Source organism: Mytilus trossulus, chromosome 9, assembly GCF_036588685.1.
Source record: "Mytilus trossulus isolate FHL-02 chromosome 9, PNRI_Mtr1.1.1.hap1, whole genome shotgun sequence".
Taxonomy (NCBI): Eukaryota; Metazoa; Mollusca; class Bivalvia; order Mytilida; family Mytilidae; genus Mytilus; species Mytilus trossulus.
In genome coordinates this window covers 42,813,881-42,871,079 of record NC_086381.1, presented here as the reverse complement: position 1 = coordinate 42,871,079, position 57,199 = coordinate 42,813,881, and the positions used below count along the sequence as shown (strand labels likewise).

The window sequence follows — 57,199 nt, the reverse complement described above, 5'->3', positions numbered from 1 at the left end:
CTTGACAGGGGTACTAGATTTTCTGTCCTATTAAAAGAATGACAAAAACACAAATGATAGAATAATAGAATACATTTGTGCATCAATATTAATAATGTATAGCAATAAATGAGAGTGATAAATCTGAAGTTACTCATTTAAAATGCAAACAAGAGGCTCTTAAGTGTCTGAATCACTCAACTGAATTTCAATGTAGGAGTTTTTTAAAATGTTTTAACAAACTTGATAAACAAATTGTGTGAATTTATCTTTAGCTTTGCTCTAAACGCTTTAGTTTTTAAGATATTAGCCAAAAACCTGCATTTGATACTGATGTTCTATTTTTAGCCATGGCTTTCAATGGACAAAAACTTCGGAAACAATTTGAAGACTAGATTCCTTAATGAATATTTTGTTAAAGTTTATAGTATTTGGTCCAGTAGTTTCAGAGGAGAATGTTAGCAATGTTGATGAAAAATTGTGTAACATGGTCTTCAAAGTGCAATAACTCCCAACGGGATCAATTGACAAAGGAGTAGGTTCAGTAAGGCCCTTTTGGCCACAAAATATAATAGTTTTAGAAAATTGTGGAAAAGTAATCTTTCATTTGTTTATTCGAAAGAGGAATGCTTCTCCTACATAAATATGGGCTGTTTGTTACAATACAATGCACATATATCGGGTACTAGAATCATTAAGTCATGATAAATCACCGAAATCTCCATAATTTTAGCCTTTTAGTTAAATTTAAGACGATTGTCGTCTTAAATGAAAGTGGCTGCATTCGTGTTCATATATAATATTGAAATATTATTTGTATTTTATGATAATACATAACATATATAAAGGTTGAGGATGAACACGGGTGCGGCTACTTTCATTTTTGAGAAAAAAACATCTGAAAATTTACGTTTTTTTTGCATATTTGATTGATTTATCATATTCTAGCTTAAATCGGAGCGTTTTTAAAGACTAAATCAGTTAAAATCTTTCACATACATTAATCGAATCAATTTTAATAGACAATTAAGTTTTTAAAAAGTGTCAAAAATCTTTTGTTAAATGAACCTGAAATTTGAGGCCAAAATCGGCCATAACCGGACATACTCCGTTGTCGATCTTACCTTGTGATCACTATTGCTGTTTATTGTTTCTATCTATCTATGATAATATTCAAGATTATAACAAAAATTGTAAAATTTCCTTAATGCGGGGTTCACACATTGCCGATTATTGCTCCCGTTTGAGATCAGACAGCAATACGATATGAAAAGTGAAAAAGTCGGATTGGTATCCTCAATTATCTGGAATGTCCTATCATTGTCTGAACGCATTCGTTTTAGTTCGTAACAGATTCCTACGGATCGGGAAGGGTCCGAATAGTTCGGCAAAGCATCCCGACAGTTAGGTGCGTCCCGTAACATTCGGGGCAACTCAGCCGATTTTATCTAATCGGATTACAATCGTGGCTATGTCGTGACAGATTCTGCTGTATCGGATCGAATTCCAAACAATGTCTTGTGTTTTCTGGACGGTGTCCTGTGGAACGGGAATGATCCGGAGTAATTTTTCTTAGCTGTTTTTCTGCCGATTGAGTCCAGATTGCATCCAGATCTTGTCGATTGCGAACCGTTTTTTGCCGAAACCGTTCCGAAACAGTCCCGTTATTAATACGAAATTCGTCAATGATACCCACGTCAGAGTCCCGACAACTACAGAATACAATACGACTGAGACCAGACAAATCCGTTTGCAATGCGATAGAGCGGACCGTGATAGGATTACGTTCCGACAGTACCTGATCATCCCGAATATGCCGACAGTTTTCGAACAAATAACTTCCGTCAGCGTCGGATCACTGTCTGGTCACTGTCTGATCTCAGTCGGATTACATTCGGTAGAGTCGGGATGCAGTCGTGACAGACTCGGTCGAATTTTACCTGGCGAAAAATACAAATCGGATTAGAAGCGGATTCAGAACGGGATTATCGGGACTTATTCGCTTAGAAACGGTTGAATATCGGTGCTTCCTGAACACTATCTGATTGTTGTCGTGATCAAATTATTTTTTTTACAAATTTTATTTTAAGTTTGAATTTTCATCCACGATTTACAGGATCTTGATCAGACTTTTAATAAATTTTAATCGGGAATGGTCCTGTCAAGAACGGTAGTAAAAATCGTGAATGTGTGACCCCAGCTTAAAACTATCGATTTAGTGGCAGTAACCCAACAATGGACAAAAAAAGAAACCAAACAGTAATGCTAACCTATCCTTTAAAAAAAAAATGTAAATTATACCATGGTTCATTATATTCAACGGGTATATGTGTTGTTTGAGATGAATCTCTAGTACTTCGTTAATTTGGGAACATCTGGTACATTAATGGGGCTATTCCCAGAAACAGAAACAGTAAAATGAAAATAACACTTCAGTTTGGTTTTCGGTATTCTTGAACTCATTGCAACCGGAGTACTAGTGCCTGGACCAAGGATGTATTATAACATAATAACAAATGGAGTTGTATGCTAACATGCAGACATAAAATTCAATTGGAAGGATTTTGTTTTAATATTGTCTATTCCTTACATCATGGAAACATGTTTAATTTGCTGGTTGTCAAATTCATAAGAGATAAAAAGGCAAACTATATAACTTGTGCCTGATTTTTCAACTGTAAATGGATCAAAAATAGGTTCTTATTCATCTTTTCCGATGAATCGAGTTAAAGTCTTAAATATTTCATTTCTATCATTTTGTAACTAACTGGGTAAAATACTACAACCTAAAATGCATGAATAATAAAAGATAAGTTCTCACCTGATCACTTGAATTTCACGAGAAAAAATATACCATCAATTAATGTATTCAATCATTTGTCAATGACAAATGTTTACACTTACAAGTCCAGATCACTCTCAAACGGAAACATAAACATATTTATAGAATAACCATATATTGTCTCGAAATATCAATTTTATTTGTACAAGGCATAGAAACAGGTAGAAAGCGAAGCTGTGTCGAGCATTTCTACCTGTTTCGAGCCGAGTACAAATAACAGATTGATATTTCCAGACAATGTATGATTATTCTTTATATACTGCAACTCTTAAAACTGTTCTATATGAAGTATTTTGGGTAAAAAACATAAATTAATTTGAAGCGGACGACGTTGAATTTCCCCGAAAATGTATGTTTTATTGACGTCATAAATAAAACTCTACGGACACACATTGTCAACGTCATAAACAAGGTGATATACGGTCAGTGACTGTATATCACATATGAATATACGGTCAATGCAATTTGACTGCTCAAATAGCACAGCTGCAGTATTTATACACGTATAAGTACTGCCTTTAACAGTAAAGCTAAATGATTAGGCATGTTAAAACGTACATGCAAATAATAGCTGAATCCACATCAAAATCAACTTGGTCTCCAGATAGTTTGTATCTTAGGTTCTGATAAATTTCTCAATTCGATTCTTTGTTGTTGTATCTTTCCTTACAATGAGACATCAAAAAGCACGAAAATAAAAGAATGATATAAGTCGAAGACTACAAACACTACGAACACTAAGTTTAATTAAACAGTGTTTATCGAAATATGTGTTCACAGTGGCATCAATTTGCCCTACGATCGTTCAATTACTTCAGTGACTTTTATTTTGAATTTAGCGTAGCGTAGTTTATTTCAGGTTGCTCGCAAAATGTTGAATGTTTAATTGGTATTGTTACTTGAATGAATATTTCACAAGTCCAAATAATATTGTCAATTTACTTTCGATCCTTTATCCGACAACTGAGGGATGACCGTGTCTTTTAATAATACTTAATTAGTTGATTGACTGGTGTTCAACGTCATTGTCAATACTATTGTGATTTTGAAGTGCACATATTTTTATTTATTAGAGGAAGCCAGAATGCTAGGAAAGAAAAACACCGACTGTCGGTACGTAGTAAAACTGACAATCCTAGGCAATTAAGATTGTAGTTGAGTATGCACATGCCCCGTTCAACATGTCATGGATTCGAACTTATAACATCAGTGTTGTGATGCAGTAGTTTTTTGTATTTGTATAAAACAACACTCAAACGTGGTTGTATGTAATGATCAATCTTCACTATCAATTTCAAAGCTAAGAAATCAAACATGTTGGTTTTCTTTAGTAAGTAGGATAATGTGTTCAACTCCATTCTTGCTGACAAACTCCCAAAACTGGCCAATGGAATTTGACTGTGGAACTGATGACATAAATATCGTGGAATTCTTCAAAGAATTCAGAAAATACAAAAAATTAAGAATATACATATTGTTTTTTTTTATGTTTACAAGAATAGGTACAGATCTAAAATGTGCCAACATGACGATTTATGTTCTCATTAAATAAAAAAGGAATAACAAACATATGGTCACAGTTGGTTGCATCGGAAATACAGTTCTATACTTTGGTATTGTAAACGCATTTGACTCACATACGTTACTCATTGAACTGTTTAGGAATTAGGTGAGTATCAGCCTGAAACCAAGACAAAGTAACGCCATCTTTGAAATTTTTTATTCTGGCTCAGAAATCAGTCATTCCCTTTCATGATTCGTTTTTGCTGTTGACTCTTTCATCGTTTAAAATTTTGCCATTTATGTCCGTTTTTTGAGTTAATGATTTGTAAAAGTCCCCTATAGGTAACTTCTCATTCATTTTTCGTTTATTTATCTGTGATTAGTAAACGTATTAAAGTACTGACCTCATTCAGAGTTAAGGCTGTGTTCAGGTATGTACTGTGCTCAGGTGGATTCTTATGTGTCATTGTAATTAAAATGTTTAATATACACTATACAATCATAATCGCATGATTGTCGAAGATGGGCAAAGGATGCCAGAGAGATAGTCAAACTCATAAAAAACTATTTGTGTGGCAATTGGTATCCCTAAAGCTAAAATAGAAATTGGATAATGTGGTATCATTGCCAATGAGACAACTCTTCACAAAAAAGATTAACAACTGTAGATATCACACGGCCTTCAACAACCAGTAAAAACAAACCAGATTGTTTGCATGTAATAGTATACACAACATGGATTGTTTGATAACTAAATAGCATAAAAGTTTGTAACTGTTCATAAAATAATTTCCAAGGTTTCAGCATGTGAAGATTAATATATCATAATGATTGATAGCATATCTGAAATATAATTAGCGTTACAAAGGTATCCTCAATATACATGTGCATGGAGCTGCTTGATATGAAAAAGAAAAAGTAAACTTAATAAAAGGGCATAATACAATTAGCAGGATTATGACCGTAGCTTGGAACGTTTTTAGTTTGATTAGCAAGTTCTCTATGGCAAAGTCATGTTCCGACCGTACGCGTATGGTCTGTTAATTAACGGGTTTACTTCTAGTTGTCACGTCATTAAAAAGACACTATCAAAGGTCATTTTATTATAGATCTATTGAAAACTAACAATAACAAGATAAACAAAATAAAGTAGGTAGTTTAACACAGTTAATTTCATCACTAGTCAAAACTACAGTAAACACATGTGTTTTTCATTACCGATATGTTATTACGAGTAAATAGCAAAATATCGAACTGGGAAGATATATAAACTTCCAAAAATATATTAATGAACTGTTACACAAAAAGTCAACTATTTTACTAAAAACTGACGTAAAGAGTCTAATAATTTGCTTACTTTTGAAACTTTATATAATTAGCATTAGCAGTGCAATATTCAGAATAATCAACACTCTGTTAATTCTAAATTCTTCATATAGTATGATTGTTCTTTAAAAACACGCTATCATATAGGTAATTTTATTGTTATATTAAAATAAAAGACAAGCTTGATCACAGTTAGAAGTTTCACATAGCTCATTTAACTTACTTGTCAAAACCATAACAAACACATTTTATACCGATGGTTATTACCGATTTGTTATGACGAGTAAAAGGCAATTTGTCGACTTAAATTCCAAAACTTTCTTAATGAAGTGTTTCACAACAAGTCACTGGAAAAGAACATAGTTTATTTTTTTAAGTTGTCTTGTGAATATGGTGTACTGCAGTCATGTTACGATATTTGAAATCTAGAGCTTCTTAAAAACACCGTAACCATATCGGATTGGTCCAAAACTCGGTACAACTGTTCGCACTTGCTTTTCACTCGCAAAGAAAAGGTAAAAATGAAAAGAATCGTGCACAAACCAAAACTTGCAAGTAAAAAAAGCTACTCATATGGTCCGGCGCGGTTATAACCTAACGAGTATTATACTCATATGGTCGTACACGTACGGTCGACCATATGAGTATACGCATATGATCATAACCATACGCGTATGGTCCACTTACTTATATGGTCCGGAACATATATATAATCATTTATTGAGATCGTTGACAATTCTATTATCGTATCTTATAAACATGGTTATTTTTTGCACTACGATTCTTCAAACAATAAACACTGGCTTAGGAATACATACACTTTAATTAACTGTGTAGCATTTTGTTCAAATCAACGAATAACTGATGTAGTTAAAATTTGAAAGACTATACTATAATGACGTCAACAAAATGGGCTGTCAGTGGGCAGATATCTGCTTTTATTTAAAATGTCTTCATTCCTAGCACATCATATATAGAACTTGCAGAACCTATCTATTGTTCTAATTGGAAATGATATCTGTGTTTTATATGAATGAACTGACTACTTGTCGACCTTACGCAAGTAGCCATTAAACATTCAACAGCCGCTATAATAACATGTTGCCATACAATTCTTTACAACTTTTCATTAGACTGCGAATCCATTTAAGGTGGCACGGTAGTATTTCCTGGCCCATAAGGGATAATGATAGCCTTCTTAGAATTTTCACCACTTTCTAACACTGCAAAAAATTCTAAATTCAGTTAACTGAAGTACTTTCATTTTACTATTCAGAAATGAACTTGAATATGTATCATGACCGTTTACTTTTTTTGCTATTTCTAAAAACCCAAGGCCACTTGTACTTTTAGGTCTTTTATGGTGCAGTGAATAACAAATTAAAAAAAATTCTCAAAAATTCATTTTCATCTGTATGTAAAATTATTTGATATTTGTCTTCACCTGATTCATCACTCGTTTTGGGAAAGTATGTTCAGTTGATACTGTATGTTTTGTCCAATCACACTGTTTAAATACATTTACCTAAGTAGGGTACACAAAAGAGCAACCTTAATTCTAGAAAGCAAATACTACCGTGCCACCTAAAAGCGGAATAAATCATGTTTCTAATTATAAAACAAACAAGATAGGCTTCAGAAAATTTATTGATATAAACATGCAACAATAAAAATTAATATGAATCTCTGAAGGAAGCACAATACAAAGATTTTATAACTCCAACTCCCAATTTTAATAATGCTGTAACTTTCTTAATAACGCTTGAAAATGTATAAAAGTGGTAGTTGTGGATAGCTAACATATTACTCTTTCAAAAAAATGCAATGTAAGTATGATGCAAAAATTATGTAACCAAAAATGATGTAAACTGTGTCTAAAATATTTTTCCTCAAATTTCCACATTCAAATGTAGTTAGCTTTTTCTTAGGTATTCCTAGAGGATTGACTTTATTATATGTTGTTCCTATGGCCATTATCTACAAGCGGGTGTCTCAGATTTTAGATGGAATGTATAGAACAAATTTTACACCTCATTAAACATTATCGTCTTTTATGTGGTTAGGATGTTCATACGAGGTAGAGATGTATGAGAGAATGAAATACCATAGAGACAATATGAGACACTTTTTTGAAGCCCATGATGTGTTGATTAAGATTGTGTTAAAATTTTCTGTATAGTTAAAGAGATGAAAGAGCTAAATTTGTTCAAGTGAACTGACCGAGATTTTGCCACTAATTCCATTAAATTAATTACATAATGATTGCATAACAAAAATATTGCATTCATTTAAAAGTTTAATCTTGTATCTATCTATATACATCTCTTTATTATTTTGTATGCAGGTCTGTGACTGAATTAAAGTATAAAACTACGTGTAAGCCTTATTTTAGCTTGAATTTTTAGTATTGATATTGTCGTCTGATAAAGTCATGCGGATTATACTATGCACAGGTTTTACCCGCTTTCGAAATCTTTCTGTTTGAGCCGGTCGACCTGGAACTGATCAATTATTGGTAATATCATTTTTCGGAAGAGAAAAAGGCCTTGCAATCTTATCTCATGCTGATTAAAATACTGCATGCACAAAAGTAAACAATATGACAACTTTTGAATTACTGAGTAGTGTCAACCCTGTTATTTTGACCCGTGTATATAGCAAATCCTAAAAAAAAAACAATGTTTGATGGTGCTCCTGTCAATTGCAGAACGTACAGATACGATTATTGGTAACAGGTGACTATACTATTCGTATCGGTATCGGAATTGACCCGGATCTGGTTAATTATTGGTTATATTTAATAAAAAAAAAGCTTCTCCTTTAGTGAATAGTTTGTTGTCACTCCTTGATAAAATAATTGAATTCAATTATAACAATTTTCTTTTCTTTGCAGAATATAGCAAAAAGTAGAAAAAGCGCGCCAAAACACTAAGTATGGATGTTGTGAGTAAATGTTCTGTTTGGAAACGAAGTCACGGGATATATCCGTTAAGCTGGCAACGAAAATATGTGAACATTTTTCATAGACCAACACTTTCGGCTTAATGTGTCGTAGTCATTACATTAAGTACTTATGAATCAAACAATAAAATAAACTGGTACTCGATACGTTTTTCTTCAATGAGTTGACATCCATATTACATATATACTTAATCTCAATCACATTATGCGGTTCGATTGCAACGTCAATTATTTTAAATTATAACAGAAAAGTACTGGTGGTAGCAAAATGATAAACTTGAACGTAACTAATTAAACAAATAAGAGCTTCGGGCAATTTTGTGTAAGGGTGAAGGTTAAAACGGGTCAAACAATTCACCAATATATAAACTTATAAAATCATGACGTGTCGCCTCATCTTGTTTGTATCGCCGCAAGTGAAGTTACACTTTTTTAGACTTTGTCATGATTAAATTATTTTATAAATTAATTTTTTATTTGCAATCGAAAACTGATTTTGTTTGTTCAATTTTAAAATAAAAAATATTGGATTTAAACATTCATTACTTAGAGTTGTTGACACAGCCAAATATATTGAAATGCCAGAACTCTATTACATGAGCTTCAAAAAAAGATTCATATAAAAAATTAACTAGTTACAATAAACATGATAAATATAAATAGAGTCAAACAAACAACATTTACAAATCTTGTCGAAGTAATCGTACTACAAACACTTTTAAAGAAACTTACGGTATATGTACAAAATTAATTAGCCCATCTCTATTATTTATTATCTTTGATGTTATTGTTATCATTGCACTTTCAAATTTCGTTATTATAATGGCTACAGCTGTTATGTACATGTGATATCATTGGATGAAACTTGAAGGATATTCATCCATACGACAGCAATCTAACAAAATAATCATGAATATATGATAAAAGTTTAAAGTAGCTTCAACATTGACAAAACTGGGATTCTAGTATTTACATGATAAACATCTGTGTGTTTACTTCTTAGTCAATTGCATCATATAAATGATTGCTCTCCAAGTGGTATTGTATCAACAGGTAACAAAGTTCATAATCCGTCTGAAATGATAAATAAAAAAATATATATGTCTCGTACAACTCGGTGTGATTTATTTAATCCTTTTTAATAGCAAACATTACGACCAAAAACCGATCTTGAAAAGAATTCGATATTGATCAGCAATCGAACCAGTTGCATTGTATAAAGTTGAAATCCCGTTAATCGTGGAATTATTCCTTATATTATAGTTAAATTGATGCATTGATAAGTTTAGTGTAGGTTTAAAATTATATTAAAAGAGAGACTAAAGATACCACAGGGACAGTCAAACTCATAAATTGAAAAGAAACTAACTAGTGCGGTTACAGAATAGGGAAAGTCGATTACAAAAAGAATTTTATTTCACTTCATGGTATACGTCTAAAAATTGGCACAGTCCTAATGGAATGATTTTACTTGAATTTAAGATTGGTCGTTAAAAAGTCGTATGGTGCATTTTTGTTTTTTTAGGCTTGTAGTCAGCAGATTTGACTTCGAATGCAGATTATTAGTGGCATGTTGTTTGGCGTTTATTTCAAAAGCTGCCGTCGAATATCGTTCCTTTTTGTTTTATTCAAACATCAGACATAATGCTCTGTGCATTAATCGAAAAAGATAATCTTAGAAGCTTTTAGATGACAAATTATGAAGGTAAAAACTTCTGTTAACGGGGACATTTTGTGTTTTATTCGATTTCACCACCATACAGTAAGGCGATGATGAATTGATTATATCGGATATACTATAAAGTAATAAAACTTTTTATTTTTATTTTAGGTACACATTTTTTTATGAGGTAAGATTGTTTATGTACGATATTTTCTAAACTTTCAAAAATCTCTGCAATTCAATATCTAACTTTAAAAAATTCCGAGTAGTTGTGTCCCGTCCATGATTGGGCTGAGTACATAGTTTTGCTGTAATATTTTGGACTTAATATTACTTGTTTCTGTTGATGTTTTATTGTTTCCTTGAATTATTTGGGTGTCCGTTATTCTTTTTTAATGTTGTGTTATTATGATTTTATTATAAATGAGGCAAAATAAGTGTTTCAGTTGTTTATTTTAGAAATAGGGATCCGACAATTTCCAAACGATAACAAAACTAGAAAGTCCGTTGAAACTTGGCTTTAACATTTTCAAAGAAGCTAACATTCAATTAAATCCCATAAATAGTGTTACTTCCTGAAATGCGAAAGTGGAATATTATTTTTTAATTTACCACTTAGAGTAAATCGAAATTTTTTGACACCAAGTATTGGTGTAATGATGAAATTTACCCGACATTGCGCGGATGATTGGGACTTTAGTTCATTCATAGATGAAAATCTATGGTTCATTCTATTCGTTTGAAAATTGTTTATTATTAAAGTGGATACGAATGATGCATAAGTCTACATAACATGATAGTATTTACAGTTCGCACTGCAATTTGAAATGCAGAACCTTTTCAAAGACCTAAAGAAACCCATTTTGCTTGATTTAGTTCTTTTATTTATTAATTCAGATATATAGAAGTTTTCATGTCTCTCTTTTACCCACACATCAGTCAGTCAGTAATTGTATTTACCATTTATATTGTTATAAAGAATACTACAGAAACTAAAATGTTTGCTTCATATCTTGACATTTTCTTTGATACTGAGACAGATTAACGACTACAAACAAAAATCTACGAGAAACTTTGGAGTGCGATTTTAACTTTCTAAGTGTCGATTTCACATTCCTACACTCCGCTGCGCCATTGTATAATGTGCACATATCTAAAATGATGCCTTCCACTCGTGCACGTTGAGTCAATACAGACTTTATGAACAGTGGTGTACCCTGGCTTATCATGAAGGCCGCATATTTCAAAGTGATATTTAAACATATTAGTCGACGATAATATAAAAACCGTATGTCAAAAGTCGAAAAACGACGTAAATGACCAATAAAATTCTACATAGACCACCAAAGATCAACACGAAACATACTGAAACACCAGTGTTATCTCGTGTGCCCCTAGAATGTGTAACAGATTATGTTTCAATTGTGACACCTGAGTTTAGAATGATGAAATTTGAATTTGGTGACATGAATTTAATTATGAAGATTTACTGATGACTGAAATAGACACAAAACAGTTTTTTTATATCACCGTATCAATAATAATGTTACCTTTAAACTCAGTCGTGACCCAACTCACCAGCAACTTATTTTTGCAGTTTAAGATTTTTAGATAATAAGTGTCAGATCAGATCTGAAAATTTGCAATTAATTGGTGTTCCATTCCTGTTTGAAACATATTTATACTTTTGATTCGCATGACACAGGTTACATGTTCACACAACCGAACTGATTCCTTTTTCAATTATTTTGATTTTGCATTTCTTTTTTTACATGTGGTACTGAATTTTTAATAACTGATCTTAAAATAGTTATTAGTAACCAGTAGACTTTGTGTTTTATAATACATACTTTGTATACAACAAGTGAATAAGAGAAAAACCTTTTTGGTTTTGATATTACAAATCAAACAATATTTCATCCTGATTCGAACCATATCGTATTTTCTGTCATTCTAAATGTTATAGAGATCGTAGGGAATCACCTGATAAATGTAAGGGTTTCAAAATAATTCAACTCGTATTAAACAGGAAGAATGGTTGAATTTTTGGCTACTTATTTTTCAAAGCAGCAAATGTATTGAAACATCTAAACACGCAAACGTGCATAATGTCTCAACTTTCGGTTAATAATTCGACAATGAATATTCAAACGGCCTTCGCTTTAATAATCAGTATATATTATCGGGTCAATCTGAGACACACAGTGTTTCGTATATAAGGCAAAGAAACTGAGATAGTATTAAAAGATGAAAAAGACAAATTTTATAAAAAGTACAAATTTGAAGAGCGTTGAGGACCCAAAATTCCTACAAGTTGTGCCAAATACGGCTTCGGTAATATATGCCTAGGATAAGAATAATTCATGCTTTTGCAAACATTAATATATAAATGACAATATCATTTATATTCATGTCACCAGCAATTGCATACATTTTTCATGAGTAAATTAAAAAAACCCTTACTATTTCCTGGAATATCCTTGGATGTTGACTTCTGGCTTCTTTGGCCAACTGGAAAACACTAAAGCTAGTGCTCTTATCAATAGCGTGGAACACATCTGCACACACTTTTAAAATCCAAGCCATACAAATATCTAACTCATCACTGAAAAACAAATTATTCCAATAAAATACTATAACTGTACTTGACGACATTGTCAATCCTGCTATCATTATCTACATGTTTCGGTAACCTTTTTTTGCTATTAATATTTTATTATTTGTGTAAAACATTTCTCAGCTTTGATATCATATAAGTGCATCCAATTCTGAATAGCGGTTTGTATTTTTTTGTTTTTATACAACAGATGTTTTTCTTCTATAATACTATCGGTCGCACAAGAATCTGATTTGCTTTCACTTTTCGTTCATTCTGTGTTTAATGCAACGTAAATAAAGTATGTAGTGAGTTGATTTTAATACTGCCTTGTCACCGAGTTTCAGTATATGTCTAGTATCGTTATTTATGAATAGTTTTTGTCCTGATGTAATTAAGAGGTAAACTTTAGTCGGGTTTGCTGCATTTGTATGGTTTTTGTGGGTGTTGATTCATAAGAGAGATCAATGCTTTCAAACTAACATACTGATCTAGTTTGTGCATTTTTTGGATGCATGGATATAATTATTATTCAGTCGCGAATACAAAGAACATCGTTTATTGTTTTACAACTCAAATATTAAAATAAAAAAGAAGATGTGGTATGATTGCCAATGAGACAACTGTCCACAAGAGACATGCATGCTAATATTATTACTCATCATACTGCCTTCAACGATTAGAAAATTATCGTATATAAGGCCCAACATATGAATCACTAAAAAGACACCTACGGCATTCTGACACAAAATAGAAGAATGAGGCAACGACAAAAGTGTGATCGATGAATATTTCTAACTACCGGAACACTGGTGTAACTGCATTACATAAGAACAACTATGTAATCAGATCGTTACTAAGAACGGAAAAGATACCAGTAGAAAAAAACAAATGACACAAATTAAATTTCTTAGTCTTTGCAGTTACTGAGAATTGTTAAAAGATGTCAAAGTTAAAATTAACTTCAGATTAATCGATGTTTTCGCAGAATTGAATGGCAATCAGAAATCTTGCCCGTTATGTTTGTGACACTTCCGGGGACCAACAATCCAGCAGAAGAGGCATCATGAACATTAGATTATTGAAATCATTAAACAGTTTATATATTTGTATTTTTTTTTTTTTTAACATAAATGAGGCCGTTAGTTTTGTCGTTTGAATTGTTTTAGATTGTCTTATCAGCCTTTTATAGCTGACTATGCAATATGGGCTTTGCTCATGGTTGAAGGCCGTACGGTGACCTATAGTTGTTAATGTGTGTCATTTTGGTCTTTTGTGGATAGTTGTCTCATTGGCAATCATACCACATCTTCTTTTTTATATATGTATATATTTTTTTTAATTACGAGATTTGAAACAACATCCCCGTTAAAACAGTCAATATGATAACCTTCTACATGTTCTATACTAAAATTTCGAACGGCTATATTGATGAAAGAAATGCTTATAGGAGTTATTGCAGTCACGGAATTCCTGATTCGCTAATTTATATGTTATACGAAGGTTGCGTTCACTGAAATCTCAAATATCACTGCTAACTCTGGTATAAAGAGCGGATTCAGAAATATGCAAACGGTAAAACGAAACCAAAATGAAAGTCACTATCCCACCTCAAAAGAAATTTCTAACTAAATATCATTATTCTAGTCAATAAATTGTAGTATAGAGTTTCATATGTAAAATTAATATGATATATGTAAAATGAAGTCAAAATTATTGTTAGCGAATTGTGTGCAGAAATATTTGAACTGTTTTTGAAAAAATAACTGCAAGACTTAAAATGACTTAATAATTTATTGATCGGAGCTGTTCATACCAAAATGACCGTTTTCTATTGAACTTGGGTTTGCTTAGAGTTTTCTATATTGAAATAATAGTTCATCTTAATGTTTCAAGATGCTTTTTCAAAAATGTAATACATATAATAATTCCAATTCCACCAGATGCACATTTCAACAATTAGCCAAAATGTTGAAAAATCTACAACTGTCTTGGCTCATCGAAGAACTGATAGGACAAAAAGTGTATTAAGTTAGTACTATGACCGGATTAAATGTCATGCATAACAAAGATAGATGCCTAAACTTAAAAAAAAGTTAAAAATGTTATCATCAAAAATGTCAATAACACATTATCCGTAAGTGTTACCACGATTGAGACATTGAGCAATACATTTATTTATATAGTTGTCACTATTATTGTCCTAATGATAAACGTCTATTCTTAGCGTATGATTACAAAAGTTCACTCAATGCGAGAACAATTTTAATGTGTTTGTTTAAATACAATTCAAAATGGTTATATACGTTTCTTTTCCAGTTTTTTTTTAACTTAAACTTTTTTTGTAAAGTCTAGGTCAATTATTTGTTGATTTATTGATTATATTATTTATCTTTTTTTAAACATGTATCACAAAATCTACGTCTTTGTATTATTTTAAGTAACCAAAATCGATTGTAAAATTTTATTACACATCCCGAGAAAACAGAAATATGGTGTTAGTAGGTACACTTTCACATCTGTCAATACAACTCTTTCTTGTTAGAAAACTAGTTTTGTTTCAAACTGATAGATGAATGTTTATAGTAGTTCTATTAGAAAAAAGGACATGCATATTCTACTCTACAAACAGTGATTTTTAGGTATATTTGTCAGAGAAACTTGGTTTCTATCTTATAGAATTCAATTCAAACTTGTAGAAGGGAACATTGTAAAACTGGCAGCAAAGTTTGGGGCTTCACCTCGTGTTAATGGTCGGATGACAAAAAAAAAGATAACGCTCGTTTATTTGTTGTCTATTTTATAACAGAATTTTCGGGATAAATGATAACCTCTGATTTCTCTTTGTATTTATCAAGAAACCAAAACATTGGGAGAAACCTATGACGCTTTTTACATTTGTCTCATAATTAGTTATTTTTGAGAAACTTTCCAGATTCACGTATCCTAATATAAATTTGTTTCTGTATTTTGTCATATCAAATTGTAGTCTGTATAGATAAACACAATTACTTGGTCATTAAGAGTGATGATTTAGACTTCGACAATCTGGTCACATCAAGCAGCTGTGATAAGACTTCCAATGGTAAATGCTTATCTTCTTCTTTCCAATTCGTTGTTTCGTAAATTTTGACAGAAGTACTTGATTTTGTTTTCTACAGAATAAAATCAACAAAGTGTAAATATTAATTGCATACTTATATGGCAGATTGTCAATAATATATAGTAATAAATAGAAATGATAACTTTGTCTGAATCATTAGTCCTGGTATCTATGATGAGTTTATTTACTCATTAGGAATGTGAACCAAGATCAACCTTTTTTTATAAATTAGTACATTGCTTCTGAAAAAGTAAACAAGAAAACAAAAAAACAGAGATAAACTATTCCTTGATAAAACTTTTAATCACATTATGATTACAAATGCTCAACGTGTGTATGTGTTTTTTGAAGTTGTGATATTTTATTTGACAATATTTTTGCATGAGGCTTTTCTTATTCAAATCAAGTTTAAAATGAAAATGGGCCACATGTGGAGGTATATGGGTAACTTCCTGCAAATTTCATAGCCACTACCAGATACAAGCAACTTGCTATATGCATGTGTTTAAAAGGCATATGACGAATTTGACTGAGTAAACAAAACTTTATTAGAATTGACTCTCTCCTTATTATTTTGGTATGTGTAGAAATACACTTCCACAAATTAACAAGAAAATAAAACGCATTTAACTCATGACTTTTTTTCTTTCAATGAAATTGAACCAAGGGTAGTGTTTTACCAATTGCTATTAAAACTAAAGGAAATAAGACATGAAAAAAGTGGAGGTTATCAAGCAAAACTGTTAATAAAACCATTTATATATGTTGTAGAGTTGTCACTGACTCAGACGTACTTATAAATATAATTATTTTCTGTGATTGTCTCTTACATTAAGTTGTATGATCCTTTAATATAGATAATAGAGCTGAGCTGTAATTATAGCATATACATGCCTTATATATCATGTACGCCGTTAGATTAAAACTGACGAGGGAAGGTAACACACGGCCACTGAAAGCTTTATTCGTGTGGTCTATCGGGACGGCTGCAGTGCAGGCGATTTGGTGTCTCGGTATCACAGTAGCAAGGGTTTGAATCCCGGCGAGGGAAGAACAAAAAATTTGCGAAAGCCAGTTTACGGATCTAACATTGTTGGGTTGATGTTTAGACGAGTTGTATAGGTATCGTGACACCAAATCGCCTGCACTGCAGCCATCCCGCTAGACTACTCCTTTTATACGTGTGCTTAAAAAACAAATTTCGTTGTAGAAGGGTAAACAAACAGCACAAACAACATTTTCCAAAAGACATAAAAAGTGAACAAGTATTTTTAAACAAAACGCATTTGACAAACAGGTCGAACAACTGATGCTCTTTAACCCTGCTGACTGCCATTGGCGATTGCCAAATAAAATTGATCACAAGATTAAACAAAATGGATCTTAATATAAATTGAATAATAAACAGAAAAAAATAACTTGTGGCCATGATGTTATGCCACAAACATACGGTGTCAATATTTTTTTAGGACACCAGATCCGGATTTCGACAATAAATGTCTATATACATATATATATATAAAACTCGTGTAAACATCAACCCAACAATGTTAGATCTGTAAATTTGCTTTCGCAAATTTTTGGTGCTTCCCTCGCCGGGATTCGAACCCATGCTACTGTGATATAGTGACACCAAATCGCCTGCACTGCTGCCGTCCCGCTAGACCACACGACCACCTGGGCTCTAAAAAAATAGAGCTTTTGCTGGCCGTGTGTTACCTTTCCTCGTCAGTTTTAATCTAGCGGCGTACTACAGTACATGATATATAAGGCATGAAGATGTTATTGTTGCAGATCAGCTAAATTATCTATAGTAAAGGATCCTACAAATTAATGTAAGATACAGTCACAGAAAATATATATATCACATGTACCACAAATCAATAAAACCAGAGGATCATGAATATCGACCATAAGACAAGACTAGTGAACATACTTACGACACATGACATTATATTCAATAGACACTCGAGATCAGTACTGGGACTTTTTTTCAAAAATCACTTCACATAAATTTCAAAATCGCAAGGACGTGCATCACTTTTTTTTTTATTAGTGCCAACACTTGGTTAATAATATTTGTCAAATTTAAAAATGTTTTTGGAATTGATTCTAACAGTGTTATAGCATAGCTTTGCCGGTTTTGTTTCGAGGTTTCTGTGATCTTTGTAAAATACTGCTTCAAATAACAAACGTGATATGACCAAGCATGCTTTTGATTATTTATTCTAGAACAACCTACACAATATCATCATCTGAACGACAGTTTGCCTAAGCATTGTCTATTGCTTAAAATATTGAAGCATTTTTTGTCAAAAGTTACAAAAGCTAATTATATTATTTTTACCTTATTTGTCAGCTGCAAATGAAACACAAATAAATTCTGATTTTTCTTTTCCGATGAATCGAGTTCAAGTATAAACTGGTTCATTTCTATTGGTTTATGACTACCTGGGTAAAATTCTGAAACCTAAATTGATTAATTAAATACATAATTTTCCTCATGATCACATAAGTATCATGAACAGATATATAAGCAATAAGCTAAGTCCAACATCATTTACAAAATCAAGACTGTTCTAACCCCAAAACATTTTTTTTTTGTAAAGTCTTGTTTAACACTTAAACTGTAAACGCACGAATATAGACGGGTATAATAAAAGTCATTGAATACATATATCAAGTTTTAGAACCTAGTATTTTTCGAGATTCCGGCATTCAATGTATTCACTGACTGATGACTGTTGTGTGAAATTATGTTTTATCTTCTACCTTCTAACACTTGTAATATATTATTAATCCGAAGCGTTATGTCGATCTCAGCTGGAATTTTCAGGTATAGAAGAAGTGGTATGATTTCCAAGGAGACATCCCGCCACAAGAGATCAAATAACACGGTAAATAACAACTATAGGTCACCGTTAAAGCCTTAAGCAATTTGAAAAGCAAATACCGCATAGACAGCTATAAAGTCTCCGAAATGACAAATGTTAAACAATTCATACGAGAAAATTAACGGCCTAATGAATGTAAAAGCATGAAAGAAAAACTAATGTGTAACAATTCAACAAACGACAACCATTGAATTATAGTCTCATGACTTGGGATAGGTACATACATACATAATATAGTCTGTATGATGATGATGTTTACAGCTAAATATCAGGTACTGAATAGTCTTAACATAAACTGAATATATCTTAACTGTCAACAAACGAAATTAATAAATAGCTTTATATCAAAATGTTTAACTGATGTAAGGTGTGCTTGTATCTTGCCTCAATGCTTTTTTACAGTAATATTTTACTAATGTGAATGATTTTATCAATATGAATTTATCCATATTTCTTATATTTTAGGTAAGGATAGTTTCTATTGTATAATGCATGTATATTCGGCTTAACAGAAAAAAAGATATATTAAATCTGATCTGCCAATTTCAAAGGTACGAAATAAACCTGTTGGTTTTCTTTAGTAAGGAGGATAATATTTTCTACTCCGTTCTTGTTTACAAACTCCCAAAACTGGTCAATAGAATTCGGCTGTGGAACTGCTGACGTTAATAACGTGTATCTCTACAAACAATTAAAAAGTGATTTTATTGATAATCCGCATACACAAAATCGGTACCAATTATAATGTGCCACAATATCGTTTCTTTTTAATATAAACAAGCAATGTATATTGATACAATTTAATCTTTCCCTGTCGAGTTTTTTTTTCAAAAGCTTCCTTTTTCATTAAAACATAAGAGATAACAAAGAATTGATTCTGATCAAATATAGTCAAAGCGGTGGTGAATGTAGTTGTTAATGTATTGTAATTGCACGTACGGCACTCATCGAATTGTAAAGTAACTAGATTGTTTATAGAGTAAAATTTGAAAGAAAGAAATAAGTACATCTTGGGATTCGTATTACTTGGTTTATAGTTTTCTATGATATGTTTTGCTTTAAATGTTTGTCTTCATGCATGCGTCGTTTAAATATTTGTTAATGAATTTTTCGTTACTATATAACTATGTATGAACCCTTGGTAACTTATCATTATATTGTCTTGTGTTTAACACATATACGTTAAAGTATAAAAGTACAGACCTCTTTTATGGTTAATGTTGTATTCTGGTAAGTAGTATTACTAGCTGGATTATTGTGTTTCACTAAAATGAAAATGTATTAATATACTATGTATGTGACATGGTTATCAAGATCATTTAAATCAATATGATTATATGTCAGAATTATATAATTGATATTTATCAATTACTTCAAAATCCTCAGTTAGATTTGCATTTCAGTATATGCTTTGCTTCTTTTCTCTCTAAAACAAATATTTGACTAATTTATAAGTATAGCCGAAAAGCTTGCTCCTTTTTATGGGATACTTATATTCGGAGGATGTAAAGTATGTCCGTAAGTAAACATGTTTGTGGTCATTCATATTTCTTCATAAAAAGAATTAGTCTTATTTCCGATGTACCACCATTGCTTGTGTCAATACTTTTATCGATAATAAGGTGGTCACCATTAAATTGTATATGACTTTGTCTTAAAAAACTTTTAATATATATGATTTTGTTATACTTACTTAACGATGTTGTTTCGTTATGGTATTCACTTCCGCTATGGCAAGGATTGACAGATTCCGAAAGATTCTAAATATTAAAATAAATAAAAAAAAAAAAAATAATCTTACTTGTCAATGATTCGTCAACACTGTTACTGATTAAATATAAGATCATTATCCCTTATAGTATTGTTAATAATTTCCTATAAAATAAGCTTAAATGTTGTGACCGTTACTTGATTTATGTAGCAACATTCCAGTATATACGAGGGTTCAGTGATTGATATTCATATCAGGATTTATGTGAAAGACGTTATTGTTCAGAAGGTTGCAAGTGGTAAAGTTAAAATTATGCCTTTGGGAATTTTATGGACACCAACACAATTTGGTTGACTGTTAGCGAAAATCTGTTTTACAGATAAAGACGGATATGTTCAAATTGTCCAAACAGAATCACGAGGCTCTTCAGAAGTTCGTGTTTTACAATCTTTAATTTTTCATGTTTTGTTATGCATACTTCTGTTTGTTTTTCTGTCGATAATGGTTTTTGCCATGGTGTTGTAAGGTAGTTTTGTCTTATAAGTTTGAATGTCCCTTTGTCATTTTTTTGCCTCTCTTTTACTCCTACGGAATAATCATGTCACAGATGACCATAAATATATTAGATATGTGGAAGTCCAAACATCTCCCTCTATTAAAATACAAAAAAGTGTTATTATTTACAATGAGACAACTTTCAAGCAGAAACCAAACAACACCTATCAATAAGTATCGGTTCCTATTCGTCCTTTAAAAGAGCAAAATCCATATCACATATCAAACTATCAAATGCTAAAACTAACGACATCGATTAGCAATAAAAAAAAACATGAAAAAGGGGAACAAACAACAGACACTGAACAATAAGCTACTAATTTTCGACAGGCACAAAAAGAACGGGATGGGGTCAAATACATTTAATGGCGCCTATGTTTTTTTTTTCGATAATCCATGAAAAAGAAATAGAGTACCACGTATTGTAAACATACGAATTTGACGTTTAGTTCATTGAAAACGTATATAATGCATTCGTTATAAAACAAAAACGTTATACGTCCGTAAAATAACTTCTTATTAAAGTCTTATCATTTGTTTTAGTGACAGGCAAATATTTGATGACACAAAAAACACACACATTTAATTAAAGACATCAGGAATCTGATGTTAAGAAGTTGTCGTTTCTTGATGCGGTTCAAATGTTTTTCTCGATGCTCCGTGTTAAAGATTGTTACTTGGCCTAAAATGGTTTAATTTTATAAAGTGTGACTTGTATGTTGTCTCATTGACACTCATACCACATCTTCCTATATCTATTCAATAAGTTTTTTATTTGGAACAAGTGATAAAATTGAATATGGAAATGGGGAATGAGTCAAAGAGACAACAACCCGACCAAATAAAAAAAACACCAGCAGAAGGTCACCAACAGTTCTTCAATGTAGCGAGAAATTCCCGCACCAAGAGGCGTCCTTCAGCTGGCCCCTAAACAAATATATACTAGTTTAGTGATAATGAACGCCATACTAATTTCCAAATTGTACACAAGAAACTAAAATTAAAATAATACAAGACTAACAAAGGCCAGAGGCTCCTGACTTGGGACAGGCGCAAAAATGCGGCGGGGTTAAACATGTTTGTGAGATCTCAACCCTCCCCATATACCTCTAACCAATGTAGAAAAGTTAACGCATAACAATACGCACATTAAAATTCAGTTCAAGAGAAGTCCGAGTCTGATGTCAGAAGATGTCACCAATCTATATTCTGCGAGTCTATATTCATGCATTTATTTGATTTAATACGTACATTGACAAGAAGAAGAAAATTCCTTGTATAGTCTTTATAGAAGAACCTAAGTGTATGTGTGATAACGTACGACCGTGACTTTAAAAGATCCCATCAGTATGATAGTGTTCTATGTTATGTCATTATGATATATTTCTATTATGAAATAAAAAATAAGTTGAACCACAAACGTCAAAAACATTCATTCGCGTAGTGGAATTAACTATTTGTGGATTCTTATAAATTATTTAACTTTTGGACTAGTTTAAATATCGGTCTATTTCTTAAATTTATTCTTACATACTCTTGATTTTTGAACACTGTATGCTAACATTTCCTATGTAAATTTTAAAATTGTTCGTACGCACATTTAACGAAAAATCTATGTGACGTATAAAATTTTCTGACGTCAGACACGCAAATTAATGAATGTGTTTGTAGATCGTTGTTTTTGTTTTCTGTTAAATTGTTCATTTTAAAATTGTTATACGATGATGACTGATGTACCCGTATGTTGACTATTTTATTTGTTGTGTCTGTTTAGTTAACGCATCAATGTAAACATAACGGAATTAGATGAGACTGTCACCAAAATGAGAAGGTTAGAGCTATAAAACAAGGTTTAATTCACCATTTTATACAGGTATATACGAGGGTTCAGGGATTGATCTTCTCATCATGATTTCTTTGAAGGAGCATTATTGCTCAAAAGGTTGCAAGTTGTAAAGTTAAAATTATACCTGTTTTTGATGCGTTTTGTTATTAGATTTTGCCATGTGATTATGAACTTTCCGAATTGATTTTTCTCTAAGTTCAGTATTTTTGTGATTCTTCTTTTTAAACAGGCGTTGCTTTTCTACCTGTGTTTGTATGTAGGTATGATAAGCTTAAGACTCACTATGTTTGTGATTGGCGTGGTACTTGCTAGCGCAGTATATATTCATAGCGAAAAATGCACTCATAATGGTTACTGTATACATAAATATGAGGTCTCGTACCTTAAATTCAAGTTGAACTTGTCTCGTGTATTTGTCTTTTTCGTTAAGCAGTTTGAGAAATTCGGGAACCATGAAAGATCGAGTTTCATTATGTTCGTTTCTGTCATCCTACAGAAAATAAAAATATATACGATATGTAACATAAAACGTATTAATTGTAGAATCCGTTGGAATTATTATTGTAAGTACACAGTAATTTCAACAATGCCTGGATATCATCATGGAACAGATACAAATTTGGTTTAATTTGTTATTCAATTTATTAATTGATAATGCATAATAAGTTTACTTTGTGTACAATGATAAAATCGAAGATAAGAAACATGCTATTTTAGACTCTCCAATAAATGTAGATTTACGTGAACGTTTATTTCAAAAAGTTAAAAAGTTTTAAGAAGTAATGGTGATTTTAATATTTTATCTGCTGATAATAAGTTTCCTTATATTTTTTTTTGAAGAAGAAGAAATAGTTTTTTATATGCTTGATTGTTGGTCATGTTTTTATAAACTAGAAATATTTTATATACATGAAAATTGTAGCTGGATGGTTTTACCTAACAGAAACGTTGTTATGGACATAATAATATACAGTTATTATGTATATTGATTTTTATATTCTCTCATAATTCTTTAAAGGATGGCACTTGTATTTCGATTTATAAAATTATTGTTATATTAAATGCATATATTATGATTGTATTATATGTATTACAAGTGGTAAGACTCTAATTAAACGTTTGAATCTTGAATCTTGCAAAATGTGCTGAATATGAACGCGAAATAACGATCGAAAATTAAATAAAAACGCAATTCAAATCACAGCAAGACTTACAAGACTTCCCGTAGTCCCTACTGTATTATTATCGTCAGTTTGGTTGGGTAAATCGTATTCGTCAACATTCCTTGCAGTGCTATATCTGTGTACGTCACCTATAAGGCAAACTTATATTATGGCACAATACTAAAATAACAGTTATTAGAAAGTTTATGTATTTGTAGAAAGTATCGCGATTGACAAAAATTCATTTGTAAAAAAAACGAGACGTGGAATAAGAGGCAGAAAAATATCAAATGGTCATTCATATCTTATAACTTGAAGAATAACTAACAACGTGGTTGCAATAAGGAACGACGACGAACACACAAACACGTCCCAAAAGCTCTACATAATAACGAACAACAATCAAATTTGTAGTGATCGCAGGTTCACAAAATAGCATCCTTCTTCACTAGTAACCACCGTCATGTTGCTCATGGTAATATGGAAACAGAAGTAAAGACTGAACAACTTAAAAGCTCAACTTTGTACAGAGTAGTCGTATCATCAATGTCAATACAATTAAAGCTATAATATCATATGTGTCGACAGATTTTCTACTGCATAAATGCATAATTTGCCTAGCATTCACTTTTAGTAATCATTTATATATTCGAAAAAGAGATTAATCGTTTATATTGTTTTCACAAACAAACAATTCTTTTCTGTCATTCAAATCGAAATTGTGAACCTAAAGCGTTATATTACGAACATGCCCAAGCTTAACGTATAAGTTGATATATCTAAACTATATATGCTAAAGCAGAAGGTATGTTTCTATGGGAAGATCGCAATCTAAAAGTCGAAATTATCACTTTGGTCATGAATTTTATATGGAAGTCATCAATCTGTGTTAATACCACTAACATATCAATTTACAAAGTCGATCATTGACCTCGAGGATTTATATTTGTACATAATTGTTATTGTGTTGTTGGTATGTTGTTTCATAAAACATTTTTTGGTAGGTCATATTTATTTTTTATAAATCAAAGGATACCTTGTTTAACGTCTGGGTTCTCATAATGACTGATATTACGCTGACGACGTCTACAAGAATACATTAATTATAAAATAAATAAAATAATACAGTATTGCAGTGTAAAATGTAAAGGAACACATAATATCAAATGCATTTTATTGCTTAAAAAGTCGCAAGGGTTCCGCGGAACCCAGTGTCTCGTCTACGTTTGCTGTTAATCGCCGACGCAGTATAAGACCGTTTAATTAGGACACGAACCTAGGGTTGTACCATAAACATTCTGACATCAGGACACCAATGCAATTTTAAGGCCTGGACGCGAACAACAACGCCATATAAAACCCTTGAATTGGGACACGAACAACATACCTTATCCCGATACAAGCTCTAGTGCAGGACTTGAGACTTGCTACACAAACATGTAGATGCTTTAACATTTTTTGTAATGGAAAACCGGTCAGATCTGTCGTAGTTAAACGAGTTAATTTAACACCTTTATACCCCCTGAACCATAAGCCTGTACTACGTCGTAAAAGGAATATTTTTTGATGTGCAACAATCAAGATTTTATTTAAACATTTGTTGCCTAAAAACAGCGTTATGACAACTTGTCTCTATAAGAATTTAACTTGCTCAGTAACTGTCTGTACGAAATTATTCACCATCAGAACAAGACATGCATGGAAACAGAGAAGACTTTAATAAACGTTCTTAGATAAGTAACTACTTAGACATGCTTATAATTACTTTAAGAATTCTACAAGATACACTATCTATATTTAATCATTAATCAGATAAACTGTTTGGCGTCTTCGTTCGAGTTTTTTAAAAGGCTCCTACTGTCCGGTCAATACTAATGTCAGCCATACAAGATCTCGAAATGACAAATGTAAATTAGCTCAAACGAGAAAACTAACGCCTTTATTTATGTACAAAAAATTAACGAAACACAAATATTAAGAGAGCAATAAACAATAACCACTGATTTACAGGCTGCTGACTTTAGACAGGTAATAAACAAAGAATATTGCGGGGTTACACATGTTAGCGGGATCTCAACCCTCTCCTGACCCGGGAAAGTGGTGTAACTGTACAACATACGAACATAATATCAACATAAATCAGAGGTTGTACTTCTGCAAAATATAGACAATGCAATTACCAATCGGAACGCCCTTTGCGCCTAAAACTGTGACACTTTTACTATGAAGTTGTGTGAAAAAGTATGTCCAATAATAGAAAGTTGATATGAACTACTAATGTATTCAAAGGTCAAAATATAGGGCTGTGTGGCATATTTTCAACATTTATATACCCGAAATTGTTAGAGTGTTAGCTTTTACTAAAATTTTGTATTACCCCACACTTATTTTTTTTTGCCTGCTTCAGAATTTAATTTTATGTTTTTATACTGGTAACAGTCCCAAATTATGTCTGTCTGAGATAAAACCTGGAACCAGTATATCAACAAATCAAATTATCTATGAATATTATATTTCTCCCCAAAAGAGGCGTGGTTTGAGAAACAGGTGTTTTTACAAAGTGCAACCTATAATAGGGTTAATTCAGCAGATGAATACAAATATAAATAGACGTAACAGAAACACAGAGTGGACTTGGCCCAGTACTTGTGCATCCCAACAACGAAACAGAAACTATGTAAAGATCTTAGTACGACCGTGCATTTACGAGATAACTGTATTGTATTTAAAGCTTTAAGGACGTCCATCGGTAGTTTTACTGTCGCAAACTTAGTATACCTTGCGAGGCGGAGGTATTTGCCGACCCTAAAACTACCGATGGACGTCCGCAAAGCTTCAAATCCAAAACAGTCATCTCTATTCTAATGCAAAACTAGTCCCTAAATAAGTTTCAATCATTATTTCAGTGTAAAATCTTCATTAAAGAAAATTCCGCTAAAAGATGTTATCTTCTTATATCTTTTCACTTGGTGACGTCATAGGTATGCTTCCGGCGTCAAACATAACTACCGGGCGTTTTCTAGCTTCTGTGCCGCTTCAGAATGTAATAAAATTTGATAAAAATAAGATTTTAGGTGTAACATGTGAGGTTTTTTTTTGGCTTACTATTACTACTAGTAGAAATTACATGTCAATACATTCAGCAATTCAAAATGCCGGCTTCCTCTGTTACAGACAAGGAGATAGAGAATTTTACGCTTACTGTCATCCAATAAGAACCATTGATACAAAATAATTGCATTATAATTAAGACTAAAATATAAATCATTACACATCAATCATCTAATGATAGATTTTAATACATCGTAATCAATATTTAAGTATCTGATGACAGTATTGAATTGGTTACCTCTAAGAAGAAGTTTATTTTACGCATCTTATAAGTTTACAAGGATCGTTTCCAAATTTCCAGACACGATAAACAACATCTTCGAAAAAATAAAGATGTTTGGTTCCGTTTGAATACGCTTTTTGTACCGAAACTTCTGACTAAATAATTTACCAATAATACACGCGCTATAGTTTGGGGCAGACCAAGCATTATATGTAGACGGGCAGAAAATGTTACGCAGTGTTAGAATTTAAATGAAAACTCTAATTGTAATTGTGTCGTGGATACACCGACCTAACATTTCACATGACAAGGCATTTCAAAATGACCAACTTTCCGTTTTCGATTGACAAATTGACGAATACAGTTATTGATATTAGACCCTTTAATTAATTGAAAAGTAATCAAAGTATATCAGAACAGAATGGATACTTGCCCTGGAACTGTCAAACCCTCAAGACCTTAAGTTCACATCTTTGAAGATGATAGTTTAAGATGATCGGGCAAAAACATTACTGAAGTTAGTGATATGTTGATACGATCAGTTAGTATTCAAAGTTCTAGAAAGGGTTATAAATGCATTTCGACGACGTTTCCGTCAGAATGGAAATATTTGTTTGTGTCGAAATTTGTATATGTCCATGTTACCTTTTAAAAAAGAACGTATACAGCATCCGCTATGGTTAAGGTAATGGAACTGATTGTTTGCAATGGATACAAGATGATATTTCGAAAAAAAAGTGACTTATTACGATTTAAAAGACAGATACGTAAAATATCAAAATATTAAGATAAAAGTCGCATAAACACAATTAAACAAAAACAGTTTCTTTTATCAGTTAACGAGCGTTTACTTTCAAGTGCACAACAAATTAACGTGTTCCCCGAGATAAACATAACTTATTCTAGGACAATAACATTTGATTTATTTAAAGTAAGTTTTTTTTTGTAAATTTCGGTAGTAAAACGATTACTTAACGAAAAAATATCATCAAGATGACGGTAAGTGTTGCTGAATTTTTCAACTAAATGCAATTTGGACGGGTCTTTATTGATATTGGAATTAAACATGATAAATAGTTATCAAAGGTACCACTGTGACAAATGTAAGTGTATAAAAAAACTCGAAACTTCCACAATGAAACTATATTAAACAGTTTTTGGTGTTTTTTTATGTAACCAATACATAGTAGGGACGTTCAAAAGTTCAGAAATGGCCTTAAGCTTTGATGTGAATATGATATGTTTATCTTCTATATGACTCTATGTGGAGGAAATGAACTTGAATATAGATGAATTTTAAATATCTTCATTCTACAAAACGTCCATGTAGTATTTACAACATACCACCACCAACACAATGTTGGCTGCTTTGTTTGCCGGTTCAAACGAAAGTTTATTTCCTTTTATAATAGACGTATAATGTACTTTTTATTTATTTATTTTTTAATTATTTTAAAATTGTGATATCAAAGTATCTACAACATTCATTACTTACTTGTAACAAACCATCAGACCAACAAAAAACAGAATGATAACTATCACTGACAGAGTTATAATCAAAGGCGTCTTATAGGAATATTCCTTTCTTTCAGAAGACAGAGTATCTTAAAATACAAAATAGAACAGATTTTCGATTGATTCTGATTTCAACTTAAAGTACTTTTTTTTTTAGTAATTTGTGTTGATTATTATTGAAATTATTATTGAAATAGATGATTATGATGATGATGAGAAAAATGAGGAGGAGGAAATCATATAAGGAAACAGTACGGCAGTCTATATTTGTCTATTACGATCAATTTAAATGATGTGTGCGGTTGTTTGTCTGTTGTGTTTTTTTTTTTGGGTGTGTCTTTTTCTTTATTCGCCATGGCGTTGTAAGCTTGTTTTCTATCTATGATGAGTTTGACTGTTCCTCTGGTATCTTTCATCCCTATCTATAATTCTTTATTTTGAATACCCTTTAAGTCAAATATGGATGTCAACTGTTATCGACCGTAACCCAATCGTCACTTTGTAAGTATAATCTAAACGAATAAAGCATTTGGCTTCAGAAATTATATCCTGATATATTTGGTCAGTCGTTTTTATCGAGTACTCAAAAAATATGCTTGAACCAAAACAACTAGACCAACATTGAATTGTTTATATTTGAAAGAACGAAAGGAGAGATAACAAAAAAAACATGTTAAATATGATACCTCTTATAACAAGTTGGAGTGGTTTACTGTATCCAAAACCTAATTTATTTGACACTGAACAAACATAAGTTCCGGAATCACTCGTTCCAGTATCATATATAACTAATGAAGGAGATTCAATAGTACTGCCATTATATTTGGTCGTCTCATGGGCGGAAATGTTGACACCGTTCTTTGTCCAATAAACATGTGTCGGTGTTGGATTGGAGTCATGAGAACAAAATAGTACTGTATCGACTCCTTTATTAACCTCAACCTTTGTTGTGGTCGTAGTGACAAGTGGTATGTCTGAAAGTTGATTATGAAAATGATATAAGAAAAAGGTAAAATTGGAAAATAGCAAAATCTATTTGGATAAAAATACACACAAAATGATTTCTTTCAGTTATAGAAAAGTGAACATTGCTAGTAACAATGAAATATCATGCAAGCTCCATGGAAAAAATGGTTCTTGATTTGTTCCACCTGTGTTGATTAATTAAGTAAATAACGTACGAAAGCCTAAATACTGTTCCTAAAAGAAATATGAATAAATTAATGTTCTTATTATATTTAAAGATGTGAGGAGATGACCAGTAACATAACTCTAATAAACTTCCTTCTCAAGCAGTTAAGTTACCGTTTATACCATAACTTGATAAATCATAATTCAACACCAATTGCCTTTTCCAATTGACTCATTTAAGGTGGTTACTAACACTACAGGGAGATAACTCTATAAATCAGCTTATCGTTTTAATGATGTTGTATTGTTAAGGAAATATTAAGCTTTCGAATTATCCAAAAAAGTGTTTGTTATGCAGCTATAAAACCAAAGAAGTATTCCTGAGGAAATCGTTGGTTCAAATTTTGTATAGTTTTGTCAAAGGGTCAAAATAAATATTGGCTTTTTTTGACAATACAATGCACATATATCGGGTACTAGCATGCTGAATTACTGAAATCTTCACAAAACTATATATAATTAGCATTTTAGTTAAATTTTAGACGGTTTTTGTCTAAAATGAAAGTGGCCGCATTCGTGTTCATTTATAATATTGAAATGCAAGTTGTATTTGACAATAATACATAATATATACAGGTTGAGGATGAACACGGATGTGGCCACTTTCATTTTTGACAAAAACCATCTGATAAGTGACGATTTTTGGCAAATTTGATAGATTTTTCATCTTTAAGCTTGAATCGGAACGTTTTTAATGACTTATTCAGTTAAAAGCTTTAACAAAATTAATTCAATCAATTGAAAAAGAAACTTAAGTGTTTTAAAAGTGTCTAAAATATTTCGTCAGATGATCTTGAAAATTGAGGCCAAAATCGGCTTTTACCGGACCTACTCCTTTTGTAAACAAGAAATTTATAATAATGACCACATTATTGATATTCATGTCAACACTAACACCGAAGTGTTAACTACTTGGCTGGTAATACCCTCGGAGATGAAACCTCCACCAGCAGTGGCATCGATCCAGTGGTGTAAATAGTTTTACCAGGATTATAATTTAGTACGCCAGACGCGCGTTTCATCTACCTAAGATTCATCAGTGACGCTCATGTGAAAATAGTTATAAGCCAAACAGCTTTGTATTTTTTTTCAACTATAACTGCTTGGTACATACTTGTGTGGTTTTGTTGCAATTCAGTCTTACAGTACGTTAATTTTTTTGTTTATGAGTAAGCATTAGATAATTTTACGTGTCAGGTGCACTAGATGATTAATAATAAACTCATCATAGATACCAGAACTACATTTTGTATATACGCCATACGCGCGTTTCGTCTACAAAAGACTCGAGTCCAATTTATAAATATAACTATATCAATGATAAAAAAAAGTGTTGACTACTAGGTGTGGTGATACCCTATGGGAAATAAATCTCCCCCAGCAGTGACATCGACCCAATGGTTGTAAATAAACTCATCATAGATACCAGAACTAAATTTTGTATATACGCCAGATGCGCGTTTCGTCTACAAAAGACTCATCAATGACGCTCGAATCCAATTTATAAATATAACTATATCAATGATAATTCATGTCAGCACAAAAAATGCTGACTACTGGGTTTGGTGATGCCCTTAGGGAAATAAATTTCCACCATTAGTGGCATCGAGCCATTGGTTGTAAATAAACTCATCATAGATACCAGGACTAAATTTTGTATATACGCCAGACGCGCGTTTCGTCTACGAAAGAATCATCAGTGACGCTCGAATCCAAAAAGGTTTTAAAAAAGGCCAAATAAAGTACGAAGTTGAAGAGCATTGAACACCAAAAGTCCTAAAAGTTTTGCCAAATACAGCTAAGGTAATATATGCCTGAGGTAGAAAAGCCTTAGTATTACAAAAATTCAAAATTTTGTAAACCAGGTAATTTATAGATATAACCATATCAATGATAATTCATGTCAGCACAAAAAAGTGCTGACTACTGGCCTGGTGATACCCTCGGGGACATAAATCTCCACCAGCAGTGGCATCGACCAAGTGGTTGTAAATAAACTCATTATAGATATCAGGACTAATTTTTGTATATACGCCAGATGCGCGTTTCGTCTACAAACGACTCATCAGTGACGCTCGAATCCAAAAAGGTTTTAAAAAAAAGGCCAAATAAAGTACATAGTTGAAGAGCATTCAGGACCAAAAGTCCTAAAAGTTTTGCCAAATACAGCTATGGTAATATATGCCTGAGGTAGAAAAGCCTTAGTATTACAAAAAATCAAAATTTTGTAGACAGGTAATTTATAAATATAACCATATCAATGATAATTCATGTCAGCACATACAGTGCTGACTGCTGGGCTGGTGATACCCTCGAGGAAATTAATCTCTACCAGCAGTGGCATCGACCCAATGTTTGTAAATAAACTCATCATAGATACCAGGACTAAATTTTATATATCCGCCAGACGCACGTTTCGTCTACAAAAGACTCATCAGTGACGCTCGAATCCCAAAAAGTGAAAAAAGGCCAAATAAAGTACGAAGTTGAAGAGCATTGAGGACTAAACTTCCTAAATGTTTTGCCAAATTCAGCTAAGGTAATCTATGCCTGAGGTAGAAAAATATCCATTACCTTATTAATGTTAAACAAGATGTTTTATCCATCTTCCAATGTAATGCATAAAGTTTTTTGAGTCGTATTGCAGGCCTCACTTTGACTTTGAGATGAAAACAGCTGTACCCTTGCTTTTTTGTGTGTTAGTTTATGCTGTGCATGTACTGAGTGTGTTTCATATTATTTGCTTCTCTATCATTTCAGTTCACTCATTTGTTGTTAATACGAGTATATAGTATACTGACAAATGAAATAACATACATGGAAAAAGTAAAAACACAAAAATACTAAACTCCAAGGAAAATTCAAAAAGGAAAATCAAAAATCAAAAGGCAAAAGCAAAAGTCCAAACACATCAAACGAATGAATAACAACTGTCATAATCCTGACTTGGAACAGGCATTTTCTAATGTAGAAAATGGTGGATTGAACCTGGTTTTATAGCTAGCTAAACCTCTCACTTTTATGACAGTCGCATTATATTCCATTACATTGTCAACGATAAATGAACAAAACAAACATACTCAAAGAGTAAAAATGTTCAGCAGTCAATAATGTGTTATCATCTTAATATCACTGTAAAATCAAAAATGTAACGAAGAAGCACAAAGGAAATTTGATAGCCTAATTCGAGGTCTGATTTTCGGTCCTGGTTATTGTTGATATTATTTGTTGTATTTGTGATTTATCTGTATAATATTTGATGGACTATTTCATCTAGATTTTTGTTTTTCGTTTCGGTGTTGACCGTTCCATTTTGGTCTATGATTTTCGTCTGAAATATTAAATACTCTTACCTAATATAAGAACACGCATTGTTTGTGGAAAGAGAGGCGAAGAATACCAAAGGGACATTCAAACTCATAAGCCAAAAATAACCTGATATCGTCATGGCTAAACTAGAAAAATATGAACAGACAATTAACAGTACAAAACCAAAACATAGAAAACCGAAGACTGAACATAATGAAAACCCACATCAAATAGGGGGATCTCCGGTAATCCATATCGGTAAGCAGATAAACATGTAACACCCGCCATGTCCCTAACGCTAACACACCTGGTGACAAGTCCCATTCTATAGGCCACCTTAGAGTTTAGGAGCAGGATATAAGTGAAGACAATTTGAACATATAATTATGTAGTTATCTTTAAAACGGATATTCCGTAACGGACATACATATATTTGATAAACTGTGTTAATCAGGTAATGTTATTGTCTCACCTGTGACATCAAGCTGTACTATGCTGCTCCTTGCAGTTACGGTTTCCAAATTTGTTTCACATGTGTAATTTCCTTTATTTACACGAGATATTTTATTGATTTTCAGTGATAGCTGATCACCTCCTTTCAGTTGTTGTCCATTTTTTCGCCAAGTTACAATAGTTCCACCAGACACGTCACATTCTATTGTAAATGAATCATTTGCCTTTTTTTCTAATTTACGGTAACCTTTGTATCCTTTCATTGAAGCTGCTGTAATTGATATATAATGTAAAGTTCAGTTTTAAGTAAAGTATAGGCGAGTGATCAGAAAGTATTTTTAAAACCACTTACTGGACCCCGGTTAGAAAGAACATAAAGAAATCAATATACATGTTTGAAACAACTTTTCTAATCATAACTGTTACCATGTTAATAAGTATATTTGGGTTCTGTGGGTATTACATTAAAGATTAAGGACTTCAGATCAATGTATAACCTATTTTAGAAATAAAAATAAAAAATAAAAAAATAAAACAATAATCCGTCTTAACTGTTTTGTACTATCAAACTTTTGGGAACAATTGCTTTCTAATGAATGAATACAAATGAATTATACTTAGTATTCAATTAGTCAAAACAAATCAGGATAAGTTATATACTTTACTGGTGATGGTTTAATTACGATGTGACAGAGCAGTAAGGATACCCAATCATATCCTAATATAGTAAAAAATGCTGCAACAGAACCTTGATTAACACATTTGATATAACGAATAAAAACAGAATGAATATCTGAAAAACGTACACTAACCGATGTGATTTGAAAGAAATAAGAAAAATGCCATTTGTCCCGAAATGCTGATTTTGAATAATAAGCTGTTAAATACACAAATTCTATTATTCACCTCACAGAGTTAGAGACTCAGCAATAACATTAAGGCAAGACTTACAAATCACTTTCAGCACGGTAAAGCCTGAATTGTTTCCATATTTATTTTTGACAAAAAGTGTATAATTTCCTGCATCCTTCAGCTCGACATTTCTAATTGTGAGGAACGGATTACGTAGTTCTCCGACTGCCTGACGAGTATTGTTATATATAATATTTCCCTCCTGTCTCCAATTTATTGTAGACTCCATAGGAGCATGCTTCACTATTACATTAATCGTCACGTTATCTCCTACTCTAAGGACATAGCAGTCCTTGCTGATATTCACTACTGGAGGATCTATATAAAAAAAGATGTTAATGATTTACGGACTTGATGTTATATCAATCTTGAAATTCGACAAAAAACAACCTTATTCCTGCCTAGAAACACATAACTAAACGATTAAATCTTTGTTTTCGTTTTTTACCGATTTGATTGATTGGTTTTTGTCAAGCTTAAACATATATGTATCTATAAAGGTTTAGCAAAATAAGTTATAAATAATTAGGTCTTTCCACTTTTCTTTGGAAAGACCTATTGTTTTTCTTCTGATTACTTTTTTTTCTTCCGCCTTATTTTGTTCTTGCGATAAACATTTGTTTCGCAATATGTCGCTTAGATATTTGGTATATGATATCGAACAGTTTATGCGCTTTTGAAATTTACCCTGCGTAAACGAATACTTTTCTTTGTAGGAGTTATCTCCCCAAACACTGTTTTCCTTGTTAGCGCAACTCCTTCGCAACCGTAAAATATTATGACAAATTTATTTTACAAAATTGCTCGTTATATCCTTCGCATGATTTGTCCTATTTCGACCGAAGTGATATCAACGCTCCATATGAGAGTTATTTCTCCTTATGCATTTGATATAAGTGATATGCATTTCTATCTTGTAAACCATAAGTGCTAGAGACGTAGGATCTTTAGATTTGAGGTCCTTGGTCCAAAAAAATGAAAATTAGGTCAAGGTAAAAGGTCAAGGGCATATTCTAATTTTTGAATTTGGCTTATTCTCTCTTATTTCCAGAAACTGTATACGATAAGGACAAATTATTTTACCTAAATTGTTTGTTGCGACATGTTGTTACACTTAAATATTGATTGCAAGGGAACGTTGAACGTAAAAGGGAGTTTTCTCACCTCTTGTATTAAAAAATACGCGTATGGTGATATAACCTATTAACCAACTATAAATAAGACTTATAGTCTTTTGATTTGAGGTCCTTGGTTTGTGACCTTGAAACTGAGGTCAAGGTCATAGGTTAATAGGACATTCTAGATTTTGACCTTCTCTTTAAATTCATATAAATTCATCATAAAGCCAAAGGAACTAATATTATCAACTGATTTTTACTATATCAATATCAAAATAGATCTTTACTAGTGGAATGCAGAAAATGGTTGACACCTGTAATTATCTAATGTGTTTTAAATAGTGTATTTTTTCTTGAATGTCAATTGTCAATTGTGGTTTAATTTTGTTTAATTTGCGTTTTTTGATTGAGTTAAGCCTTTCAATTGCAATTTTATAGTATGTCTCTCTATGTCGTGATACAATACTACTGTTTGAGAAAAGAGCGAAAGTTTTGTATCATTAAAACGTTTAATCACACTGCAAATGCTTGCACCTGTCATAAGTCAGCATTCTGATGTACAGTAGTTTATGTAGTTCATACGTGTTTCTCCATTCTCGTTTTTATATAGATTAGACCGTTAGTTTTGCCAATTGAATGGTTTTACACTTGTTATATTTTGAGGGCCCTTTAAAGCTTGCTGTTCGGTCTAAGCAAAGGCTCCGTGTTGAAGACCGTGCCTTGACTTCTAAAGGTTTCCTTTTATAAATTGTGACTTGGATGGAGAGTTGACACTTATACAACGTCTATCTATATATATTAACGAAACCATTACAAAAGCTATTTACCTTTATTTTAAATAATTTAAGATTTCTAAAATGCTTGGAATGAATCAGTTCTAAAACTGCTGATAAACAAAATGCTGAATTTTATGCAGCCCTGGTAATTACCGAGTTATATCTATTACCTAGAACCTGGTAAAACTATTTCATTAAATAATCCTCTCTTGCTTAATCGTTTACATAAATGTGATCAAATGAATATGGTAAGACCAGATTGGCTCCAAAGTAAAAGGTATAACTGCAGACAACACCTTTTCCGTGACACATTTTGTCAGCAATTATAAATCCAAAAACAAAACAAATCAATCAAGAATGTGTCCAAATACACGGATTCCCCACTCGTGACTTCAACTTCATCAAAAACTACATTGACACAAAAATTTAACACGAACTACGTTTTAACATTTTCTATGGCCAGTGAACCGTAACATTGGGATCAAAACTTTTATTTGGCATGAAAATGAGAAAGATCATAGCATATAGAAAAGGTGTACTAAGTTTCACATTGATTAGACTCCAACTTCATCAAAAAATATCTTTACCAAAAACTTTAAGCTGAAGCGGAACGAACGGTTGGACGAACAGACGCACGATTGGACGGACAAACGAACGAACGGACGCACAAACCAGAACACATAATGCACCTTCTAATTTTATTACAAATTACTTTAGTGGCATTCAGTAATTATTATTACTAGGGTATCAATAAAAAAAAAAGAAAACAATGTCAGTTTTATTGTGGTCATGACGTTGCTTATTGATAAACTAAAGAAAAAAAGGCATATTTGAAAATGAGGGAAACAACAAGATTAGATAACATTTGAAAACTCTTTTTTGATTCTTTTATGGCCACTATTTTTCTTTATTGAAGCGACTTTTTGAAATCTTGGGATTTCACTGTAAATCCCCGAATAGTGCATGCTGTTCCGAACTTGCTATGCGACCATTTGAAATAGAATTATCTCTTCAAGCATTTAATTCTGGAAACATTTCATCACTTTTAAAAGTAGGAAGGTTAGGTCACCAAAGATAAATAATGCTATGAAATGAGCAACCCATAGTTTAAAGATTTAGGTTTATTCCATCAAACAAAAGTTGATTCCACTATTGAACTCTCTTTTTTAAAATTATAAAACAAAAAATATTTGATCAGGGTTTTAAAGAGCAATATGCACGTATAATAATTTTCCCGGAGTGATTTCAAAATGAGTGAACGTACAATTTACAAAGTATATGCTGATATCGTGTAAAGTAAGTGTAAGTGTTCATAGCCTTACCATTAACCTAAAACGATGTTTAAAAGTGTTTAGGGGTAAAAAAAAAGGACTTAAAAGAAATCACAACCCTTTTTTCGATAAATTTAAAATTGCTATAAATTAAGATAATAACACAATGTTGGCTGCTGTACCGCTATTTTGACTTTTTACCTATTATGTCTGTTTGTTTTGATCAAGCATCGTTATAAATATAATGGAATTTTGTGCGACTGTCATACACGTGAGAGGTTAAGTTAGCTATAAAAGCAAGTTCAATCCACCATTATCAACATAAAAAATGCTGGTACCGAGGAGGTTCTGACATTATTTATGGCAAACCTTTCTAAAATTGTCCGTTTATAAAGAAACTAAGCTATGATTTTAGAGTGTATCTGTCCTATATGTTCTCCCATTTATTTGTAAAGTAGTCCTGTCGTGTCATGTTGTTATTTGTATGTTTTTTTAACATTGGCATAAGCGGGTGGTATGGCTAGCCACAAAACCAGGTTCAATCCACCAATTTTTCTTAAACTCCATGTACAAGTTGGAAAATAGCCATTGTTATACACTTTTATTTTTATTTTTTAGCACAATATTTTGACGGTGAGCACATCACATATTAGTTTATGTGCACAACATTTTCTATGCTGCGCACATATCATGCGTAAACATAATATATGTTTTTGCCAACAAGCAGATCACCAACGGGACTGGGTCCTTGAATGTAGATTGTTAACCGGAAAAATACATCCCCCTTCGCCACCAAATCAAACAAAACAATAAAAAAATCTTTTTTTTATCAATGGATAACAGAAAACTAAAAAACAAATATTTCAAAATTAGGCTCTGAATATTGTCATTTTATCATTAAAGTTTTTTGTCCAAACATCATACTATTACAGGAAGGTTTAAACCAGGTTATTTATGTCAAAGAAAAACTATAATCAGACTGAACCTATTAGTTGACAACGACGACAAGGGCGGAATGTATGGAGCTTCCGCAACAAAATTTAAAACATAAATAATAAGAAAATTAAAGTCACTTCATTACACTTACGTCCAGATAATACAGTTATTGCACTGTTTGCTGTTGAGATATCATTAGATCCATAGCATCTATACTCCCCATCATCCTGCTGTTCTACACTCTGTATTGTCAATGACTGAGTTGATTCTCCAGAAGTTCTGGCAGTATCTACTGGTTCTTCCTGTCCGTTTTTTACTCGTTTCCAACAGAATTTATCAGCATAAGTAAAAACACAGTCTAAGGTAACTGGGTCTCCTATAACAGGATTATGTACTCTTTTATAAACTCTCACTGATGGCGCTCCTATATAAAAAATAATCTCCAGTTGGATGAGGTGGAACAAGTTGCAATGGAGATATAAACAAGAATATGTCCTAAGTACACGGATGCCCTATCCGCACTATCATTTTCTATCTTCAGTGGACCGTGAAAATGGGGTAAAATCTCTACTTTGGCATTAAAATTAAAAAGAGCATATAATAAGGAACATGTGTACTAAGTTGATTGGACTTTAACTTCATCAAAAGGTACTTCGACCAAGAACTTTAACATGCAGCGAGACGAACGAACGGACAGACGGACAGACGAACGAACGAACAGACGGACGCACAGACAAGAAAACATAATGCCCATACATGGGACATAAAACAACGAACCATTGTATAAATTCACTGTTAACATTATCATTTTTGATACGATAAAACCATACGCAGATAATTTACAAACTATATGTTGTATCAAATGAATTGTCTATTCTCTTATGTTTTGATATCGCTAAAGTATTGAAAAGGTTCACGAATGATAGGTCAATACATGCATTTGATAAACATCGAGTCTACAAAAAATAAATATGCCCTTCAAATATAAGAGAACAAGTCAAAACATCAACTTGGCTTTGTCATAAGTATACCCCACCAAACAAAGTTCCTAACATTATCACGTGTTTGACCCGTCCGTTCGTCTGTCCGTTGACCAACCAGGGCATCAGTCTTGTTCTTGTCATAATCCCTGAAACCACAACGCATACTTTCGTGACAAACTTTGTAGATAATAAGTACATGGAATGAAGATGTGCATATCAACAGGAATTATGTTTCTATTTGTTTTTATGGTTATGCTCTTAGTAGAGGTTTCCGGATTTACTACGTATCAGCGTACGTAAAGCAACCGTTAGTGCTGTTTTGGAGGTATCATTTTAAGCATGAATTATTTTATTCATCATGATAAAATCAAAAGAATTGAAATGCGTATCACCAAAAAACAAGCTAAACGATTTATTTGATAACGATATGCACAAGTGCATGAATCAAACAGACCTTTGAACAAACTGGGTTAACCCGGACTTATATATTCTAAATATAGAATTGCGTTTCTCTTAAAGATTGGTTTCTTAAAGAGTTAGACTTTGGAATAATAAACATCATAACTATAGACTACTTTCTAAAACACGTGGTACTGGTGTTGGTTATATTTGTTAACGTGTAAAATTTGCGTAGTTTTCATATATTAAAGTTAGTTCTTGCATGATTTTGAAATTAGTTTTGTTATTCAATTAATCTATTTCGATCATTGCAGCAGAAGGTTCTTTTTATGATAGAATAAGGGATCAAAGATTTCATATTGAGTGATAAATTGGAATTTTCCGTCTTATGTTTTTTCTTCTAGAAATGCATTCATGATTTCAATCAAAGTAAAATTTAAAAAAAAATGATTAATTCAATATTCGGTTGCCAATGAAAAAAATTAAATCCTTCAATCAATGAATGTAATTTACTAGAATAATTGTCATATGATTATACTAACGACTTACTAAAGTATAAATGAACTAACATTTGTGTCCAATGAATATTTGATTAGAAAACATTAAAATGGAAATTGGGAATATATCAAAGAGACAACAACCCGACCAAAGAGCAGATAGCATCCAAAGGTCACCAAAGTGTCTTCAATGCAGTGAGACAATCCCGCATTCGGAGGTGGACATCAGTTGGGCCCCGAATAAAAATGTGTACTAGTTCAGTGAAAATGGACGTCATACGATATATACTCTAAAACATATAAATGAACTAAAAAAAAAATAAAAAAATACAAGACTGACAAAGGCTTCTGTCTTGGGACTGATTAGTGTATCTATTATGTGATCCCTTATTCGTAACTTTAACGTAAGTAAAATTTCTCATACGTGTGAATGACCATTTGTGACTAATTTCAGAAAAAAATATATGAATTGGATTATAGATATAATGAATTCGAACAACTAAAATAAACCTACAGTACTAAATTCTATCATAGAATGCAAAGAAGGCCTTCTGATTATTTATTATGAACAAGTAAGTTGATCTCCGATTTTATATGCTATAATACTTATCGCATAGATTAAAACCATCTATTGAAGATGAGACGCATTTTACAGTAAGTTGTTTTTTATATAGCGAATAGACAAAACTATTATTGGATATAGAAAACAGTTTTGTAATAATTGTAAAGAACTAAACAATGATAAAACATATGTCTGGCTGTTCACAAATGGGAATTTACCAACTTGTATGTGTCTAGGAAATGATATTTTAGAGTGTGTAGATATGAGATCCAAAATCTCGTATCTCATTTATAAATATTGCTGCAGTCGTGTGTTTGTTCTTATATTATACTGAAAGATTTGAAAACGCCATGTAATTAGTGGGCGTCAGACGTACTTATTTATTTACTGTTAACATCATATATGTTTATTAAGGTCAATTTTGTATTTCAAATAAGCTCTTTTTTTTATTGTTATCTTCTAAAAGCCTACCCCCGAAAAATGCTAACTTTTTTTAATTTTAAACTTATATCAGTCTCTCAGGCAAACATGAGATAAAGTATGATTGTACTTTTTGTTTAGCTTCTTTTTGCTGATGCAATTTCAGCGGAAATAAATCTAAAACAACCGTGCGTTGCAACGGTTACTTGCAACGGTTGGTTGAAAGCATAATCGAGTACACGCAATATTGTTTGATATGAATAGGTAACATATCTATATGAATGTTATACCAAGTTGCAGCTAAAAATCATCTAAATACGTTTTATAATGATTAATGAAACATACATCGACATAAAGGGCATATATGAATTAATTTCAAAACTTCAATAACGGCTCCCAGTTCGTACTACGGGTGGTACCGTAGCAAATCGGGAAACCTCTAGTATACTACTGCAAGAGTTTGTCATCACAACGCATCTGATTCCACACAACAGAATTTCCTGAATATTTGTAGATATATAGATATATTATATAGGTATGCATATCCATAAAAAATCACATAAATTTGACCTTTCGAATAGTAATATTAGTATTTTAGCTGAAGAATTTTGTTAGATTTTGTTTGTCACTGACACTGTGAGGGTGTTGGGTATGTGAGCATGATCACAAATGTTAGTGTACCAGAATTTAAGTGGTATTATCCAATATCAAATATGATATTTTTAAACAAAGGAGTAAGGTCGGTAATTACCATTTTTTACCCCGATAATAAAGGCCAATGTTGCAGTTGACATATGAGAAAGATGTATTGTGACAGATATTTGACATAAATATTGGACATTGCTGACGTTAAAATTATTAATTAAATTTTATTTAAATAAGACAGGTATTGATTATCTAAATCAAAATGTATACTGTTAGATAATGCAAACAATTCTCTGGTCATTTAAAAATTATTTGTTATCACCAAAGTCAAATTGACCTCTCTATTATATATGGAATATTCACTTATGCAACATTTGACCTTATTTCGGACAGTAACCATAGTAGGTATTTTCTAAATAAATAGTAACAAAGAAAGCCACGTTGGCATAACATCAGTTAAATGATTACTATATAAATAGAAATTCTGCTTTGAAACTTAAAGTTTGAATTTTGAAACTTATAGGTGTCAGTCGATCCCGGCCTGCCTCCACATCGGAAACAAAGCCCGGCGGCTTGCCTTAACAGCGGCAATGCCAAATACCATCCAAGGCATTGTTCCCGGCTAGTTCCCAACCAAGATGTTCACGACTAGTTCCCCCACAAAATGTAAGATTCCAGACGCAGATCTCACAGACGTAGTTCGTTTGTCGAGAGTCTGAAGATCAAAGAACATCAAACAGACCATGTTTCAGTCCCCGAATATTCAACATCTTTTTGTTATAATAGATGTATAGAACTATTTTCGTCAAAGTTTTATTCTAACATTTTGATTTAACATCCCAAAAAGGTCAAGATATGATATTGTTTTGAAATTTTAAAAAATTGGCTAGATTCCAACCAAATGGAGGACCAGGAAACACAGAGCGCATGGATCGACAAACTTAATACTAGTATTCGAATAAGACATGTAAAATGTCTTCACAAACATTATTCTAATAGATCTTTGTTGTCGACGTACATGTAATCTATGAAAATTTACTTATATTTATTGATTTTTTCGTGGATAATCTATATGAGTACAACTTAAGACGTCACAATAAAACGCAAGAACGGATATTTTTAACAAAATGGCTTATTTCCTATCTAATCACTTTAAAGGACCTTACCGCACCTACTCCTTTAAAAGTACCATATTTGTGAAAGGAAGTGATGGATATATCAATTTTTACAACAATTTATAAAAATGTTCACATTTGTAGTGAAGATCATTGGTTCACTGAAAACCATATTGTTATCATACTTCCTATTACAACTTTCGACTCCACATATGATGTTCCAAATATATTAGCTACGTTACATCTGTAATCAGCTGCGTCTGAGGAATGGACTTGTTTTATTGTCAGATTTGGTGTTGACAAGTTTCCACCGCTGTATTTATTCTTGTTTTTATAGTTGATACTGGGAAAATCATCATACCACTTCTTTCCCCACCACAAGGATGTTAAATTGGTCTTCGCAAATTGGGGAATACACGATAAAGTAACTTCCATGCCTACCATAACATTGATGATTGGTTTTCCTGTTGCAGGAGGTTGTGGTTTATCTGCAAAATAAGTATTGATGATTACCAAACATAACGAGGTGAATAGGAAACTGTTATAGCGATTATTCAAAAGATCACAAATGAAACCACTTAAAAACCCTAACATTGAAAATATAGACGAGTTGAACGTAATATGTATACTGATTCAGAAATCACACCGTACTACACAATGATATTGGCCACTGTTATAATGAGATGATGCCATATAACAGCATCATGACAAGTAGGATATATATCTGATTATGTTTGATTCCTATATGGTCAAATATAATAAACGGTAGATTTTGCAAACTTGCCAATTTGACTGCACGGTTTTACAACCCAAACAAATGAAAAATGATATAAGAATTTTTATCACTTGTTTAAAAAATGAACATCAGCTTCTCACATAGATTAATAGAAGCTTACATTAACCTACACATTACGTTTAACTATTAGAATATTACCTTTTAAAAAATAATTCAAAATTGGTTACTATGTTAATCTATTCGATAGAGTTTTTAATGAATGAATCCACGTGTTTTTATTTCTCTACGTAAATATTTATGATGCACATACATGTATCATCAATCCTCATCGGAATTCGGGAGACAATAATTAGTACAATTCCGAACACCATTATTCAGTTTACGTTGCCATTCCTCTATTGAGAAATTTAACGCGTTTTGTCTTGAAGCGATGATTCCACAATCAGTGTTTCATAGTTGTGAATAATAAAACAAAAAAACGAAATATCTCTATACAGTGACATATATTCAACAGGATCTCAGTATCCTACAAATGGTTTGTATATTAAAGCATACATTTTATTTTCATATACGAAAGACGATGTGGTATGATTGCCATTCAGGCAAATCTCCATAAGAGACCAAATTCACAAAGATAGATCATCAAACGGCTTTCAACTATGAGCAAAGCAAAAACAGCATAATACAAGAGGGGCGAAAGATACCAGAGGGACATTCAAACTAATAAATGGGAAATAAACTGACAATGCCATGGCTAAAAACGAAAAAAAGACAGACAGACAAACAAACAATAGTACATACATGTATGGCACAACGTAGAAAGCTTACGAATAAACAGCACGAACCCCACCAAAACCTAAGGGTGATATCAAGTGCCCCGTTCAGTGTTGAGTAAGCTATTATAGGCCCCAAAATGACAAATATAAAACAATGCAACCAGATGTGCATTTCAATGTTCTAATTTTGCCTGGGGATAAAATACTTTTTCTGTTTTCTGTTATTTACATTTGAAATGACTGTGTACTTCTACATCTCGTCAATGTGTTGTTTATATTATCTTTCGATTTGGTGGTGTGCTTTGTACGTTTACGCTTTTGTGTTTCTTATGTATATGTGTCGTGGCTCTGTACTTTTAAAGATCGTGCAATTGTGTTATTGTTTTATCTTAATGCTATTATGTTTATGTTCTATTATAATTTTGAAAATGCTTTAAACGACAAAATTATTTTACTCGCGCAGTTGTATTTACCATATGTGATTTTTAAATATGCCTTCAACCCCCCAGGGGTATAAATGTGCATTTAATAAATAAGACTTAAAAATGCTAAATAACCTCTCAATAATAAATCGAGGTTTTTTTTCGAAATTAGTTATAAAGAATCTTTTGATTTTTCAACCCTGTATATACCACCATTCTCCAATTGAAATTATAGTTTTCCGACGTAGTCGGTATAGTTTCGGTTTGTGTCCTTTGAACTTAAGGACGCTTAACTATGGCAACAGAATCCGCATGCTCGAAAATATTTTCTGTGATTGGACAAAATGCTGTCATGGTGGGTGATTTTGTTGTGTTTGAAAAAACGTCTCCTTAATTATATCGTGATGGAAAGCAAGTGAAAAACTATAGATATTTGAACTAGATTTTACAAAGATTTATATTCTTATTAAAATAATTGTTATTCCAATAGCTCTTTGCATCCATGACAGCTGTTTATTCGGGCAAATTATATAAGTTTTAATGTAAACTTAAGCTTTGTTGTACGAACGTACATGAATGTTAGAACGCAACGCACGCATGTGAGATTTCCGCGTGGTTTTGGTGAATGTAAACAGAAAGGTTATCGAAATGATAGTTTTAACATACTCAAATTTAAATACGTCGGATATCTTTTTTTAAAGATAGTTCTTGTTGTAAATACTTTGAACGACAAAACTATATGTCTTCCTGTGTGACGTTTACATTCTGACGTCAAACACGCGACAATACACTATTATACTATATATTGTTTGTCAAATGTACATGAGTTATATAGATGGTAATTGATTATTTAACAGTTTGATGGATGTATAAAAGAACTTTACTTTTAGTGAGGAATCGATCACCTTTAAAGGAGGTGAAGATTGTATACAAATACAGATACTAGAGTGATGTGAATGCAGTTACATGACTTAAATATTTCAAGCCTCTATGGGATGATTTAAAATACATATATAAGTAAGCAAAAAATGTGGTCGTTAAATTTGATGGAATCTTTTTGTGCTTCTTTGTTAAATATTTATTTGTTTGTTTTTCTTCCAATTGAGATTGTGGAACAGTGATGACTGCTGTGCCCCATTATTGACATGACTATTAATTCTATAGTCATTTTTATAAATTTGCTTTTTACAAAACTTTGAGTTTTTCGAAAAGATAAGCATTTTCATATTCCAGATTACCTTAGCCGAAATTTGCACGACTTTCTACACTAGGTCCTGTATGCTCTTCAACTTTGTTCTTGGCTGTATAACTATTTTGATCTGAGCGTAACTGATAATTCTATGAAGACGAAATGCGCGTCTGAAGTTCTAAATTATAATCCTTATACCTTTGATAACTATTTTCCCATTTTCCTATCATGTCTGTTTTTTCACGCATCGTTGTGAATATAATGGATTTTGATGCGTCTGGCATACAATTGAGACGTTACTTTCTGTAAAACCAGGTTCAATTCACCATACTCATGCATATGCCTGTACCAAGTCAGGAATATGACAGTTATTTTTCATTCGTTTGATGTGTTTTATCATTTGATTTTGCCATGTGATTAGGGACTTCTTTGAATTTCCTTGGAGTTCAGTAATTTTGTGATTTTACTTTTTGTTGTTGTCGGTAGTACTGTTAATGCAAGTGACAGAACATAGAAGCTTAATTGACCCAACTGATTTATTAAAATGTATGCTGAGTAAAGGTAATCAAAACGATACCAGCTTAGTCAAACTACCTCAATGCAGACTAACTGTCTTTTGTCATGTCCTGTGTGATTCTGTACAGACCAGTGTTATTTTTCTCACAACACCTGTCTCTATACGACGCCACAATTTAGTATGTTTGCTCTAAAGCTGTATTTGTTGCTATATTCTAATTATTAACGTGCATAGAATTTGTAGCGGATCGTAATGTCAATACGCGAACGGTAGCAAATGAGCTAACGATGATGAACAGATTTACTTCTTATATATCATTTTCAAATGTAACTCTTCCAACAAGTCACCTCAATACAAGACTTCACCTTTTTATCAGGATAATCCCCCCAAAAAGACGTTTATGATACACAATTCATTTGTTTAGTCCCTCAGGTATATTTTAGAAAGCAGCAAACACAATAAAATTGATAAGTAAACGCTGATCTACCTAAGTATTCAACATTTTCGTAATTCTGCAAAATATAAAGTTATGTTAACGTTCTATAGGCATTTTTTTTTATCTGTATGAAAAATACTAGTCACTCGATTGACTTGTAAAGCTGTATTCCACATTTTGAAGTTGTATTCCACATTTTGTTTTACTAGTAGAGGAAATATTGCAAATACAGATGTTCATTCTTGGTGCCCTATTTGTAGTAAGGGGACGACCACTTGATTTTCGGGGGGAAGGGGGGGGTCGGTTATTTTTTATGGTTAACTAAGAGGATATATTATCTATTTTCTGCACTTTTAAAGCAGATTTTTTTAATTTTCTTTAAAGCAAGGGACTGATTATTTATTTTCACAACTATATTTATAATATTGGACAACACACAATTATTAAATGTTTTGTTTGATATAAATAATACATGTATAGTCAAGTCATTACGTACCCTGTAATACAATCAGAATTACTCATCATCCTCTTCAGAATTGAATATTCTTTATTTCCAACTGCATACACATGTATTGCATATATACACAGTATAAAAGTTTGGTGTAACTAGCCTTTTAAAAGTATTGACGAAAATACATTTGAAGGGTTTTGGAGACGCTGCAGGCTCAAGAAGCTATAGAAAAAATTATGCTAAATCATGCTTTCTTTTTCTGGATGTTCCCCAGATCCTTTTTTAATTTGAAAATGCAAGTTCTGTTTGGTAATGTTTTGACAATATTTTGGTCTCAAAGCAAAATATATAGATTTAGTGTACGACTTAAGCTTAAGTTTCTAGGGACAACATCAAAAGACCAATATGCATGATAAAGCAAAAATGTAATTCACATAGTTAAGTCTATGGCTGCTGTTTTTATAAACTCATAATAAAAACATTACTAAATTACAAAAGGAATTCAACACTACCAGATTACAAAAGGGTAATAAATGAACAAAAGACAAATAAAAAGGAATATTCATCATGAAAAATCAGGATCTTCGTCTGAGATAGAACAGAACTTGCTTCTTGCAAACCACTCGCCATGAACACAATTTGATATTGAGACAAGCGTTTGGTTTTGAAATTTCCTACATGATTAGTTACTGCTGTGGGTGAGGTTAGTGTTCCTGAGAAAATATACCACAAGTTAAATGAACCAATTTTCAGACATTTTAAGTATATTTAAATTATATTGATATTTTTATTATTAAAAGATTTGAGAAGTGTTTCCCGATTTTTTTTGGGGAAAAAGATGAATTTCTGAAGAATTTTGTGACTTCTATTACTTTCGATTAGGCCTGCTAAGTTATTTATTTTCAATACATTGCAAGTCAGGTAATTTAGTTTCAAACTACCACAGAACAAACCATTCATGTTTGTGATTATCAAGGCTGAGTTATTTATTTTAAAAACTCTCTTGCCCCCCATCCCCAGAATATCAAATCGTCGTCTCCTTACGATCCAGAAATCATGTTGAGCACATAATATGCAGACATATGCTAAAACCCCTAGAAAAGCATAACGTATTGACATCATGAAACCATGGCTTCAGATCCGGATATTCCTGTGAGACCCAACTTGTCATCACAATCCACTATATGCTCAAGTCATACGACAAAGGGAACCAGGTAGAAATAGCAATCCTGGATTTCTCCAAGGCATCCGATACTGTACCTCATGATAGACTCTTGCACACAATAAATCAGTACGGAATTAGAGGAAACATACACAAATGGCTAACTTCATTCACTTCATTGACTGAAAGACAAAGTTGAGTCCAACTTCATGGAGAACACATACATGATCTACCGAATGCAGTAAAGTCGTACGTCCGACTGTTTAGTTTACTGTACAGGGAAATCAAAAACCAGGACAATCACAACAAACTACAATATGACCTAAAATCACTGGAAAAAATGAGCAGACGATTTTGTATGCGCCTATGCAATATGCTTAGCCTGAAAAGCAAAAGCCAGCGGTTCTACAATCTAAAAAACCACACTCTGGAACAAGTAACATATACCTTACCTGGGGCTACAAATTCAAGAAGATCTTAATTGAAAGGAATAACTAACAAAAAGTTATCAAAAGTACCAGGATTATAATTTTATACGCCAGACGCGCGTTTCGTCTACATAAGACTCATCAGTGACGCACAGATCAAAATAGTTTAAAAAACCAAATAAATACAAAGTTGAAGAGCATTGAGGACCCAAAATTCCAAAAAGTTGTGCCAAATACGGCTAAGGTAATCTACTCCTGGGGTAAGGAAATCCTTAGTTTTTCGAAAAATTCAAAATTTTGTAAACAGAAATTTATAACAAAAAGACCATATAATTGATATTCATGTCAACACCGAAGTGCTGACTACTGGGCTGGTGATACCCTCGGGGACGAAACGTCCACCAGTAGTGGCATCGACCCAGTGGTGTAAAAAGTTATCAAAAGTACCAGGATTATAATTTTATACGCCAGACGCGCGTTTTGTCTACATAAGACTCATCAGTGACGCTCAGATCAAAATAGTTGAAAAAGCCAAATAAATACAAAGTTGAAGAGCATTTAGGACCCAAAATTCCAAAAAGTTGTGCCAAATACGGCTAAGGTAATCTACTCCTGGGGTAAGAAAATCCTTAGTTTTTCGAAAAATTCAAAATTTTGTAAACAGAAATTTATAACAAAAAGGACCATATAATTGATATGCATGTCAACACCGAAGTGCTGACTACTGGACTGGTGATACCCTCGGGGACGAAACGTCCACCAGCAGTGGCAACGACCCAGTGGTGTAAAAAGTTATCAAAAGTACCAGGATTATAATTTTATACGCCAGACGCGCGTTTCGTCTACATAAGACTCATCAGTGACGCTCAGATCAAAATAGTTGAAAAAGCCAAATAAATACAAAGTTGAAGAGCATTGAGGACCCAAAATTCCAAAAAGTTGTGCCAAATACGGCTAAGGTAATCTACTCCTGGGGTAAGAAAATCCTTAGTTTTTCGAAAAATTCAAAATTATGTAAACAGAAATTTATAACAAAAAGGACCATATAATTGATATTCATGTCAACACCGAAGTGCTGACTACTGGACTGGTGATACCCTCGGGGACGAAACGTCCACCAGCAGTGGCATCGACCCAGTGGTGTAAAAAGTTATCAAAAGTACCAGGATTATAATTTTATACGCCAGACGCGCGTTTCGTCTACATAAGACTCATCAGTGACGCTCAGATCAAAATAGTTGAAAAAGCCAAATAAATACAAAGTTGAAGAGCATTGAGGACCCAAAACAGAAATTTATAACAAAAAGGACCATGTAATACACATGCAACAAAACCAGTTCCCCGATTAGCTTCCTTAGGAGAAACATACAACATCTCCCTAGGGAATGCCGGAAAACAGCATATATAGCTCTCGTAAATAAACTCATTATATATATATTGTGGAGTAAGGATCAATTATTTGGGACCCACATACCCAAAAAAAACATTGATTAATTTGAACTTATACAAAAAAGAGGAGCGAGATTTTTTACAAAAGACTACAAATCAAGAGATGAAGGATGTATGACTAAAATGCTATCAGAACGTCAGCTTCCGTCACTTCAATCAACACGACAACAACAACGACTGAATTTCTTTTTCAAAGTGGTTGAGGGGAAAATACTAGCGCTTCCACCTGACGATCTAATAAAATTCCACAGACCTAAACGACAAATAAGGCAAATCCATTTGATAACTTTGTAACCAAGAACATTTAGACAAACAAGTCCGTAACAACAAACGAGCGGTCATAGTTCTAAACAGTCAGACTGACCATTACAACAACTCTATATTTGTACGCACTGCAGTAGATTGCAACCACATAGAGAATTCGGTATGTTCGTAACTACAACCGAGGATTTTAAATCATCACTCTGGAGCAAGCGCGACTAATTATCTTACTTGCAGACCTAAGTCAACCCGTCAAACAATACACGAAATGAATCTGAGACGTACCCAACCATATATAAAAGTGGGAAATACAGATACAGACAGATACATGTTCCGCCATAACTGACGAAAACCGAATATAATGTTTACTTACTTCCAATCATTAGCTGCGTTGCTAGAAAGTTTTGACCATTTTTGGTCTGACCATTACACCTATATTCACCAGAATCTCTTTCGGTTACACTGAATAAATTAAGTTGAATGCTTTGAAATGACCCTAGATATTTCTGATCATCTGAACCTGATAAGTTCATATAGAGTCCATTGTTGAATTTTGTCCACCAAGCTGCTGTGGTCTTTGGTATTGTTTGACCAAACGTACACTTCAAACGAACAACAGCTCCAACCACTGCAACATATTGGTTACTTGGAAGATATATCATCGGTAATCTAGTATCTAAAAAGAAACAAAATCATGCATCAATTTACTTATGTAGGATAAACAAGTCTGTTTGCCAATTCCCGTAATTGACCATGTATTTAGAGATCCCTGTTGTTGTTTTCACCCCTACGGAGGACATTAATTTTGATTAACAACGGAGAGCTAGCAGAAAGTGAAAATTTACCTGTGCGTTATGTGAGTAAACTTTTAAAATATGTTAACTACGTTAATTTATTGGTAAGCTAATATACTTTTGACATCAGAATAATTTTTCGTGAAAAAATATTTAAACCGCTTTTACAATAAACAATAATCCCCTATCAGTATAAACATATTTTATAAAAACTGAGAAGCGAGCTCCCTTAAATAAATTTGGCTTGTTTAATTATTTGAAAGAAATTGATATTAAATGACTTGATACAAAATTATTTGTTTTATGGTTTAAATGTCATTTAATTCATAGATATAGGAAGATGTGGTGTGAGTGCCAATGAGACAACTCTCCATCCAAATAACAATTTATAAAAGTTAACCATTATAGTTCAATGTATGGCCTTCAACACGGAGCCTCGGCTCACAACGAACAACAAGCTTTAAAGGGACCAAAAATTACTAGTGTAAAACCATTAAAATGGGAAAAACAACGGTATAATCTTATTTACTTCTTTCCGTTCTGTACATGTGCCCTCTGACCTTTGTATACAACCCTCTATACTTAAATAATTGACTATGCAATATTGTTTTCCTAAGGAAAGTTTATGCTTTAAATCTAGCAAATTTACACAATTTATTTAAATATTTCAATTTAAGTTACTGACGCGTGATCATGATGGTTAAATGATTACAATATGTGTCCATATGAATACCTAAATATTATCGTTAAACCGTATTGTCTATAATTTTTAAATATCCAGAAAAAATGACAATGAACAGCATTTGTAATCTCATCATTATTATTTTTCAAATGAGGAAAAGTAGTATTGTGATAAAAAAAAAGTTGACCTGGTTTATTATTATTACTTTAATCAAGTTAAAGCAATGTTGTGCGAAGTTATTAAGTTTGAAAACGAAAAAAAAAAAGGTTGTCTACTTTCGATTTTATTTAGTTTACATTTCTATGGAAATTTATAATATTTAGATTCAATGTGGTAAGCAAACTACGGATATATTCCGATCGGTAGTTGTAATATAAAGGGCCGTCATTCAAACATGTAAGCAATAAGGGTTATGTATTCTACAAACACTCATAGGAATAAGACATCTGGTATCGTCCAAAGTACATGGTATGGCCCAATGCTACGTATACAACCTGAGGCGCTGTCAGAAAAAGGGTTGTTTAATAGAAACAAGAAGGTATTTATTTATGTCATAAATGATTATAAAGATTCTGAATAAGATTATATCTGCTTACCTGAATAAAGTTAAAGAAGGTTATAATTTTCTTGCTAGAGGGTTACTGCTCACAAGGACGCTGTTAAACCAAGAGTTCCAAATGGTGAAGTTGAAATCATCCCTTCGTACATTTTACGGACGCCATCACGAGTTGGTTGACCGTTATGGAATAACCGTTTCACAAATGATATCGGATATGTTCCTTACGTCGTAACTACAATCCCCTTCCCTTTCATGAATTTGACCTACCGAATTAAACTATTTATCGGATTTGTAATCACATAAGCAACACGACGGGTGCCAAATGTGGAGCAGGATCTGCTTACCCTCCCGGAGCACCTGATATCACACCTAGTTTTGGTGGGATTCGTGTCGTTTATTCTTTAGTTTTCTATGTTGTGTCATGTGTACTATTGTTTTTCTGTTTGTCTTTTTAAATTTTTAGCCATGGCGTTGTCAGTTTGTTTTAGATTGATGAGTTTGACTGTCCATTTGGTATCTTTCGTCCCTCTTTTATAGAAGTGGAACATACGCACCGGGTAACAGATGCATAGGCGACTGCGCCGTTAAAATGCACAGGTAATCAAGCGCACAAGTAAACCAGAGAGTGCACTGGTTAAGTAGTTCACCGGCGGAAAAGGACACATAGGGCTCAGGAATAGCAGCGAATATGTAGAATACAGCAAAGTTATGGATAGTGCACAGGTTATCACTGATGTACTGCTGGACATATAAATAAAGGCAACAGTAGTATACCGCTGTTCAAAACTCATAAATCCATGGACAAAAAACAAAATCGGGGTAACAAACTAAAACCGAGGGAAACGCATTAAATATAAAAGGAGAACACCGACAAAACACCGAAACGTAACACACACAGAAACGGACCAAGCATCAGACAAAACACCACGAGAATAACAAATATAACATGAAAACCAAATACATGAATTTGGGATAGACAAGTACCGTGCGACGTCTTATCGCAATATCTCAAAAATTAGAGAAAACACAAACGACTCAACGTTAAAATGCAACACACACATAAACGAACAATAATATAACAATGGCCATCTTCCTGACTTGGTACAGGACACTTTTAAAGGGGATTAAAAGTGGTGGGTTGAACCTGGTTTTGTGGCACAGACAATAACACGTCCAAAGCATTGCTTGTGAGTGATAGACGCCAAATTACCCTGTTCAAAGATGCAAAGTCTAGAAACGGTGTATCTTACAATATTCAGGGGAAAACTCTGGTACGATACCCATAAGTCACTACACCGAGCACGTGACAGCATGATTTCCAATGAGAATATTCTTCACAAAACACCAAATGACACAAAAATTAACATCTATAGGTCAAGTGACGGCCTTCTATAACAAGCGAAGCCATTACCGCATAATCAGCTATAAAATGACCGAAATGACAAACGCACAATAAATCACACGAGAAAACTAACGACAAAACTAATGTACCAAAAAAATGCACCAAAAAAATAATAGATTGTAAAAAACCAACAAACGACATATCACTAACATACAGATTCCTGACACAGAATATGATTGAAAATGAAAAAAAAACAACATTCGTTTATTTCTCATTGTACCTTTGTTCGTTTTTAAATATCAAAGGATATATTACAGAAATATACTCATGTCTTCTTTGACTATTAATGACGTTAAAATTCTAAATCCCTGTGATGTGTTTTAGTCGATTTTAGTCTCTGATGCATGATTTTTTACTATTAATTGGTTTTGGCTTTTAACTAGCTGTTAGTAACTGCGAGTACTCTCAAATCGTATTTTCTTGTTAATTCGACCTGTTGATACTGTTTATAATGCTTTTTTGTCATTTTTTATTTATATGGATCTTGTCTGTATACCAGCTTGGATGATTTGTAATATCTTCAATTTTTCACTTATTCTTACAACATTTGTATAAACTTCAAGATAATAAAACAACGTTTTTTTTTCTAAAGTGAACATTGATTGGTTAAATATTTCTCAGTGTGTTTGAATTTGTTTGTTAGCCTTTTGGTCATGAATGTTTGTCTCTAATATTTAATTAACTGTGCATTTGTATTTAGATATCGCAGATCATATTTATTCGTTCATTGTGTAATCATACGTTTATTGATTGAGTTAAGTCTGCCAATTGATATTTTATCGTATGTTTTTCTATGTTGTGATGTTATGCTATTGTTTCAGAAAAAGGGAGAAGGTTTGGGCCCATTAAAACGTTCAATCCCGCTGCAAATGTTTGCACCTGTCCTAAGTCAGGAATCTGATGTACAGTAGTTGTCGTTTGTTTATGTAATATATACGTGTTTCTCGTTTCTCGTTTTGTTTATATAGATTAGACCGTTGGTTTTCCCGTTTGAATGGTTTTACACTAGTAATTTTGGGGACCTTTATAGCTTGTTTTTCGGTGTGAGCCAAGGCTCCGTGTTGAAGGCCGTACTTTAACCTATAATGGTTTAGTTTTTAAATTGTTATTTGGATGGAGAGTTGTCTCATTGGCACTCACACCACATCTTCCTATATCTATCTTGTAACATATTATTAGCATCTTTCGTGTTTCGTTCAGTTCATAATGAAACTAACTATCAATATTTTAATTAAGTAACAGGGCATTTTATTTTTTTATTTTTTTTATAGATACGTTAGCACTTGCAATCCTATTTAGGAATGTGGATATATACAGTAACTATAATTTGTTATAGAATACTCTGTATACTAGCGAATAATGTATAAGGAAAAAGTAACCAGCTTGTGGAATAGTCAATTTATAAGATCCTTTTTTTTTTGTAATTTTCATTAGGTACAATTTTATCCCTTTTTGTGTTAGAATAAAGTCACATATTATATATACTTTGAATAATTGTTTTAACGTTAATTGCTTTACCTTTCACAACTAAATAAAAATCAGCAGGTTGCCATCCATTATGATAATATTCACATCTGTATATACCATTATCATTCCTATCAACATTCGATAGCGTAAGTACTTCTGACGTAGTGTTCGAGAACAAATTGTTATCATAGATTCTCCTACCAGCTCGCTCCCATCTGTAATAAGTTCCAGTATGTCCACAGTATAAACGCTTTTCTGTGCTTACGTCTGCTATATCTAGATAATAAACAATATAAAATAATACTGTATTCTTACAATTGCATAACACTTTCCGTTAAGTTCAAATAAACTGAAGTGTGCAGAATATCATACACTTACAAGTATAAAAGAGTCATAAAAATCATAAAATTGCCGCTATTCCGCACTCTGACAGGCATCTCTTCTTCGCTGAAATACACGACATGTTCCATTATGTAAGATAGAGCTTGAAACACATTTGGACAAATGGACGCACAGGCAGATAAATAGATAAACAGGTTGCTTCTCTGCAAAGCGTTTTTTTTAAACAAATATCGTGTGACGATATTAAATTGCGCAAAATACATGAGATGTTTCTCGAACATTGAAGATGCACGCTTACACATTGCTTAATGACCGACTAAAGCCGGCTAAACATTAAAAGTTAAGAAATATAAAATCTCTGACAGTTTTGTTGCACGTTGCGGGAGACAGGGAAATACCGTCCATGTGTCCGTCCGACTAGTCTTGCAGGCAATATCACGGGTACAATTCTTGCCAGATGTTTTTGTTATCAAGCCTAAACAATATGTTTTAGTCAACAATATCTCGGACAAGTGGTAAACTGGTGGACGATCCCTCTTTTTAAAAGG

The 57,199-nt window shown here is 32.5% G+C and overlaps 1 protein-coding gene and 1 long non-coding RNA gene across 2 annotated transcripts; both read right to left on the bottom strand.

Moving 5' to 3' along the window:
* Positions 1-15,888: 15,888 nt before the first annotated feature.
* LOC134683907 (uncharacterized) lies at positions 15,889-19,543 on the bottom strand. Its single transcript, XR_010101109.1, has 3 exons — positions 19,432-19,543; positions 18,321-18,443; positions 15,889-16,025 (listed from the first exon to the last, which is right to left on the bottom strand). It is a non-coding gene; the product is annotated as an uncharacterized LOC134683907 (long non-coding RNA).
* Positions 19,544-20,049: 506 nt separating this feature from the next.
* LOC134684636 (inactive tyrosine-protein kinase 7-like) lies at positions 20,050-56,953 on the bottom strand. The gene is made up of 13 exons (XM_063543938.1): positions 56,950-56,953; positions 56,361-56,585; positions 51,779-52,081; positions 43,764-44,066; positions 39,109-39,381; positions 34,896-35,174; positions 29,678-29,965; positions 28,972-29,080; positions 25,179-25,228; positions 24,194-24,291; positions 23,362-23,469; positions 20,561-20,627; positions 20,050-20,132 (listed from the first exon to the last, which is right to left on the bottom strand). The coding sequence occupies exons 1-13, from the start codon at positions 56,951-56,953 to the stop codon at positions 20,050-20,052; spliced, it is 2,190 nt and encodes a 729-aa protein (XP_063400008.1).
* Between the last annotated feature and the right edge of the window lie 246 nt (positions 56,954-57,199).

What these genes read in the sequence shown, in the direction of transcription:
- LOC134684636 (XM_063543938.1), bottom strand. An exon ending in TTTTTATTTAGTTGTGAAAG is followed by an intron (nt 52,082 to 56,360) that starts GTAAAGCAATTA and finishes GTTTCTTTTTAG; the next exon opens with ATACTAGATTACCGATGATA. An exon ending in ACTCCAACTTGTTATAAGAG is followed by an intron (nt 29,081 to 29,677) that starts GTATCATATTTA and finishes TTGTATTTTAAG; the next exon opens with ATACTCTGTCTTCTGAAAGA.